General features: G+C 32.1%; 3 protein-coding genes across 6 annotated transcripts; 1 reads left to right on the top strand and 2 right to left on the bottom strand.

Annotated features, from left to right (window-relative positions):
• The first annotated feature begins 20942 nt into the window (after nucleotides 1-20942).
• LOC120090453 (growth-regulating factor 3) lies at nucleotides 20943-23420 on the top strand. 2 transcript variants are annotated; one of them, XM_039048129.1, is made up of 4 exons: nucleotides 20943-21265; nucleotides 21358-21555; nucleotides 22015-22354; nucleotides 22568-23420. In XM_039048129.1, the coding sequence occupies exons 1-4, from the start codon at nucleotides 21061-21063 to the stop codon at nucleotides 23061-23063; spliced, it is 1239 nt and encodes a 412-aa protein (XP_038904057.1). In that variant the 5' UTR covers nucleotides 20943-21060; the 3' UTR covers nucleotides 23064-23420. The 2 variants fall into 2 exon arrangements, with proteins under 2 accessions (XP_038904057.1, XP_038904055.1); XM_039048127.1 differs by having other exon boundaries at nucleotides 20949-21265; nucleotides 22003-22354.
• A 143-nt stretch (nucleotides 23421-23563) lies between these two features.
• Nucleotides 23564-50431, bottom strand: LOC120090452 (1,4-alpha-glucan-branching enzyme 2-2, chloroplastic/amyloplastic-like). 3 transcript variants are annotated; one of them, XR_005485545.1, is made up of 23 exons: nucleotides 50195-50431; nucleotides 49695-49855; nucleotides 47323-47570; nucleotides 44641-44739; nucleotides 43469-43511; nucleotides 40294-40353; nucleotides 40085-40165; nucleotides 38148-38264; nucleotides 37683-37766; nucleotides 36807-36928; nucleotides 36524-36643; nucleotides 35539-35668; nucleotides 35272-35382; nucleotides 34835-34963; nucleotides 33781-33884; nucleotides 33479-33623; nucleotides 33003-33150; nucleotides 32774-32874; nucleotides 25922-25999; nucleotides 25189-25344; nucleotides 24988-25062; nucleotides 24633-24905; nucleotides 23564-23744 (listed from the first exon to the last, which is right to left on the bottom strand). XR_005485545.1 is itself a non-coding variant. In XM_039048125.1 (22 exons), the coding sequence occupies exons 1-22, from the start codon at nucleotides 50322-50324 to the stop codon at nucleotides 24750-24752; spliced, it is 2598 nt and encodes an 865-aa protein (XP_038904053.1). In that variant the 5' UTR covers nucleotides 50325-50431; the 3' UTR covers nucleotides 24367-24749. The 3 variants fall into 3 exon arrangements, 2 of the variants coding, with proteins under 2 accessions (XP_038904053.1, XP_038904054.1); XM_039048125.1 differs by lacking the exon at nucleotides 23564-23744 and having other exon boundaries at nucleotides 24367-24905; XM_039048126.1 differs by lacking the exon at nucleotides 23564-23744 and having other exon boundaries at nucleotides 24750-24905; nucleotides 50198-50431.
• Nucleotides 50432-54421: 3990 nt separating this feature from the next.
• LOC120090772 (secreted RxLR effector protein 161-like) lies at nucleotides 54422-54880 on the bottom strand. The gene has a single exon (XM_039048480.1). It carries the CDS (start codon nucleotides 54878-54880, stop codon nucleotides 54422-54424), a length of 459 nt encoding a protein of 152 aa, XP_038904408.1.
• Between the last annotated feature and the right edge of the window lie 17209 nt (nucleotides 54881-72089).

The following is a 72089-nucleotide window of genomic DNA, read 5'->3' as shown; positions in this document are numbered from 1 at the left end:
ACTCGTCTGGGAGCAGTTGTGGGTCATCTGGTAAATGAATGAATATAATCTAATTATTTTTAATTTAAATTTATTTTAAATATTATCTAATTATTTTATAATTCACAGATATCGAACAACAGACTCCGTGATGTTGAGAATGATCAAAACCAGGTTCTTGCTATATGTAGTAACAACCAAATCTATATGGAGGAGATACATTATATGTACGATATACCTATTGTTCCTCAACCAGCTTTTAGACGTAGAGGACCTGTACGAGAGGAGGATGAGTTTGATGAGGTTGCCCATATGTGGAAGAGTTTCCCCTGTGATGCAGACGCAGAGTCAACTGATTATGTTAGTCCGATGATGATGATGTCAGCATTTGGTTCAGGACATTATGCCTTAAAGGCTGGTCATTCGTCTTCATACGTGCATGGACATCGTCGGGGTCATGAAGAGCATAATGAGTCGACGACGACAACCAGCTCGAAATCGACGACGTCCGCCTTGTGGGACACATTGATTTTTGTAATTATTTTTATATAAATGAGATATTTTAATTTACACTTTTTTATTTTTATGAGATGTTATTATTTTTTAATTTATTCTTTTTAGAGTTTAAATAAAATAATAAAATATTTTTAGAAATTGTTTTTATAAAATGAAAATTTTTTTAAAAAAAAAAGAGAGAAAGAAAGAAAGAAAGAAGAAGGTCGAATGTCTAAAATATTAAAGGTCGAATTTTGAACACTCGACCTATTTAAAAAAAACAACAACAATATTTTTCTAAATAGTTTCAAAAGTACAATATTTTTCTAAATAGTTTTTAAAACTACCATATTTTTTTTAATTTTCCCCCACAACTAAACCCAAATAATAATAATAATTATTATTATTAATTAATTAATTAATTAATTGCACCATTTAAGGGTCATAAATATTAGCTTAAATGTTAGAATCATAGACTAAAAAAATCAAATGCATCCTTAGCTTAATAGTAATTAATCATTAATATAAGTTAAAATAAATTTAGTTAGATGGTAATTGACATGAATTCTTTTCTATGTCTTTACGGGACGGGCGTGTTTGAGACTTAGTCAAGGATCGGGCTGGGTGAAGCTCGGCAGAGAGTTCGAGAATAGTGTTGGATGTTCGATCTCTCATCTCCTCGATTACAAAAAAAAAAAATATCATATTGATATATATATGCTATCTCTTAAAGATGGAGGTTGATCTCTAAATTATAGTAAAAAATAATAATAAATAAAATGCTTAACCCAACAAATAGGCATTTGACTTATAGACAGAATGTTTGTTCAACCGAAAAAAAGTGATTGAAAATTAATTAACAAATATAGCACAAAAAGAAAAACCGAAAATGAATGAATAAATAAATAAATACAGCAACGTTTTAGTTCAACGGTAGGATTTGTTTGAGGCTAGAATCTCACCAATAAATTTTGTCCGTGTATCGTTCAACCGCCAAGACGTGTAACCGTGCAGCCTTTATTAAGTATGTTAAAAAATAATTAATCAATTCAACAAAAAAATAAAAATGCCGTCTCGGATGGGCCGTTGGGAAGTCAGATTGAACGGGCCAAGTGGGCCATACGGCCCATTATATGGTTCAGCTTTTTAGAACATAAATTGTCGTTGCACTTGTTTTCCAATAATACCCTCCTGCTTATATTATTTTCCCAATTATGCCCTTTCATTTGAACTTCAATTCTCCTTCCTTTTTTTTTCATAAAATATTAAATTAATAAATATGCCATATCATTTTTCGTTAGTCAACTAATGGTCCAAAGACCATTTATAACTATTTCTCAAGCCTCGGATTAATGGACTAAAATGTTTATTTTGAAAATAGACCAAATAGACATTAAGTGCAAACCTCATGGGGACCTAGTGGTGTTCAAATATACATATATTTATTTTTGTTTTATTTAATTTCATTAGTTTTTTTTTATATGATTTATTCTCCAGCAAATCTTAAAAATAATTTTTTAACACTTTGGAAAGAGAATTTACATTATATAAAATATGAAAATAGTTTAATCAAATTTTTATTTATTAACATTTTACTTCTTTTTAGAACAAAAATTTTAATAAATGACTCGAGTAACCCGAACCATCCCAACCCAAATGTTTCGCGGTTGGGTTGGGTTCATTCGAGGATTTTTTTAGGTTAAAAAAATTTACAATCTGAACAATTGTGTTTGATCTAAAAAGTCATTCAACCTAATCCAACTTAGAACATCCTAATGGGATCAAAAGAATATTTTATCCTAAATTTAATGGTTGGAACGTGTGATATATCATTATCCAAAAAAATTTAATAAATTAGAATGTATATGAAAATAATTTTGGTAAACCCTAGCAGGTAACATATCTTTTTTAAATTATAAAAATTGTTCAAAATTAGAAAACAAAAGTTGTAAATAAGGGAGAAAAGTGACACATGAATTAATTGATGTCATAAAAAGATTATGAGACTTGTATAAGATGATACCGTCAAGGAATATTTGCATTAATTTATAGCCACCATTTGCATTTCTTTTTCTTATGGTCTATTTTAATCGAAACCTTAAGGTCAAATGTATTCGACTTGAGATAGTATTTCACAATTTTTTTGAAAATATGTGAAGAGGAAATAAAGCATTATAAATTATAAAACAGCCCACAACAAAGTTGGATCATGAATAGAATTAGTCTTGGGCCAATTTACTTTTTGATATGTTTAGAGATGTAGGAGTGTATAGCCGAAAAAAGGAATGTCAACTTACCGTAATTGTTTGTTTTCTTTTGGTAACTATTTTAGGCCCGTTTAATAACGTTCTCATTTTTTATTATGTTTTTTGTTTCCTCTTTTTCGGGAACAAGAAACATGAATATATTTGATAACTATTCATGTTTGAAAAAAAGAAACAAGAACAGAAATTCAAACTTACTTAGAAACAATAACAAAAACTTGTTTGATAAATATTTCTTATTTTACTTTTTTCTTTCTTCATATTTTATAGTTTAAATATAATCTATATATATATAGCATGCATTAAAATATAAAAAAAATATCAAATATTTAAATTATCATATACACATGAGTCCTGATGTAAAATTAATAACAATAATACAATTGTCTTATCATTCATATGTTGTTAGATTTTGGTTTACAATATTATTTCACATTCAAGTCATTTGTTTTAAATTTTGTCGTGGTTGTAAAAATATTAAAATGAATCTAAATGAATATCTTAGCAAACAAAATTTATGTATTGTACAATTATGACTGGGTTTCATATGTAAGAAAATTAGGGAAAATATATATATATATATATATGAAAATGCATGTCAAAAAATTTAAAATTTAAAATAAAAAACAAATATTTATATATATATTGAAAAGGAAAATTATTTTATATGACAAAACCGATGAAAATATTTACAAATAATAGCAAAATATCAAGTCTATCTACAATAGACTACTATATGTGTATCATGACACAAATAGACACTGATACTAGTCTATCGCAGTCTATCATAGATAGACAGTGAAATTTTGCTATGTCTTTAAATATTTTGGTTTAGTTTTCTATATTTGAAATAATTCTATTGAAATTTTAAATTTTAAAAAACAAGATAATATATAAATCCAAATATTTGAAATTCTAAATTCAAAATTAAATTTGCTATATTTGTAAATATTCTAGTTTATTAGATAAAAAAAAAATAAAGAAGAAAATATAAATAAAAGAAAGAAGACAGATATAAATAAAAGAAATATAAAAAAATTATAGAGAGAAATGAAATATAAAAGAAAGAAAGAAAAATAAAATAAGAAGTTTCACTAAAATTTCATCCCAAGACCATTAGATTAATGATTGTTTTAAGCATATGCTTGCTAACCAACTAACCAAGTCTACCTTTTGATACATTTTAGAAACAATTTTAAAAATAAAAATAAAATAGGAGAATATATTTTTTTGTAATTTCTCAATTTTGATCCAATTTTTATGAACGTTTCTCAAATTTTAGAAACAAGAAATAGAAATAGTTATCAAACATGTCAGCTTCTTAAAAAATGATAAACGGGAAATAAGAAATGAGAATGTTATCAAATGAGCCATTCATTTTTAGTTTTTGGTTTTTGAAAATTAAGCATATTTCCTTATTTCTTACCATAATCCACGTCTCTCTTAAGTACAATTGTTGAAATATTAATCAAATCTCAAAAACAAAAAGAAATTTTTAAAAGCTACTTAGTTTTCAAATTTTGCCTAGATTTTTTTTTTAAATCATAAGTAAAATGTAGATGACAAGAGAAGAAATTTCAAGATAAAGTAGTATTTATAAGCTCAAATTTCAAAAAACAAAAAATAATATGGTTAAAAAGTACGGCTTTAATTTTCCTTTTTCAATAAGTTTTTTCATGCTTATGGATCAAAAGATGTTGCTTTTGTTTCGGTTTGGATTTCACTCCAATAGATAAGCTTAATGTACAACGGAAGATGAGATAATAACAATTAGTATACCATCATTTTTTAATGCCTAATGTATTGGTGTCTATTGACTCTACATCAAAACATTTCACTGATCTTATTGCTTCAACTAATTAGATAATTAGTAGTTTAACTAATTAGCTCTTGAATTATCACGAGAAATATAGGGATTTGATAATAAGGATCTTAACTATACTTCTACCCTTAAATTTCTATGTTGTATAATCTACTTTCTCTTAATGGATTCAAAAACCAAATCATATTTTGAAAGCTATTTTTAGTTTTTAGATTTGTGTCTAAGAATTCAAATGTTGAGAAAAGTGAAAACCACGACAAAGAATTTGGGAAAAGATAAATATAAATTTTAAAATAGACCATTTTTAAAAATCCAACCTTCTTAAACAAGACTGTCCCTCTTTAAGAGGGTCAGAGGTTTTGGACTCGGCCCATTCTTCCCCGGGTTGTAAAGTTGGGCCAGCGAAAGCCCAATTTAATTGGGCCCAAAGCAGAATGGAAAATTGCTGCGTGGTCCAATCAGAAGCAGCCAGCTAAGTTGGTGTGAATGGAAGTGACTACAGAAAAGAGAAGCTCGAGCAGAATAGGCCTTAGGAGGAGCGTGAAAATAAAAATAAACAAAATAAACAACGTGAAGAAAAGTCACGTGGAGGCACGTGGATACCTCGCGTGCCGGCGTGCTTTTTATTTTTATTTTTTGGTCTCTCACATAAAAAATAAAATAAAATAAAAATAAAGGAAAAGGGAAAGGGACCCACGTGAGCAGCTGTGGGTTCTGACATGGTTTTTTGAATTTGTCTGAGCATTTTACTGACAGAATTTGACAGTGTCGTATGCCCCCTCTCTCCCTCATACATGTGACACCATCCCTTTCTATTTTTCTATTTACTTAGTGTTACATCTATTTCATCTCTCATTTTTTTAAATTCTATAATTTATATTTTCTTAAATCCGTTAATTTTAGGTTTGTGTCTACCAATTTCTTAACAAAATAAAATTGATAGAAATTGAAGGTATTAGATATATTCATAGTCAATTTTAGTTTGATTGAGGTCCAATTTGGTAACGATTTCTTTTTTATTTTTCTATTTTCGAAATTTTTGTTTCCACTTTCTCAATTTTTAATACTTGTAATCTTAGTCTAGCTCTTCAAAATAGAAAGTCCTCTTTTTTCTTTTTCAGTTTTAAAAACTTAGCTTGACATTTTTAAAATAATAGTAAAAATTCAATAACAAAACTTTTCTAAAGGAAAAATTGTAAAAATTACTCTTAAACCATGGTGATAGTTAGATTTATACTCTCAAACTTTTAATTGTAAAATTGAGTTTTCGAATTTATAACGTGTTAAAATTTGACCCTCAAACGAACATAATTGTAGAAATAAAAATCATTGTATTAATTAGAGCATACAACATTTGGGGCTCAATTTCTAACAATCGTAAGTTTGAGAGTCCAAATTTAATTTTGGTAGAAATTGGAAGCCCTGTTTTTTATAATTAAAAGTTTGAAGTTGTAGTTGCAATCATTAACATAATTCATGGCGATTTTTACAATTTATTTATAAAAGAGTTATAAATTAAAGTAATCAATAAGGGTGTTCACGAGCGAGGTTGAATTGGGTTGAAACATTTTTTAGACCTAATCCAACTTTCATTGAAACTTTATTCATCCCAAAATAACTCTTATTAAATAATAAACCCAACCCAACCCAACCATGAAATATATGGGTTGGGTTGTTTGGACTGCTCATGTCATTTATTTAAAAATTTATTCTAAAAATAACTCAAATGTTAATATATAAAAATATCACTTGAAAATAAGATTAAGAACCTAATCTCAATTTATATTATGAACTTTTTATCCGAAGTGCTAAAATTGATTTTTGGGAGTTGTTTTAGAATAAACTATCCAAAAATTATGAAATTAAGTCAAATTTAAAATTATCACAAGTAAAAAAAGACATACTTTTTAAAATTAATAATAAGTTTGAATTGATTCAAATTATTTTAAGTAAACCCATGAATCAATCTTTGATAAAAAATTTCATTTATTTAAATCGAACTCGATCCTAATAAATTTAGGAGCTAATTAAATCAACATTACAAATTAGATTAGGTTGATCGAATTTTTCAAACCAATTCCCAAACTTGGTTGGGGATTCATGAGAAGGAGAAAAATAATTTTGGATTCAGTAATGTGTGGGAGTGGGAAAAGAGAGGATAGAGACGAATTAGATGACGTGGAGGAAAATTGTGGGGCCCAATGAGGGATAGGGCTAGGGCCTACGGCATATAGGTGGGTGTGAAGAGCAGAGCAATGGATCCCAAGGTGTCTCTATGCTTCTAAGCCTCCCATTGGATTGCTTTACAACTTTTCGCCTTCACAAATATGCCCCTACAATTTACCATAATTCCCTTCTAAGTTCCCAACATTTTTTTTCTTTTTCTTTCAGACACAATTGGCTTCTTGAATTACAAGTTCTGCCCTTTGTCTTTAAAACAACTTTGTACTTTGTTTGACATTTATATCTATAATGTTTTTAACTTTAAAATGTCTACGGAATTTTAATTTTATGTAATTTGACATATTCAAAATTTTTAAAAATTAAATCATATATTGTTAGTTATAAAATTAATTTTTATGTATAATGCCACTAACAAATTTACTTTTTCGTAGGTCTGTAAGAAATATGTCATTATCTAGCATAAAATTGAAAGAATAAGAATCAATTAAATTCTTTCTTTTTCTTTCTTTCTTACTTTCTTTTTTTTTTTTTTTTTTTTTTTAACAAATTCTATCCATTATAATTTATAGCAATAACTATACATATTTTTTTTTTCAAACAAGAAAAACAAGAAAAACTATTTTATTTTGATTCACCATATTTCTAATGGATTGTTTTCCAGCTCCAACTTTCTTAAATATTTTGTTTTAATCTATGAATTTCAATTTTTTATTAGCTATTTTTTTAATAAAAAAAGGTAAAAATTGAAAGATTAAATCACAAGTTTAGCTATCTTAACTCTGAAGTTTTAGATTTATATTTGGTCTCTAAACTTCTAAAGTGTAATCATTTTTTAACTTTTAATTTTATGTCTTATTTGAATTTTATAAATTACCTAATAGATTCGTAAAATTTCAATTTTATGTTCATTAAAGTCTTGTTGGGTAATCATTTTGCTTTTTTTTTTTTTTTTTTTTTTTTGAAAATTAAGTCTATTTCATCTATATTTCTTATAATGATTTGCATCTTTTTTAAGTACATAGTTAAATTCTTAGCCAAATTAGAAATTTCAAAAATAATTTTTTGGAAGCTACTTTTTTTAGTTCTAAAAAATTGGCTTGGCTTTTTAAACTATTTGTGAAAAATTAGATAACAAAGGAATAATTTTGGAGGTAAAAGTGGTGTACATATGCTTAATTTTCAAAACAAAAACAAAAAACAAAATGATTACCAAAGTATAAGTTGTTGATATTTAGAAAGAGTCTAATAAATCATTAAATTTTCAATTTTATGTTTAGTAGATCTCTATAATTTTAAATTTTGTATACAAAAAATTCTTGACGTATTAAACAAATTTTTTTAAATTCATGTATGTAAACATAAAATTAAAAATTTAGAATTCTAGTAGAAATAAAATTCACTTCTATATTTAATAGATCAATTATATATTTTTTTAACATATACTTAATTTGAACAAATGAGAGACCAATTAGATAAAAAATTGAAAGTCTCGGTCCCTATTAAATACAAAATTTAAAGTTTAGGTGGATAATCTAAAAAGTTTATAGAAGTCAAATAGACATAAATTTAAAAGTTGAAAGACTAAACTTATAATAATTTTAATCAAATTGATTTTTTTTATAAAGTGGAAAATTAATAGCTAAAATAGACCTTTAAAAATTCGAGAACAAAAATGGAATAATAAAAGTTATGGTACCAAAATGAAATTTAAAATCAATAATGAAGGGTACTCGGTAGCATTTTGCAAATTTGCAATGAAGTTTACTGAGAAATGTCTTTTCCCCTTCATTTTTCCCTCTGATTTCCTCTATTGTATTTTGCTTTTGAAAATTATTATTATTATTGTTAGAGAATAAGTTAATATCAAATTCTAAAACAAGAGATAAATTAAAACCAGAAACTGATCTAACTGTAACCAAAATTGGGACTTAAATATCGTCAAACATCTACAATAGATTAATGGTAATAATGTTGCAACTTTTTAAAATACAGAAATAATTGCTAAACAAATTATAAAATTCATGAGTACTTTTGTAATTTAGTCTAAAAATATTGCAAAGCAAAAATTGAAAAATAATGTATAATTGTAAACGCAATATGATATGAATAGTTACAGAAATGGTATGATCGGTGAAATGACATATGCAAATATTGTCAAATAATTAGGAAGTAAAAATAAATTAAAACAACTTTTGTTTTGTATAATCAATAATATTCTACTTTTTGAAATATATATCTAATGAGTTCAAGATATTGAACTTTTAAGTTTGTGTGTAATAGATTCATGGAATTTATTTTTTAGTAGTTTGATATTCTAGTAATACACTAATTTGAATGTTCAATAACTTAATTATTAAATATAAAATAAACTAAATTTATTATTTAACAAAAAAAAAAATCAACAAAAGGAAAGTTAATCAAGTCCAACATAGAGGCGTAGAAATTTAAACAATCGTTCCTAAAAATAGATGTTAATTAGAGCTTAATTATACTATTTTAGTCATTTTCAATATAATTTAGGAGAAAATAGCCATCAAGAATTTAAAGTGTTTAAGATAGTTCTAGAATGATTTTAAAGTTAAACCATAAAGATGTTTTCTAAAAGAATCGACATAAAAAAAAATAAAATAAAAAATAAAAAACCACTTTTGAAAAGTTAGATTGATTTAATTTTTTTAATTACTTTTAAAATTTATTTTTCAACAAACATTTAAGAGAGATATTATGTATAAATGACTTAAAAAGGCATCAACTCTTTTTTTTTTCTCCAAAATTTATAGTGAGAAATATTTATAATTAATGGAAATCATATACTATAGTACATAAAAGTTATTGTTTAAAGCATCTTCTTATATATAAAAGATTTAAAAAATATTTTAAACAGATTAGGCTAATGATTTCAATCCATGTACAAGTTAAGTTTAGCACATGATTTTTTATATTATTGATGACAAAGAAACTTCATTGATTTTCATGATGTAAAATTATATGTTTTAATTTTGTAATTATTTAGTTCCAGTTTATTATTTTCATCAACGCACAAGTTGAGTCTACATCAAGTGTGACTACTAACATGAAAATAATTCACTCGTCAAAGACATTATTTTTCTCGATAATGGTAGAGAAATTATTGAACAAAAAATAAATAATGATAATTTATAGTTAAAATAGATAGCCAAGTTTTTCAGGGTTTTTTATTTAATTTAAATTTTTAAAAAAGAAAAATATTTTATTTTTGTAAAATTAGAAAACCAAAACGACACAATGATTGGAGTTGTTCTAATAAAGAAGGCAACAGATTCAGAAACTAAAATAATACAACAATGTACAAAAAAAAAACACACACACACAGAGTGACACACAACATAGAGAGAGAAAAATAGGTGGGTTTTATGTAATCTGAGTATTACTCTTCAAAACTTTATTTCTTTCCATTGGGGTTTGGACCCTGCATCAAAATACAAACCTTTTTTTTGCCCTTTTAAAATCTTTAATAATTTTCTATTAAACAAATGATATATTATTATATTTGGCAAGTTAAAGAGAATATCTCGATTCTTTTAAAATAATATATATATATATATAGACACGAACATTGGTATATAATTCATGCATTTAAAGAGAAATTAAATGTCAAAATAAGCATTTGAGAGTGGTAACAATCCTGAGTCATGAACAAATTAGCATAATTCAAAAGACACAATATTTATATTATCAAATTTTTAGTTTCAATTCTCACTCCATTTATTATTATATAAAAAGAGATTATATGGATGGAGTCAAATTGGTAAAATTGATTTTACCAAATTGATTTGATTAATTACTCTCTATTTATTTAACTTTGTGTAACTTTAAGTTGAAAAAAAAAATGTAGATTTGATTCGTTTGTGTTTTTGGGAAGCCAACATATTCTTGATGAGAACAATAATATTAGGGTGATCAATGATCGGTCCAAATTGATATTGTAGTGGCCAAGTCGATTTCAATGAGATAGGAAACTAATATTTATTTAAAGTATAACGAAGATCGAACTATTGAAAAAAAAACCTCTTATTACTATTGTACGGAAATAATTGAGAAATTAAAAAACAACAAAGTTAGGAAACACAATAATTTACCTAGAAAATTCAAAATTCGGATAAAAACTACCGGCCACAAGAAATAAATCTAATATGTGAAAAATTGTTAATCACACAAAATAATTTTTCCTCAATCTTAATTTCAAGAATGTTCTCTCAAAACTTTTGTATTATTCTCACAATATTTGATCCAATTATCAAACTAAAGAATACAGAAGAGAATTTAACTAGAGTTGATACAACCAAACTTTGTTACAAATTGAAATCAATTTGAAATTAAAACTATAGATTCCTTATATAGTGTTTGGAGTTCATTTATTTTCTCGAACATTTTCAAAATTCGACATGAAGCACCGTTAACTTGGTTAGTACCCTTTTCATTTTTTTAAATATTTTAAAAATAATAATAAATTCTGTTTTAAGTTTAAATGTATATAAACAATTAAAGATAAGTTGGTCGGTTCGATTGTTAGATCCCTTTCTAAGGCTTTCCCAACGATCAATCTCATATTGAAATGTCATAAAATCAGATAAATCAAAGTTGCTTCGACTGGTTTTGGTCAATCAACTCATTATTACTGGCTGTATTGGTGTTTGAATTGGGTTTTAAATCAATTTACAAGGAAATATATAATATATAGTATTTAAAAGGAGTTACGGGAGATAAACATTTGATTTTCCTTCTTAGTCAATGGTCATTGGGACATCTAATGTATATTCACGTTTAAATAAAAAAAAATCTCATTTTATTTCTAATATCTATTTTTTTAAAAAAGAAAAAAAATTAATTCTTTAATATCTAATTCAAGATTTTTTAAACTACATTTTATATTTAATAATTTTTACTTCCCTAATAATGAAGGATTTTTTTAAAAAAAAGTATATATATATATATATATATATATATATATATATATATTATCCTCAAATATCTTATTCACCATTTTTTTTATAAAAAAAATACATTTTATAAATGCAATATCGATAAATAAAAATAAAGAAAATTAAAACAAATCACATTATATTTTATTCTCGAATATCTTGCACATTGATAGAAGTCTATTCAGTATCTATCAACGTCTATAAATAATTCTAAAATTTTGTTATATCTTGTAAATATTTTCAACAATTTTACGATTTGAAATAATTTTCACACATTTTATCTCTAATAATCTCCACTTCACATTAAATAAAAGGAATCTTTAGAAAAAAAAATCAAACTATGATTTGATATCTAATTTTTTTTTTTTTATAAATAACTCATTTCAACCTCTCATTTTCATCAGGTATCTTTATTTTTTTTTTCATTTGGTTAACCGAGTCCTTTTTAAATTTTTTTTTTTTTTTTTTTTTTTATAGAAATTTTCTCGTAGGCCTCTCTCTCACACTCTTTTTTTTATAATTTCGTTAATAACAACATGTTTTTCGATGTTTCTTTTCCTTCTTAGAAGTTTACTTTTTTTATTTTATTGTATTTTATTTTTAAGTAACTATTCTATTTTCTATAGAAAGATATCATTTTTTTTTTATTTAACATATGTCATCTTTTTCAATTTTGTAAAAACACATAGAATTACTCAATGTGACTTTTTTTTTATACGGTTTCATAGTTTTTTCTATACACGTAGTAGATTCACCTACACATTGAACATCGTGGAGAAAATGGAGAAAATACCTTGCTTTTAAGGTTCAAGAAATTTCTCAGAGTTCAAGTAATTTAGAGGTCGACAAAGTGATTGTTTTAATGCTTTTGTAGTTTCTTCAGGTTTTAATTTTTATAAATGCATATCAATGAGTTTAGGGTTTATAATACTTTTTACTGTTTTTTATATTTTTTTTCTCTTTACAAATTTGTTGTAAGTATCACACCAATTCATAAAAAATTGAAATAAAGTTTCAAATCAAGAAAAAGATCATTGCAAATAAAAAGAAATTAAGTTTTTAGGATTTTTGTTGCATAGAAAAAATTATATTCTTGTTGAAATTAAAATTAGGAGGATAATCAAATCATAAAAAATCAATGAAAATTTTAATCTGATACAATTATAACGAAAATAACAATAATATTTTGGTCTAAATTAAGATTATAAATTAGGAGAATAATCAAATCATCCAATCCAAAATAAATAAAATATTAGAAAAAGATTTAAGTTTAATTTAAAGTTTAGATTTAGGAGACTAATCAAATCATCCCATAAAAACAATAACTTTTTTAATTAAATAAGAAAAATGATCATGATATATATATTTGTTAAATCTTAGTTTAAATTAAAGTTTAAAATTAACGAGATAATCCAATGAGAATACAAAAAACTAACTTAGAGAATGTTATCATAGAATTTTATAAAAATAAAAAATAATTATTTTGGTTTAATTTGAAGTTTAAAAGTAAGATTCAAATCATCCAATAAAAAGTTTATTTTTTTTAAAAAAAAAGAATTATCAAAAAATCAAAAAAATCAAAATTTGAAATTAAGATGATAATCAAATAATCAAAATTAAAATTAAAAAAAATAATGAAGAGATAATTATCATAAAATTTACGAAGAAGTAGTACAAAATTAAGAGGATAACCAAAGAACCCAAATCCAAATATAAAATATATATTTTTTTATTAAGCGACCACAAATATTTTAAATAAATAATAATAATATTTTTGTTCATATTGACGCTCGAAATTAGGAAGATAATCAAATCATCCAGATTAAAATAAAACAAATCTTTTTACTCAAATGATAATTATCACATTTTTAAAATAGTGGTAAATATTTTAGTTCACATATTCTTTTATACATGTTTAATTTATATTTTCTTCTATAATATGAAAATAATATTTTAAATGAGAAAACTATTAAAAAATATTCACAAATAATCGCAAAATATCACCGTCTATTTGCGATAGACAAAAAATTTTGCTAAATATTTTAATTCGTTTTCCTATATTTGGAAACAACCCTATACTCAATTTAAAATAACCATTATTTTTTTCTTTTCTAATTTTCAAAACTTTTATAGATATTTTTTAGGAGTCTTTTTAAATATATAAAAAATATAAAAATATTTACACTTTATAGCAAAAGTTTCAAAAGTACAAGCACTGTTGAAATTTTTTATTATAAAATGTAAATATTTTTTAGACTTTTCTATTTGTAAGAATTTTCCTATTTTTTATGACTTATTTGATTGCTTTTGATCACGTAATAGGCCACAATCACATAGTAATTTGATTACTTTTGATCACGTTTATTTATAATTATGAATCTGTCACATTTTTCACTATCGTTACCGTTTAAATGGTAACAGCAAATGTAACGATATTGGTTAGTGAATCTAATGTAATTTTCCAATGCAGTCAAATAGATCACCATCTACACCTCAATTAGATTGCATTCTTCAATTACAGACTTGAGAGTGGGTCTCACATTTCATTACTATTACAAAACACTAATAAACAACCACAAATGTAATTAAATAGGATTCACTTTTCATATTACCATTAATTTATTACGTTTTCTTTGAAGTAAACGTGACCTAAAATAAAAATTCAAGAGAGTAGGGTGTAGAAGAACTAAAATTCCAAAAAGAGTAATTGAATTCAACAAAGCCATAATAATATATAATAGAGCTAATAGTATATATCTAAATTCAAGTGGAACTTTTATTTAAATATTGTAAATTGGAAAAGTATTAAGTAAAATAGGATAGTTTGAAAAGTATTTAGAAATTTATGGCAGTTTCAAAATTCCAAGGTGGAAAAAAAAACTTGTTGAGGGTTGAAATCTCGATATAGAGGAAAACAAGACGACCTAAATAAATATAAAAACTTGTCAAGGGTTCAAAACTCGACCTACATAGGTCGAGATTTCAACCCTCGACAACCATCTTGACTTGTCACTTCATGCCTTGCCGTTCCGGCCGTTTCCCATGCCCTGTCGCTTCCCCATGCCAGCCTTGACCGAATTTGAACGTCTGGCGGCAGTTTTATGAATTTCGCCCTTGGGTCGAGTTTTGGACACTCAACCTATGGTTTTAAAACTCCCTCTCCACTCCTTATTTTCATATCACAATTTTTTTGCTTGCTCTCTGTCATTCTTCATGCTCTCTTCCCCTTCGCGTTTCTTGTTGTCGTTCTCTTCTACTATTTCTTGCTCTGTGCCTTACTCTCTTCCTCTATTTCGTGTGGATGCTTTCTCCCAACACTTCACCCTTATCTGATCACAAACTATACAGATTTAATTAACTCTACTAGATTTATATTTTTTAAGAAAAAAATTATAAAATTTGTTTCTGTTCCTATATTATTATTATTTTTTATATATATAGTTTTTATTATTGTTCGAGAAACAGAAATTAAAAAAGAGTATATGATCGATCAACCGAAGTACTATCTTTTTATTAAAATTATAAGTTATAGGTTCTAGTATTATTTTATTATTATTATTATTATTATTTTATTTTTGTAGTTGTTGTTGTTGGATAACAAATAACAAAAAAAGAAAAAAAGAAAAAAAAAAAGAAAAAAGAAAAAAAGAAAAGTGAGCGTTATCACTTTGAAGGAAAAAAAAAAACTATTATTGGATTTGTGAGTTGAATTTCAACTTTTATTTTTTACTAGTTTTTTGGTTTTAATATTTGTTTATGCTAAATATATCATTTTAATTCCTTATATATTGGTGTTAATAATTTTTTTAATATTAGTTATATATTGATATTACGTTGAATTGAATAATATTTTAGATCACAATATTTTAGATCTATCATGTTTATGTTAGTATATCATGTTAATATTTTAGATCTACCATGTTAGTCTCAATTCAATAATAGTTTTTTAATAGTCTGAGCTCCCTAATATTGATATAATAATGTTAATAGTATATATATATTGAATAAGCAATGAACTTGATGTTCTCAATCATGATGTCACTCTCCAATCAGTGTGCATTTATATGTTAATGTGAGAAGGATAGGGTTGGATATAAACTCGAATGCACATTTTAGTCAATTTGAAGATCTGACTCGATGTATTGATCCTGATCCAAAATCAGTTCTACCACCATGTGATGATGAAAATAAATCAATATAAAGATTTTAGAACAGAAACGGACGACGAATTTAAAGAGTTGAATTTTGATGGCCGTGAACATAAGTTACCTTCAGATACATTCAACGATTCAAGTATGAATGTAAAGATCACATTCGTGAATACGACCCAATTGTAGCTCTTGTGGATGTTAACAATACCCAATTGTATAAGGAGATGATTTCTCAAAACAAAGAAATACTACAACACTCGGTCAGATGTTTTGCTATTAAGTGTCACGCACCATATGAGGTTGTGAAATTGACACCGACAATTTGGGCAATTCGTTGTAAAAAGTGGGAAGAAGGTTGCAAATGAAGACTTCGTGCAACAAAGAAAAAGTCACATGGCTTGTTTGAGATCACTAAGTATGTTTATCAACATATATGTTTTTACTCAAAACTTAGTCAAAGTCATGTGCAGTTAAATTCATCGATGATTGTACCATAGTTTTGTGATGCCGTAAAGAGAAAAACTATCTATCAATGTGACACAACCGCAATCTGACATAAAACAAAATTTGGATATCACGTTTTTTATCATAAGGTATGGTAAGACAAAAGAAAGGTGTAGGCTAAAGTGTTCGGTGACTGGGACGAGTCATATAAATTTTTACCTAGGTGGTTGTATATGGTTAAGCAGACCAATCTTGGAACATGTGTAGAGTGGAGACTGAAAGAAACGCTTACTAAAGGACATGTTATCCTAACTTCTGTATTTTAAGCATTTGGTCCTTGTATAGAAGCTTTTAATAGATGTCGGCCGGTAATTCTGATAGACAGTACCCAATTGTATGAAAAATATCGAGGAAAGTTATTGATTGCTACATCAGTTGATTCAAACGGGCATCTTCTTCCACTTGCATTCGCCGTTGCAGATGAGGAGTCTGCAGACTTATGGGGATAGTTCTTGAAACACTTGAAAGAAATTGTTACACAGGGAGAGATCGACATGCTAGCATTATCTTAGTCTAGCAAATGAATGGACGGGACCAAAACGTCACCATCGATTCTACTTACGACATATCGTCAACAACTTCAATAAAAAATACAAATTTAACACATTAAAGAATTACGTTTATCGTGTTGGATGTCAATTTCAAATTCAAAAGTTAGATAAAGCCATTGAGGACATCAAAGGAATAAATTGGAGTTGTCTAAGTTTTTTTTTTACAACATTGGTATAGAGCAATTGACTCAAGCACATAATGGAGAGTTTAGATACGAGTGGATGACGAAAAATCTATCAGAGTGCATAAATGACGTTTCAAAGGAGCTCGAATGTTGCCGATAAATGCTCTTGCTCAAATAACATACTTCAAATGCGTAAATTGTTTTGAAAAAAGAAGAGAAGAAGTAATAGTTGCTTTTGAGCGTCAAGATAAATACATCCAGTAATATTATTTTTTTTTATATATAATTAACAATTTGTTTCAAGTATATTTAAGAGTAAAAATTCAGATAAGCGCACGAAAAAATTAATAAATAGGCTGCAAGATCTAGTAAACATGAAGTACAGTCAAACGATTGATATGAAAGTGTGTTTCATGTGAAGATCAGACGTCACATCCTCGATGCTAAAGGAGGAAATGTTCAAATATTGAGACTAAATGGGTCCGAGTGGTACTGTTCATGTAACAAGTAACAAGCGTTTGACATTCCATACTTGCATTTTATGGCAGTTTTCTCATATTTCAATATGAACTACGAAGATTTTATTGAGAACTATTATAAACTCTCAATGTATGTTGCATGTTACTCTTCTCAATTTCATCCTATACTGCAGGAAGATTATTGAATCACGCACCATAATATGCATGTTTTACATGCTGGTCCATCGTTGTTGAGGAAACATGGTAGACCAAAGAGTTCACGATACTATAATGAGATGGATTAGGCATAACCAAGCGCTCGACTGTGATGTGGGTTTTTTAATCAGTTAGGTCATAATCGAAGGAAGTGTCATTCGTTACGAAGATAGGCTCCAGATAATTAGGGATTTTTATTATTAACATTTTTATCTTGTAAAACTATTTTTATTGTGTAAATAATATTGTTATCTTGTGAATACTATTTTTTTTGTGCAAATAATATTTTTTATTATAATTTATTAAGTTGTACATTAATTTTTTTTAAGTTGTACATTATTTACTCGAGAAATAAATATTTTTTTTCTTTTAGATCATGGCTTTAATTCCAGGACCTATTGATCTTGATGTTTTGTACGACCAATCGTTTCATCGATCATCAGTTGTATGGCAAGATCGTACTACTGGCGATATATCCTGTAGACGTCGAGAGGAAGTTGTACATCGTACTATTCCACTCCATCCTCGAATACTACCATTACTTCGTACGTTTTGATTTTATAAAGTTTCCAGATTGGGATTCATTGAGCTAGATTGGCATCTCATCACAACACTGGTCGAGAGATGGGGACTTGAGACACATACATTTTATATGCCTACCTGAAGAGTGTATTATCACTCTATATGACATAGAACTGTTGTTCGGATTACCTGTTGGCGGTAAGCCTGTCTCTAGAGTGATGTACGATGACTGGTTGCATATTTTTCAACTGTACCTTGGTGTGACCCCACCTATTGATAAAATTAAAGGATCGAGGTTAAGTTTGATATGATTAGGGACACGGTTCCATGAGCTCGTTGATGATGCCAACGAGGAAACCGTCATGAGATATACGCGAGCATATATACCGCAGATGATGGGTAAATGTTTATTTTCTGACAAATCAAGTCATATTGTTTACTTGATGTTCCTACCATTGTTAGCTAACCTCTATGATTTTAGACAATATTTTTGGAGTAGAGCATTTTTGGCATGATTGTATTGACAGATGTGCAAAGCAACAAAAACCTGAAGTTTGCGACATCATTGGGCCTCTAATACTTTTGCAGCTATGAGCTTGAGAATGATTTTCGACAATGTCTCCATAGCTCCAACATGTAAATGACGCTCAATTAGCTGGACGGGCCTATGATTCTCAATATGTTATTTTAATTAAATTTAATTTTTAAATGACTAATCTAGTTAATTCAAAATCTAATTTATTAATTTAAAAATTTAGGTGGAGAAACAAATTTGTGTGACTAGGACAGCCACACATGTAGTCAACCAGTATAGATACATGTTCGATCTGCTTTGATCAGATACATTAATACTGGACCAAATTGAATTTTTTATACAATTTTTTATTGTATTTGTCTTTAATATATTTTAATATAATATTTTGTGTTTCATATTATTTGTGAGCCTTACAAGTTTTTATGGACACTTTGCCCACTTTATGTAGAAACGGTCAAAACATATGACGGGCGATAAGTCCTCGCATATGTTTTGTCATATGTTTTCATATTGGTGAGTGGCATCTTCTTGAAAGTGTAATAAGACAATTCGGTTTTCACCAGGATGTCCCATCGTCTTGTAATACTGAACCCCTACTACATGACGTCAACTTAAGAACAGGAGATTGGTCCGAAAAAGTTGCACATTTGGTAGTGTGATACTATCGTGAAAGGTTTATTGCAAACAGGGTTTCTATTAGGCAGTTTGATAGGGATGTCACTCAAAACTACATCAACTGGTATAATAATATTACAAAGCACTAAGTTACTCGTTTGGGATCAGTTGTGGGTCATCTGGTACATAAATAAACATCGTTTAATTATTTTTAATTGAAATTTATTTTAAATATTATCTAATTGTTTTATAATTCACATAGATTGACAATAGTAGACTCCGTGATGTTGCAAATGATTCGAACTAGGTTTTTGTTATATGCAATAACAACAGAGCTATATGAAGGAGATATATTATATGTACGATATACCTATTTTTCCTTCATCAGTTCCTAGACATAGGAGACTTGTTCGAAAAGAAAAATATGAGTTGGTTGAGGTTGCCTACAATGTGGAAGAATTGCCCCCTACGATGCAGACGTATACCCAAACTGATTATGTTAGTCTGATGATGATGATACCAGCATTTGATTTAGGATATTATGATTCAGAGGCTGGTCCATCGTCTTCATATGTGCATGGGCAAGGTCACGATCGTAGAGAGCATAATGAATATTTATACTATGGTACGAGAGTAACATCAAGAGGAACCAGAACAACCTTAAGTTCGAAGTTGACGACGACAATTGGCTCGAAATTGACAACGTCCGCCTTGTGAGGCACATTGATTTTTTAAAATTATTTTTAAATGAATGAGATAATAGTTATATTAATATGAATACTTTAATTTACATTTTATTATTTTTAAATTATGAAAAAAAATGTGAATGAGATATTATTTTTCTATGATATTTCTTAGAATTAAGCTAATGGTTGAAGGTAATATATTATTATTAAAAACTAAGAAAATGAAAATAATAACATATGAAGGTTGGATATAATAATAATAAAATAAAAAAGTTGAGTGTTCAACACTCAATTTACCCTTGTCGAGTTTTGAACACTCGAATTCCTTTTATTGAGTTTTAAAAACTCGACATACTGAAAAAAAAAAAATAAAGTACTTTTTAAAATTGTTTTCATACTATAATATTTTTATAAAATAGTTTTAAAAACAACTATATTAGTCTAAATTTACTAATTCACCTCATCTTTCCCTTATCTCAAAAGAACAAAATATTCATTATGAATTACTATTAAGAAATGGATTTCCCAAAGCAAAACAAAGAGACAGAAAGACTGCACCTTCTTTCCTCTCGCTCTGTTTTGTTTCGGAGTTTATTACTTCTAAGTCCTAAAATCCTAATATTTTTATTTTTATATTTACTTTTTTTATTTTTATTTTTATTTGGTTCTCCTTTTTCTCTCAACTGTCTTGTCTGACTATCTTTTTCTCAAGTGCCCTAAACCCTAACCCCTTCCCTCCCTCCTCAAACAAACTTTGCAGCTTTCATTGTCAGGAACCTAACCCTTTATTATTATTATTTATTTTTTACATACTGCCAAAAAAAAAAAAAAAAAAAAACACATAATAGTCCACACAAGTCACTGGCAAAAGCTTTTCTTTTTCTGAAAATACCCAATGAAAAAATGAACCCACCAATATATATTAAAAACCCAAGAGAAGCACATACAGAGAGTAAAAATTGAAAATAATCTCTGGTTATTTGTTCTGTCAAATGGACTTTGATCTGAAGCAATGTAGAAAACAGAGGGAGTCAGAGGAACAACAACATTCTGCTAAGATTTCTAAGTTTTTTGTTGAACAGCCCCATCATCATCATCCTTCTTCTTCTGTTCTTCCTTTGTTTGTACCTGCTGATTCCTCCAAAACTTCCAACATCTTGTCAGCATTTCCTGATTCAACTTCTTCTACGTTACCCAGTGAGCCTTTTCACTTCTTTACTTCTCTGAATTAAATCATATTCTCTCAACCAGTTTCTCCTGATATATTTGTTTGTTTGATTATATTATAGGGATGTTGGGTTATTTCAGTGTGGCTCAAAGGCAAGAACTCGAGCTTCAAGCTCTCATTTTCCGGTATATGTTGGCCGGTGCCGCCGTCCCGCCGGAGCTTCTCCACCCTATTAAGAAAAGCCTTCTCTCTTCCTCTTCTACCACTCCTTTCTTTCTTCATCATCCTCTTCAACATTTCACTCACTACCCTACTTCTCGTAAGTTCCATTTATCACTTTGAGATTTTCTTAACCGTTCTATGTTTTGCTTCTAAACTCTTTTATTTATTTAATCTTTTCGTTTTTTTTTTTTTTTTTGCAAATACAGAGCAACCCATTTGAGAAAAATGAAAACTTGATTCTTGTGGCATGTTTGGAGTTGGAGTTTTGAAAGGGTTATAAATTAATTTACTTTTGCTCTTTTGATTAATTGAAATAAACTTTTATGATTAATTCAAAATGTGAGATGAAAGATTAGAATCATGTTTAATCATTGCTCTTTTCTCCGTTTCGTTCTGTTCTCTATATTGAACATTTTTTAAGAGTTCGATCAAGACTGAGATTATAATACATTAATCAATTGAACTATTTTTTTTAACTTTTTAATTATTTTTTTGGTTATGATTAAAGTGGTTTAGTTTAAAATGACTATGGATATTTATTCAGTGTTACAAGCAGGGTATTGGGGCAGAGCCGCCATGGATCCGGAGCCTGGCCGGTGCCGGAGAACCGACGGCAAAAAATGGCGTTGCTCAAGAGATGTGGTCGCCGGCCAGAAATACTGTGAGCGCCACATGCACCGTGGCCGTAACCGTTCAAGAAAGCCTGTGGAAACTACCACAACTAACCCCACCACTACCGCTTGCAGCGGCGGCGGCGGTGGGGGTGGCGGTTGTTCTCTTAGTTCCAACGCCGGCCGTGTTAATGGTGGTCGGCCTTTTTTGACTGTGGAAAGTGGAAATTATTTCTCTTTGTGTGGACAAACCCCATCCGTTGATCTCCTCCATCTCAATCAAGGGTCAGATTTCATTTGGGTCCCACTTCATAATTTTGTCTGTTTTAGCCTTTTTGATTCTTTGTTCGTACACACAACTATTTCCCCAACCATTAACTTTCTGCCTAATAATGCTTTCATTTCAATTTATTGTCCCTTTTTTTTTTTCCTTTTTCTCTAACTTTATTTATTCCTTTTTTTTATGCTGATAAAATGTTAATTCTTAATTCTTTGCAGTTCCTGCTCTAATTCCTTATTAGAGAACAAAAATTTCTATGAATCCCACAAAGAGCCTTCCGCCGGAGATGCTAAATCTGAGGGCCACATTTTGAGGCATTTTTTCGATGATTGGCCGCGGTCCGAAAACGGTGGCTGTGGGAATGACAACGACAATGTCAACCAACGAATGAACTCCACATCCGCTTCTGCAACATCCCTTTCGATTTCGATGCCCGGGAACCCTCCATCATCGTCTTCTGATGTGTCGTTGAAATTATCAACAGGAGGAAGTTTTGATCAAGGCAATGATCACCACATTCACCAAAATGGCAACGTTGACCGAGAGCATGTGCAGTTGAATTGGGCTACTGGATGGGCCGCAACGCAGATGGCGTCAATGGGTGGACCGCTGGCGGAGGCGCTGCGGTCAGCAAATAACAACTCGTTGCCGACCAGTGTGCTGCATCAGTTGCAAAGAACAACCAACTCGGAAGCTAGCTTTATTAGCACTTGAAAAATGAAGTTTGCCTCTAATTTGCATTTACAATGATCTCTAACACTATAGTAGTTTGTTTCAATGCTTCTAATTTGGTTGCTTGGATAGTTAATGTATGTTACTATCTGTAAAAGAAAAAAAAAAGTCAAAGATGACCAAACTTTAATGTTTCCAGCCCCACTTTCTTCCTACCTGTTTTGAATGTGGTAGGTTGAAAAATGTTTGTCATTGATTTTTTTTTTTTTTTTTTTGGTTCTTGTTATATTTATTGTTTTACCATACCAAACATGTTCTACTAACTATGATCTTCATTACAAACATGATAACAAGTATAATATAAATTAATTCAATACTATTTTTTAACTTATTTCAATTCAATTCCTATAATTTTCAAGTTTTGAGCTAGCCAATAAAATTTATTCCATAATACCTACCTCAATTTTTTTTACATATCTGTTTATATCATCGCAATTCAATCATACACATGATATCACACATTTAATATCGTAAAAATTATGTTTAAAACCAATTTAACATTTGCAATATAGACATAACAAACTCCTGTCAATATTTGATATTCAATATTTAAAAACGATATGTAGAGGGTGGTACTCCAAAATCCAAATTAATTAATTAAAAGAAAATCTTCGGGCAAATTTTCCGGCAGAGACCACACAGCCACATGGAAGGATATCTTTACTGAAATACGAAGTGTCAGAGCAATAATTAATTCCTTTACTGAAGAATCACGTGGGGGTTAAATGCCCTAACTTTGTACCAACGAATATAATCAAAACATTACCTTTCCTCTACCACACAACTAAAATGGTATCTAAATTAAATTAACAGTTAAATCACTATTTACAAGTTTAGTTCATACATTTTAAATTGTCTAATACACACAGAAATTTAAAAAAAAAATGTTTAATGGTTCTTCAAAATTTAATTTTGTATCTACTAAACCCTTGAATTATCAGTTTTGTATCTACTAAACATTTAACCTTGAGTTTAAAAAACAATGATTAATGTATTGAATACAAAAATTAATGAATCTGTGAATTCTAGAAAAGAAATGAGATAAGTTAGATACCTATTTGATTTCATTTGAGAGCGCATATGACACAAATTGAAGGTTGAAACAACCTATTGAACATAATTAAACTTTAAAAACCAATTAAAAACAGATTCGAAGTTAAAAGTCTCATTTGAAAAAGAAAATATTGCTTGTTTTTTTTCCAAATTCATCGAAAACATCCCTAAGAATTGAATAACAAAACAAGAAAATAGGGTACAAAATTAAGGAAAATACGACCTTCAGTGATTAGAGTCGTTACTGAAACCAATCAATTAAAAGAAAGGAAAGAAGATTATTACAAGCTTGAGAAAAGGTGAAGTGCACAACGTATTTCCTTATAAATTAAACATGACTTGGAAAGGGTTTTATTTAATTGCCAAGAATTAAATATAATTGCCAAAGAAAAGAAAAGTTAAATAAAACTATACAAAGAAAACATCTACTACTCATCCTCTGAACTTGTCTTTACTTTATGCATATGAAATTCGTTGCATCGAATAAGAGATTATTACCTTGTTAGCTGTGTATCCAATTTAGCTACCAGAATTGTCTCCCATGCCCAAGAAGATTGGGTATCGGTTCGATGTCACTAGAATTGTTGAACCATCTTCTTCATCACATCAGAAACTCTACTCCATTGAAGTTTCAGTTTCAGGTTCAGGTTCAGTTTTGGTTTCTTCACCCTGCACAAGCTCAGAATCATCTGGTGCAAGCGCATAAACCACAGCCGTCCTGGAAGGAGCATATACGAGGAAGGAACGAGGTCTGTTATCATAGTTTCCCTCCTGCAGAAGCAAAACAAACTATATGAATCCAAAGCCTATTCATGGATTCAATCTATTTAAAAACAGATGTTAAGAGTCTCACAAATGAGAAGTATTCGGCAGAATGATCGAGGCGATTGAACCCCCCGAACAATGCTTCGTCCGAGTCCAAGACAATCTACAACAATGCAAAACAAATGCCTCCTTATTTATAGAATTTGAACAGATAAAAAGGAATTAACTTTCAGGAAAATCATGGGGCCAATGTATTTGTTTAATACTACACAATACATCAATACAATACCTTGTATTTTCCAGGCTTTAGGCAACCCACTCGGTAGTCGTAATAGCTGTTACTCCAATGGAAATTGAAAACGAAAACCAGATCCCCCCTCTCGAACACAATGATTTTATCACTGTCGTCTTTTCGAGAAACATATTGGTGTCCAGATGTCATGAACTGCAACCACCGGTTAATGTTTATTATGCATATTTAAAAAATTTGAAGCCAAGTACGATGGGTTATTACAGATTTCCAGGCATATGAAAGTCGGAGACAGAAAACAAGCCAATTTCGAACCTCTAATAAAAAGATATTTTTTAGACAATTTAAGCAGATAAGAAAGTGATTATTCAACCCAATAAACTTTTCCCAACTCTGGTGACAGAAACGTAAAGTTTAGGTAAAATAACAATTTATATACCGGTTGTATCAAATAAAACTCTAAACTAATAATTGCATCAATTCAAACTTCGTAAGTATATCAATTTACACCTACCTTTAAATTTCGTTTAAATGCCTAAAGTAGTATCATAAAGTAATCTAATTAGACCATTTTATTAATATTACTTTTGAAATTGTCAATGCATCAATTTTTATACGTATGTAGACCTCTTCAAATGTTGGATTAACAAAATGTATCTAAAAAATATAAAACCTTTCAACAAGATGACTGGTCAATTATTGGATGGGATTTGAATTTTACAACCCAGAAAGGAATATTAAAACATAGGCTTTATAAAACTGAAAAACTTACGCCAAATGATTCTTCAAGATGCTGCATGGCCCGGTCAAATTCTTGCATACCACGGTATCTTAAATAATCTGCATCTCCCTGCACGTATAGAGTTTAATGTCAGTATAAACATGTTTGTGAAAAATATACATTCAACTGGTGAATTCTTCTTAACTGGAGCACATTTGGTGACTATGATTAGGATGCATCTCCCCCAAAGTTTTATTAGATATGCATACAACGCTTTGCCTCGATACAAAATATATTAAAAATGGAAAAAAGAGAGAACATTTAAAGAATATCAGACGACTGTATTTACATGTAATATATCCACAGGAAAATGTAATTACTGTTTTTTTTCCATGAGTCCACAAGCATTTGATAAAATAATGTAATTACTCAAAAAAACAGTAGTAGATTAAATAATAATGTTTTCAATGCAAAATCATCATTTAAAATAAAAGAAATATTGTTCTTAAAAAAAAAAAAAAACCATGTGAAATTTTTTAAAGAAAATGAAAGCTAAAATGATATTGAAATAACATTCCAATGTTCATGAAAAAAAATAAAAGCAATTTGCACGGAGGCATCAAGAAAGCTTTAGATGTTTGGGAATGAGAATGTGAAATTCCACAAAACAATATAAATGATACTTGACAAAAAGAAAAGGAAACCTTGGACCCTAACAGAATTTAAGAGAATTTCAAGAAATCAAAATTTGTAGGCCACATTTATTACACACGAGAAGTTAGAGAGCACAATCAACTTGAGAATCATTTAGAGAATAGAACCTGGAATTGGAAATAAGATTTCTAAATTTTGGTTTTAACTAAATATTAAGGATCAGGATCAACATGAGTTAAAATTTAATTTAATTACTAGAAACCTAAAAGCATGGAATGCATGTCTTAGAGTAGGCATAATTCTTTAAAATATAAAATTTACTTTAAACTTAAAGTTGAAACGAACACAACTTTAATTAATTATTAAAGTATTTTTAAGCAAGTTATTAGTTCAATAATGGATATTTCTTCCCTCAATAATAATTAAGGTTATAGTTCTATTGTTAGGGTTTTCCATTATTGTAAATATCTTGTTATTTTTTCCTTTTCTATGCTTTGTACATTTGTATATATTCATATCTTTGGTGAATGAATAGAGTATTTTGATTCTCTCCCAAACCTAAGAGTTTTACATGGTATCAGAGCCCTCTAAACAAACTTAGGGTTTTCTGAACCTTACGGTTTGAGAATTTAGAACCCGTTTGTGTTACATCAAGGGTTGTGTGGAGGAGTGAGTTTACACTTTTGCTCACAGTCGCCGACATTAGAAAAAAAGGGTAGGACACCGCCCAGTCCGTCAAGGAGCCCAACTGCCGACATACAGAACCCCAAAGTCCGGATTCCATCTGACCAACGCATGAGGCTCACACGCCACTTTTCCCTTCTGCCGTCGCGTGTGCACCATCTGTTTCAGTTCGTCTTATGTGGGTTTCTTTGGTTTTGTTGGCTTTTCTTGGTGGCGCGTTTGTTTGGGCTATATACTCACTATTTGTAAAGATATCTCTTTGATAAATTAGGGTTTGATTCTCCTCTGTCCAATATTTATTTTTTTGAGGTAATGACTGATAAGAAACCAATAGTCATGTCTGAGATGGTTCCTATGGTGCCAAAAGTAACTGAACACAAGTTGAATGGATCCAACTACTATTCATGGAGATCAAATGTTCGCCACTTTATTAAGAGCATGGAGATGGATGATCACATCACAGAAGACCCACCGATTGATGCTAATAAAAAGATTTGGTGGCAGGACAATTCAAGAATGCTTCTACAAATCAAGAATTCTATTGATCGTGAAATCGTTGAACTAGTAAATTGCTACAAATCAGTCAAGGAACTATTAGAATATTTGGATTTCCTCTATTATGGGAAAGAGAATATTAATAGAGTGTTTGATGTTTGTAAGACTCTATATCAACCTGGTCAAGGAGAACAATCTCTTACAAGCTACTTTATGGAAGTTAAAAAAACATGTGCGAAATTCAATGCCTTGATGCCAATCAGCACAGATCCAAAAGTTCTAATGGCTCAACGTGAAAAGTTGTTTATCATGAGTTTTTTAGTAGGCTTTGCACCTAAATATGAGATGGCCAAAGATCAAGTGTTGTTAAGCTCAAATATCTCATCGTTGGAAGAAGCTTATACTCGAATTCTTCGTACAGAGGAGACACAAGCAGTTATGTCATCTAATTCTAATAGTGCTTTGATTAGGCGCACAAATGATTATAGAGGTAATAAGAGGATTGAATCATATAGCTTCAAAGGTCGAGGAGACACAAGCAGTTATGTCATCTGATTCTAATAGTGCTTTGATTGGGCGCACAAAAGATTATAGAGGTAATAAGAGGGTTGAATCAAATAGCTTCAAAGGTCATCCCTATAACCAAAGATCATTTTCTGCAGAGGAGTTTGCTAAATTTCAACAGTATCAAAAGTCATTGAGGACATCATCTTCTACTCCCATTACGGCCATCGCAGAGATAGGTCACATTTCTAAATGCCTTCTTTCCTCCACGTCAAAATGGGTCATTGACTATGGCGTTACAGACCATATGATAGGTAACCCTAGTTTATTCTCTAACCTTTGTACATCTACCTCTTCACCTAATGTCACCATAGTTGATGGAACCTCCACTCCTGTTTTAGGATCAGAAACCGTCCATCTTACTGAATCAATTTCTTTGTCATCAGTTTTAAATTTACCACATTTCTCATTTAATTTGATCTTGGTCAGTAAACTCACTCGTGATCTTCATTGTCTCTCATTTTTTCCTAGTTATTGCTTATTTCAGGATCTTACGACGAAGCAGACTATTGGTAAAGGGCGTGAATTTGGAGGTCTTTACATCTTTGAACCACAAACACCTACAACCATCGCATGCTTTAGCATGTCGTCTCCCCCTTTGAAGAGCATTGTCGTTTTGGGTCATCCGTCTATCTATGTGTTGAAGAGTCTTCATCCACAACTTCAACATTTGTCTTTTTTGGATTCTGAGTCATGTCAGTTTGCTAAATTTCATCGTTTGAGTTTATATCCTCGAGTCAATAAACGAGCTAGTGCTCCTTTTGAATTAGTCCATTCTGATGTTTAGGGCCATGTCCTACTGAGTCCAAAGGAAGGTTTAGGTATTTTGTTACATTTGTCGATAACTATTCTCGTGTTACGTGGTTATATTTAATGAAAAATCGTTCTGAGTTACTTTCTTATTTTCGTAACTTCCATGTTGAAATTCGAACTCAGTTTAGTGGTGCTCTTAAAATCCTACGGAGCGATAATGCTAAGGAATATCTCTCATGCACTCAAGTCTTATTTAGATGCCCATGGAATTCTTCATCAATCTTCTTGTGTCGATACTCCATCTCAAAATGGTGTTGCAGAACGAAAGAACCGTCATCTCCTTGAGACAGACAGAGGTTTGATGTTTCAGATGCATGTTCCAAAATCCTTTTGGGCTGATGCTGTCTCCACAACTTGTTTCTTAATAAACCGCATGCCCTCTTCCATTCTTAAAGGTGAGATATCTTTTCGTACTTTATGTTCCAAGCAACATTTGTTTCCCATTCCACCCAAGATATTTGGTTGTACTTGCTTTGTTCAGGATGTTCGGCCTCAACATACCAAGCTAGATCTAAAGTCCTTAAAATGTATTTTCCTTGGTTATTCCCATGTTCAAGAGGGGTATCGGTGTTATTATCCTAGTCTAAATAAATATTTCGTCTTTCCTGATGTCACTATTTTTTTAACATTCCTCATTTTTTTCATCGCTGTCTTTCTCTTCGAATAAGAGTCATGGGTAGCATAAGGAATTAGAGGATGATTTCCTTGTTTACACAGTTATTTCTCCTTCCAATCCTCTTCCTGATTCATATCTACCTGTGACTACCTTTACTCTTCCACCCATCGTTAAGGTCTATACTCGACGACAACCTCTTTTAGTTCCATGCCCTGTACCAAAGACTTCTTTGTCTCCTTCGGTTCCATGCCCTATACCAGAGTCTTCTTCGCCATTGGATCAAAAAACGAGTGATGATCTTATTGCTCTTCATAAAGGTAAACGTACATGTGGTCATCTTATTTCCTCTTTTGTTTCATATAACAATTTGTCGTCTTCCACATGTTCATTCATTGCATCTTTAGAGTCTGTATCCATCCATAAAATTGTTTATGAAGCTTTGTCTCGTCCCGATTGGTGTGCCGTAATGGTGGAGGAGATGACTGCCTTAGATGATAATTGTACTTGGGATTTAGTTTTTCTCCCTGCAGGAAAGAAGACTTATCAATTGCAAATGGGTGCTTGCGGTTAAAGTCGATCCTAATGGTTCTTTTGCTCAGTTAAAAGCGCGCCTTGTAGCGAAAGGCTACGCACAAAATTATGGCGTTGACTATGTTGATACTTCTTCTCCTATAGCAAAAATGACATCGACAAGGTTGTTTATTTCATTAGCTTCAATTAATCATTGGCCTTTACATCTTCTTGATATTAAAAATGCATTTCTTCATGGTGATCTTCAAGAAGAGGTGTATATGGAGCAACCATCAGGGTTTGTTGCTCAGGGGGAGAATGGAAGGGAGTGTCGTCTTCGTAAATCTTTGTATGGATTATAGCAAAGTCAGTCAGGTGATTGAAAGCTTTGGAATGCGGAAGAGCATGTTCGATCATTCGATCTTTTTAAAGAGATCTGAGGGTGATGTCATCTCGTTAGTCGTATATGTAGATGATATTCTGATTACTGGTAATGATACTTTAGGTATCTAGTCCCTAAAGACCTTTCTTCATAGTCAATTCCATATAAAAGATTTGGGCATGTTGAAATATTTCTTAGGAATTGAGATAATAAGAAGCAAGAAAGGAATACTATTATCACAGGAAAAAAATGTGTACTCGACTTGTTGACTGAAACAAAGAAGCTAGGGACTAAGTTTATTACCCCAACGATGCCCAACTTACCGCTCACAAAAGATGGAGAATTGCTAAAAGATCCTGAAAGATATAGGAGGTTAGTGGGAAAACTTAAATACCTTACAGTAACTCTATTCAATGAGTATTGTGAGTCATTGCATGTCGTGCCCTACAGTTGATCATTGGGCTGCATTGGAACAAATTATGTATTTTCTGAAGGTTGCTTCTAGGCGTGCTTTATTATATAAGGATTATGGTCATATTAATATTGAATGTTTCTCAGACACCGATTAGGCAGGATCTAAAAAAGACAGAAGATCAATATCAAGGTATTGTGTTTTTGTTGATGGTAATTTGATTTCTTGGAAGAGTAAGAAGCAAAATGTGGTGTCACGTTCAAGTGCAGAATTAGAATATAGAGCAATGGCACAGCCTGGTGTGTGAATTGATTTAGATATATCAACTCCTTGTTGAGTTGGGATTTGAAATCACTACCGACAAAGTTGTTGTGTGATAATCAAGCAACATTTCATATTGCGTCTAATCCAATATTTCATGAAAGGACTAAACATATTGAAGTTGATTGCCATTTTGTACGTGAGAAAATTCAACAAGGATTGGTATCTACAGGATATGTGAAGACTGGAGAACAATTAGAAGATATCTTCACGAAGGCATTGAATGGAACAAGTATAGATTATCTATGTAACAAGTTGGACATGATTAACATATATGCTCCAACTTGAAGGGGAGTGTTACAGTTCTATTGTTAGGATTTTCCATTATTGTAAATATCTGGTTATTTTTTCCTTTTCTATGCTTTGTACACTTGTATATATTCATATCTTTGGCGAATGAATAGAGTATTCTGATTCTCTCCCAAACCTAAGATTTTTACATATTGTAATTACTATATTACATAGAGGAGAAAGGAAAAAGGAAAGTCTAGCCTTACTCAGTAAAATATAAATTATTTAATCATTCCATGGCATGGTCAAGAATATAATTAAAATACACACTATATGATAATTAAAAATATTTGAACTCTTCCTCCCAATCATATTGCAAAACCAATTATATTCATACGTGACTTAAGCGGTTTAATCCTTCTGTTTCAACTTTATTTATAATCAAGAAACTTGCTAGACATTAGAATTATCATCCAGCTATTTGATAACTTTTTTTTTTTTTTTTTGGTTTTTGAAAATAAACTTATAAATACTTCCACCTATTGATATTTTTGTTATCTACTTCTTAAGAATATTTCAAACTTTGAGCCAAATCCTGAAAACTAATTAAAGTAGTTTTAAAAAACCTTTTTTTTTCAATGTTGGAATTTACTTAAAACTCTAATATTTACTTAGGAAGACAAAAACCATGATAAAAGAATTCGGATAAAACAAACACAATTTTAAAAAACCAAAACAAAAAATCCCATAGTTACAAGTGGAGCTTCATAATTTGAGTTCTAACATTTTTGCACTACCAACTATCAAATTTGGGAATTCAAGGCATCTCAAAACCAATTGGCAATTAGAGGAGTAACTCATGTATCTTATAAAGATTGTGAGGTCCCTATCTTTCCAATTAAGATCCTCAACATGACCACTTAAGATGATGCATCTTTGAGTTTACCATTCTTGGGTTGAATCCCTTTTTTTTCTTTGGATCCAAGACCTTTGGACTTCCTAGATTCAAATACCATTATAAACATGAGGTTCCATCCTTAAACTAATTGGTAATAAGGGAGCAACTCATGTATCTTACAAAGATTGTGAGATCTCCCTATATTTCCAACGTTTGATTCTCAACATAACCTATGTATGAGACTTGAAACACATCATAATCACACTCTTCAATAAAATATCATCTTAAATTACAGAAGAAAATATGAGTTGGCAATCACTCACCAAATCAAATCTACGCCGACATTTATCATAACTAAAGTTGTTTCCAGGAATTACTGCACCACCAGGAAGATGCTGATCGCCCCTTGGAAAATCAATCCACTCTGAAAGGATGATATTTGACAATGATTTTCCAGAGGAGATAATAGAGTTACACGTTGATCAAACATGATACTGCCAGATAGTGAATGATTTATATGAAATATAAAGACCGAGCATGGGAGCATCTTACCAGGATGTCCAAATTCATTCCCCATGAAATTCAGATATCCTTCTCCACCCAATCCCATGGTAATAAGCCTTATCATTTTATGCAATGCTATTCCACGATCAATTGCAGGAGTTGATGGTCTGTCCAAAGCCATGGAGTCATACATGTCCTGGAAAACATGAATATAAGAGACTAAGCAGCAGAAACAGAATAACACAATGTCTTTTCTAAGACTCTTCATCAATATCAATATGCAAAACTTCTGACTTCTGAACTAAGAGATTCTTTTCCTTGAGAGGATTTCTATCATTTAAACTCAATTAACACGATTTAACCCCCAAGGGCATGCACATGAAAAGAAAATGATGAAATAAAAAAACTTGAACATGCCATAGGAAACCAATAATACTAAACCAACAGGTTTAAATTTCAAGTTAGCATGCCCATCAATATTAGACATGCTCACAACATAGGAGTTCAGGACGATGTTTATCGACCTTGTCCATCAACCAAAATGCAACTGTTTTATCACCAACAAGAGCTTGATCATGACTTTCAGCATATGCAACGCACTTCTCTAACCACCTTCTGTTAACAAGCATGTGAACAATATCACCCATTTCCCAGTCTTCATCGCTTTTCCTACACCATACATAGAACTGGTTAAAGTAGAGCATCTCATAAGCTTTTTATGTAAATTTAGGGAAACTGCTTTTTCATTGTACTCGTAATCAAGAAGAAAATTTCAACGTGTGTTTTTAGCAAATTAAAAAAAAGTATGAGGAAGAAAACAACATACTTGAGAAGCTCAATCCATTTATCAGCAATGGCCATGTGCAGTCGGTAATCAAATCCCATTCCACCGTCTTGGATAGGAATGCAAAAGGTAGGCATTCCACTGACCTGCAAAATTAAAATTTGGCCTTATATGACAGGAGTACTTTTACCGCTTTAGTGGTCAAACCAAGTGTTAAGAATCTAGGTTATCTTTTAATAAAACAATTACTAATTCCTTTCCAAAAAAAAAGGGAAATTATTTCAAATGGTAAAACTATTGAAAATATTTAATACAATTTTAAAACTATCAATGATAGATGTTGATAGACACTGATAGACTTCTATCAGTCTCTATCAATGTCACGGATAGACACTGATAGAAGTCTATCAGTCTCTATCAATGTCACGGATAGACACTGATAGAAGTCCATCAGTGTCTATCAGCATCTATCATTGATAGGATAATTCTAAAATTTTGCTATATTTGTAAATATTTTGATTCATTTTTCTATATTTAAAAACAACCCAAAAAATTTTCTTTCAAAAAATAAAATAATTACTAATAAAATTTTTTAAATTTTGCATATAGAATCAGCAAAATTTTACCATGTAACATGAATATTTGAGATATTCAAAAAATATGAATATGTAATGATTGGCAGCGCAGTTTTCTCTCGGTTCAATCTAACGTCAGTTAAAGGGCACCCATGGAACATGCGAGGTCTACTCCTCTCACAAAACTACCCCTTGATATTGCTTACCTGATGCCTACGACCCCTCTGTTTAACTAACCTGATTTTCCCCGCTTACCCCCTTCTTACAAATTTGACCTATTAAAGGCCCATCATTACTAGCAAAATATCTTGTCCTAGTAGAACTCAATAAATCTCTCTCTCATCATTACCAAGCCTTGGAATGTGTTCGGCCTTGGTGAGCCGCCTTGGTAATGGCTCAGTGAGTATATCCACCGGGTAGCACATATTTGAATTGAACCATTTCATCATCTGACTGAAAAGGTTTTAAAAAATGCTCTAGATACATACATGGTTACTTTATGATGAATTCAAAAAACATACATCTTCACCAATTGTGACAGCCTCGGGATAAAGCCCATGAATCATATCATTCACCAGCATCAAATACACAACAGCATCTACATCTGTAGCAAATCCAAAGTACTCACTGTAGTTTCCAGTAAACCCTACCTGAAGCACCCACAAAGAAAGAGAGAGCATCCTTGTCGTAAGCCAAAGCATAAACGTAATATTTTACAAATCCTGACACGGTAAGCAATAGTAGCCAAATAGACTGCAACGGTTTGCCATATCAAGAATAAGAGGTGCGAGAGCTGCAGATATATAGACAAGGACTCTTAATCCCTTTTTTTTTTTTTTACTTTTGAACAGGAGAATGCTATTCATAAGCTGTTATAACCAGCTTTCTCAAGGAAAGAAAGCCTTGCAACTCGCCCATCTTGTGAGATAAGTTCCCTGACCCTCATCGAATAAAGTACCTCCAAGCCATGATGAGTGTACATCATTGAGGTCACACCATCAAATCTGAACCCGTCAAACTTGTATTCTTCGAGCCACCATCTTGCATTTGATAGTAGAAACCTCAGTACCTAAATCAACGATACAGATGGATGAAACCTTAGGTTATGTAGAGACATGACTTAAATATAAAGGGCGTAAGCCAAGTCTACCCACATGTACAGTGATACCCACTCGATCATTTATAATTCCAAAGAGAGAGAGAGAGAGAGAGAGAAATATCTTACTTCCCAGCTTCCGTAATTAAAAAGTCGAGAATCCCACATCCAATGATAACCACGTGACCCAGAATGGAAGTAATGGCCATCAGTGCCATCAAACATGTTTAGTCCATCCAACACATTCTTTGACGCATGACTGTATTTGTATCAGATACGCATCAATAAGAAATTGTGGTTTTTTTTAATAAAAAATTTGAATAAAGAGGGAAAAAAGAACTTGAAAGAATATTCATCATCAAGGACGTAAAACAAAGAATGAGATAATGGATTTAAATATATAGCCAAAGATCTAAAAACTATGGTCAGACTAAATGTGTCTTGAAAGTTTTACATATATTGAAGTACGAGGAGATACAGAAAACAAGCTCAAACAAAAGGACACCAAAACTAATTCAAAAAAGGGACAACAGTACAGTAAAAAAGCCATAATTTCAAAAAGGCCAAGCAACCAAAGCCCAAACAGAGACATTAATCCTGGCCACCTCTAAGCCTCTTTACCCAATCTCTCTACTTCTCAAAAACTTACATTATTCCTTTCCAACCAAGTATCCCAAAAACCATTGGAGTTTTTATTTTATTATGATCTTTTTATAACTCCAGGATCCTTTGCTGTACATTCTATTCTATCAATGAATGAATTGTCATCTTGCCTATTAAAAGAAAAATTCCATAGTAAACCACAAGATCAATTGATTAGACCCTGCCTGCATAAACTGGCGGGAGTTATAGTTGATGAAATTAATTTTTCCCAGTTCTTTTGCATGTCATCGCATCATTTTAGAAGAAAAGTGGCCAGAATTACCTGACGCATGCACACATTCCCAAGTGATACAAAAAGAACTATTTGATCCTAAAAGACTAGGTAACAAATACTAAAGAATCTAAAAACAAAAGAAAAAAAAGAGAGAAATACTCTGAAAATGTAATGTACTAAAAATAAAACAGAGTTTCTAGTTCTTTTCATAATCGTAGTCTCTTTTACTTCGTTTACCTATGAACAATATCCATGAGAACAAGCAACCCGAGCTCATGAGCTCTATCAATCAATGATTTAAGTTCTTCAGGGGTTCCACAACGACTGCTAGGAGCAAAAAAGTTGGTGACATGGTACCTACATTAAAATACCCAAGTTAGCAAATTGAACCCAGGGAGATACAATACGAGGTGATGGCAATAGATCTGAAAATGCTGCATATCATTTATTAACAAAATTGTACCTAAAAAGAACTCCAGTATAATTTAGAAACATTAGCATATAATAAACATGAACTAACCCAAAGCTAGCATAATAAGAATGCTCTTGTATAGCCATGATCTGGACAGCATTGTATCCAAGCTTCTTAATGCGAGGAAGGACATCATCTCGAAAGTTTGCATATGTATTTATAATCGGTTCCTACAATTCAAGGTTGAGCATATCAAGACGTGAATGAAGAATGTTGTACAGTGGCAAAACATAAGGTCAAACGTAAATGAATATGTAAACATCCATTTTTATTCTAGTATTTGCCAAATTAATCATGAAGCAATCCTCAGGTAGCTCCATCTTTCTTTCTCCATTCACTCCCTTCTTTGACCTTTTCCAAGTTCTTAGGGTATTCCCCCCTCAAAAAAAAAAAAGAAAAGAAAAGAAAAGAAAAGAAAAGAAATATATATATATATACTAATACTAACAATGACAACAACAACGACAACGACAACAACAACAACAACAATTTAAAAGAGGTCATGCTTAGAGGTCTTTTGAAGGCACTATCTATTAACTCCAGTGGCATGTGGTTTGTTGCATTAGTCTGGACCTTTTTCAGTTGAACCAGCCTGTTACTAAGCTCAGTTGCAAGGTGAAGTTTCTATCCATATCTTAGCATGCCCCTTGGAGGTAATCCAAAATGATGGATGGAAGAGATGTCAATTATCTAGGGGTGGGAGATTGAATCTCAGAAATTCTGTGCTTTCCGGTGTTACTATCTTTTTTCTTTTCTTTTTTTTTTTTTTTTTAATAAAAGATTCACAATTTTGATTCTTGGAGGATTACTCCCCGAGCCTACTAGGCTACATCAAGAACAAAAAAAGACAGAAAGGGATAATAAGCATTTAAACAGAACACAGAAACTAGAAAGTATCGATCAGAGGGAACAAAAGATGCTTACCGTACTACTCATACCAACATGGCTCTCATAAATTCTAAGTGATATTGGCTTTTTTGGCTGAGGATGTTGAAATACGTACTTTTCCTACAATGACAGTACAGTTTAGTAACATAAAGCAGTTTGCAGCCTAGATGTAGAAAGTCATACAGTAAAAACTATCTAATGCGCAAACAACTCTCACTAAATAATGATGTTCTAGTTAAGAGGATTTTCTGAGATATGATTTCACTAAACAAGTGAAAAATTTAAGCTACGAATTTTATTCCGCTTTGATAGAATATCACTAAACTATAAAATATATTATTAGCCATTCATTTTGGAACACTCCCATGGTTTACAAGGTATAATCTAATGTCAGTTGTATATTTTCCCCAATATTTATCAATATCGGCAGAAATGTGGTTCCAAAAGGTTTTCTATACTTGCCTGAACGATTATAAGATGTGGTAAATTTATGAACCATACCTCTTCTGGTGGATCATAGTATATGCCATTGTACGGTATTTCACCTGGAGCCTGTACTGAAAACTTGATCCAAGCAGGAATCGAATCTTTGATGCCAGAAGGAGTATCCATTCGAATCTACAAGCAGCAAATATCAAGTCATGAAACAACGAGAACAAAGTTGTTAATAAAGGTTGTACGGTAAGACGATTCATTTGCACATTTCTACATCAGCAAAAGCTAATTCGATTGGCCCATTGTGTTGCATCCTGTGCAGCCTGTAGGAGGGTAGCAGAGTCCTTTTCTTTGGAGTGGTGATCGTAGTTTGGGATTGAGTTTTTTGAGGAGCTTGGTCTTGACTTGGCTAGACACAAGGGTTGCAGAGAGATGATCAAAGAATTACTCCACCTCCCTCAAATAAAAGGAAGCTTTTTGTGGCAAGTCGGGTATTCATTGTTTTGTGGAGTCTTTGGGGAAGAGAAGAATAATAGCACTTTCGAGACCTTGAACCTTCTCTAAGCGATACCAGGTCCCTTGTTAAATTTATAGTTTCTTTGTGGGCTTCGGTGACAGTTTTTTATAATTGCCCGTTAGGTCATTTTTTAATTATTACTTTCTTTTTTATTGGAGGCCCTTTTTGTAGTTGGCCGTCGTAGATAAGTAGATAATAATTAATAATTCTGCGTACTATTTGACATGAGGGTTGAGGTCCAGAACAATCTCCATTCCTGGAATGAAACTAAGAGAATTTCCCCCCCCCATGCATATTTTCTTTTCGGAGGTCAAATCCCATCAGAAAAATAGTCATTCCTAAACTGACAATAACACGTCCATAAGAAAGAAAAATAAAAATATGCTAAGGGGGTGTCAACCTAGTTGAGATGCGCGGGTGCATCTCCTGATCCCGTATCTTGTATCGATCCTATTCAAGTACACATCTCTTGTACTTTCTTTTTATGAATTAATAAAAAGTTTATTTCCTTTTCAAAAAATAAAATAAAATAAAATAAAAATAATAATCAGTAAAAAAAACTCAAGCTAATGCTCAAGAGAAGGAAAGACTAAAATATAACTGATGTCGGGAAATTAGTGTTGTGGCTGTATTTTTTGTTTTTCATCCCATTTTTTTTATTAGTTTTCTATTAAGGGCCTTTAGCTGTTTCTACATCAAGTGTGGGACAACGGCAAACTATGCTACAGATGAATGTTTCAACCATGGGATTGGTTAGCTTTAGGTGCATCTTCCCTTAATTGTTGAAAAGATTATTGAACATCAATATTTGATAATTGCTGGCTCTGAATTGCCCAATTAAGAAAGGCAATTCAGCAAGTTGTTTTCAACTATTTTAAACTCATGGAAATTCAGCAAGAGGAGAGGTACACATGACAAGCCCCAAAATAGGATGCCACATCTCTTCTCATTGGTGTTCCATCTGCAAGAATAGTTCTGAATCACAAAGACAGTTTCTCATATCATGTGAATATGCAATTCTTCTCTTTTCCTCCTCTGGATGGTTGATGGCTCTTGCTTATTGCATCACACCATCTCTCCTAGGTTTTACCGGGACATCCCATTTAAAAAAGGAAAATAAGCTTTTCTGGATGCACAGGGCTTTTATATGGCCAACTGGCACGAAAGGAATTCAAAAAGATATTTAAAGAGAAGGAGCTTCCTTTTGATATGCTTTCTGATGCTAGTCTTTTGGTTATTACTTGGTGTAAATGCTCCCTCTTTTCTATCGCTACAGCTCTCTTCTCTCTCATAGAATTGGAGATTCTTTTTTATAACTCCTTTGGAGTGGGTTCTCCCCCTTTCTTCGGTAATTTCATACCTTCGATGAACTTGAGTTTTATTGGGAAAAATTACATTTGATTTAATTAAATAAACGTCTCCTAGAGGCTAAAATTCACTTATTATTTTCCTTACATAGTTTATAAACCATCTTGAGAATACATACCTTCACGCGAGAACCATGGGGAATGGCTGGGGAACCGTCCGCATTATTGGGCAAAAAAATTTCCCAGACACCAAACTCATTCTGCACATACAAAAAACATAATTGTAAATAGCATTCTAAATCCAAAGAGTACTAAAATATGCAGTAAGGAGAGAGAGAGAGAGAGAGAGCATGATAAGTAGTTGGAATTTGCAACAAAGATTGCATACCCGGCTCATAATATCTGCATTAGGATTCCAATTGTTGAAGTCTCCAATCAACGCAGCTGACTAAAAGAGCATAACAAAATTTATTTTCCTTGAAGTTCATCAAAAACATATATGCTCAGAAAAACGACATTGAAAATGACCAGAAAATTGCTCCAAACAACCATCAAGACGTACTGTTTTCAAATTAAATGAAATTTGTTTGGGTGTAACTGGGAAATAGTCTTCTGCTTTCAGAATAAAAATTCAGTAAATACATGTTTTCACGACTGTTTACATAAAGTTGCTTTTCCATGGTTTATTTTCATCGATAACTTGTCTTCTGAAGTATATTGGAGTTATTTTCCTTCCAAAGTAATGTAATAGGTTTTCTAAGTGCAAATTTTTTAAGGAGCTTCTCAGAACTTCCTAAAGAGCCGAAAATGAAAGGGGGCAATTGGTTAAGAAAGCTGTCTCCCAAAATCACCGTTGGAATTTTGAAGATTTTGTTGATTCAACTGTTCTAAGGAGGTTCCCATTACCAACGCAACCTGAACCAAAGATTTTAAGGTTCCCACGCAAAGTCATTGGCATTGCAGTAGAGGAAGAAACAAACGACGAAACTTGTGTGTTATGTGTATAGACAAATAAGTCAAGAAATAAGAAACCGGAACTCCAAATCCGACCCTTGTGATGAGTCTTCTTCCCAAACCCCACAGGACTCTACCCGTAACCAACTCCCTTCATTTTGGCCCCATGACCAGCACAACCAGACCAAACTTTGGTTTTCTTCATATTATTTTTCCTTTATCCAACCATGCCCAATTTTCAAACCAACCAAGCCCAATCTTTTAACACAATAAACTCGGCCCATTTCCAAATTTGAACTGACGGGAGCCTCATTTGTTCAATTGGGCAGTTTCTCCTCAAGGGAGGATTAAATTTTCATTGGGAGCTTAGTCATGGAAGCATTTGAACTGTGATTCCAAAAAAAGCTCATTGGATTGCTACTTCTCCAAATTGGTGTGTTCTTTGCCAAAATGACAATGAAACCCAGCTCCATCTCTTCATTTGCCCTTTGGCAGACTGCGGTTTCTTTTTGGAAGTCTATGCTCATGGCTATCAATTGCCACCTAGCTCTTCCGGGAAATATGACCACTCTTCTAGAAGTGGTCCTCATGGCCATCCTTTCAGCAATGAAAAAGAAATTTTACACAATTGCTTCATCAAAGCTTTCTTTTGGCACATGGCTTGGACACAATCATTGCATTTTGGGGATAAAGCCACCACCTTTGATGAATTGTTTTATCATCTTACCTATATTGCTCTCTTAGTGTAAATTACACTCTCTTTTTAGATCATACAATCTCACTTCTCTTATTGTCTTTGAAGTGTTTTTTATACTTCCTTTGACCCTTTGTTTGCCCTCTTTTGTAATTTCACCTCATCAAATGAATTTGTTTTTTTTATAGGAAACAGAAGTGTATATTCCACCAAAAAAACAAGAGAGTACAACCAAAAGGCAAAGGTTGAGACGATCCCCCCAAAAAAACAAAAAATTATCGAAAAAGAGCCTTCCAGTTTAAAATCATGGAAAGACTGTAATTACAAAAGAATTTGATATAATTTGTACTCCACCACGAGGCTGAATGTTGAACAACCAACCAAAAAGAATTAAAGGAGACTATTTATCTTCAAAAACTTTGTTGTTTCTTTCATTCCAAATGCACCAAAGGAGCAAACGAGAGGCACATCTCCAAAGCACTCTACCCCTACCACCATAGGCAAAGCTATCCAAGCCTTCAAGCATCCAGTCGTCAACCTGATTAGGAAGGCAGCCAGCCAACCCAAAAATCTCAAACAGAAGGGAGCACCGCTTCTTGGCAAACTCGCAATGAAGGAATAAATGATCAAGAGTTTCTGCATCTTTCCAACACAAGCAGCAGAAGGAAGGACAACAGGAAGCTGTCTTAAGCTTCCTTTGAAGCTTTTCTTGAGTATTTAAGCTCCGATAAGCGAGGACCAAAGAAATAACTTCACTTTTTTGGGTATTTTGTTCTTCCACACAAGGTTAACCAAAGGAAGGGCAGAAGAAGAGGTCCTCTTGGCACTATTCAGAAAGGCAGATTTCGTAGTGAACTTCCCCGAGGCATCAAGCTTGCATTTGAGACAGTCAGGATGATCAAGAGGCATCCAAGAGTTTAAGACTTCCAGAATAGCCACCATGTCACCCAACTCTCTATCGAAAACCCCTCTTCTAAGCCCCAAATTCCAAGAAAGGCTGGAGGCACACCAGCAATCAGCAATCACAGCCTCCTTTTTAAGAGACCAAGCATTTATCAAGGAACTTCATCGCGAGGGGAAGAGGATCACACCGTCCTCCTAAAATCTGACCGAGTTCCCTGTTTCCCACAATAAAATCGGTGAATTTAAAAAACTGATCTCTATACTTTAAAATGGTAGCCCAAATTCTAGACTTCTTTCCATTCCTCGGCTGCTTAGAAGACCATCCGAAAGGGTCAACTCCATAAATAGCATCAACAACACTCCTCCAAAGCGCATTCTCTTCTTGACCATAACGCCAAAGCCACTTCATAAGGAGGGCAGCATTCTTTTGGAGAAGGGAGCCAATGCCAAGACCACCAAAGATGATGGGGGAGGAGGCCAAGCTCCAATTCACAAGGTGCGGAGTAGGCTTACACAGACCTCCAGTCCAAACGAAATCTCTAATGATCTTCTCCGGGCGGATAATGACACTGATTACGGCTTACAAAAGGGAGAAGAAATAGCAAGGGATAGTGTTGATGACCGATTGAACTAACGTAAGTCTTCGGGAGAGAGACCCCTCGCCTTCTTTTGAACTTGTCCTCTATAGCTATCAAGCTTCCTTGGCAGAATGTTTCCCATCAAGAGGGAATCCCAAGTAATTTTTTTAGTACAACAAGAGGGAATCCCAAATAATTGAAAGGGAGAGTTTCCACCTTACAAACTTGGTGGCAAAAACCCCACATCGTCAATAGCAAGATTTAAACCAAATGAAATGAAGGTTGATGTTTCTCACTAATAATAATAATCATCATCATCATCATAATAATAATAATAATAAATATTAAAAATTAAAAACTAAAAATTTTAAATTTTAAATTTTAAAATTTTAAAAATCTAAAATTAAAAAAGGGTAAGGAAAAACGAAACTAACCATGGCTCCTGGTGCCCATTCCCTGTACGTGATACCTGTGGCACTGAAAAAACCAATTGAGAACAAATTTAGGAACCATATAAGAAATTTATCATGTATGGTTCTTTACATAACAATGAATAGGAAAAACGAGGTGATGGTCCTGCTATTATTATTATTAACATATAAAACTACAGAAAGAGGGGGAACTAGTGGATAAGAAGTGTGAGTGGGGGGCCCTTTTATTAGCTAACTAGTAGGTGGGAAGGGGTGGGGACCTAGTGGCTATTTGGATAGCTGATGTAAAGGAGAGATACTCTCTCAGGTGATAACCTAACAAATGGGAGAGAAGGCGAAGTCTCTAATTTTCCCATAGGCTTGAACTTCTATGTACTTTATTAAACTCTATCACAATGACAAGGTATATATGAATGAACTTGTTAAAGATACATTAAAGTAAAATAGATTAAATGATATTAATGATAAAATGTAATGATAATAAAACGATATTTACCAAGAGCAAATATGACGAAATTATATTAGGAAATATGAAGTAAATATATGATGAATGAGTCAAAAAATAAGCTTCACCAAAAATGACAAAAAGAGTCTTAGCTATAATAGCCTTCACATGACCCTAGGTTTATGGAATAAGTTTTTTTTTTAAATAACAAACAATGTCATTGATGAATGAAAAATAATCCAGAATAATACAAAAGAGCCCTATCGAAGGGAGTACAAAACACGGTTTTTGAAATAAGTAGATTTATAGAAATTTTTTATTTGATCTAAAAAACACCACTTCACAATACTCAACAATGACTCTCATGCAACTGCTGATTGGAAGCACAATATACTGAAAATAGGAGATGACACTCTATAATTTTTTCCTTTATTTATTGTTCATAAGTTATTTCTCATATTTCTGCATACTTGCCTACTTGGTCTGCTTATTTCCCTGAGACTGCTGAAATATCTATATGCCTCTTGCAATACTTTATTTTTTGTGTATAAATATATTCTCCATACAGCAGCAGTAAAAGAGTAGATAAAAAATTATTGTTCTAAGAATCCAGAGTTTATTACATATAAAAATTATGCCAAACATAAGGAGTTCTCAGTTCAGAATAACTCACACTTCAAGTGCTGGTGAGAGAGACACACAGACAGCACATAGAAACCAAGAAAGTTACCTGCGTGTGAAACCAAACTTTTCATAGCCACGAGAGAATGCCTCTAAACCACCTTCATTCTGGTCAATAGCCTCCCTCATCCTTCTGTACTGTTCATATCTAAATATATATAGAAATGGTTAAACTTTATCCAGCATGCTATGACTATGAGAACACACCCTAGTATATACATTACAAGAAGTGCCAACCTAGGCGAAAAATGGGCAGTTAAGGGGAAAAAATAGGAATGGGATGATGCATATAAGGAGGGGAGAATACCTACTATAAAACCAAATAGATTACAGATCACATACCTTAACTAAACCTTTGGCATTAGATCTTCAAAATGGACTCTAGGAAGGTTCCTATTATAGAGAACTCTAGGAAGGTTCCTATTATAGAGATCTGCAGTCCATAGTCTTGATGGTTTATAAACGATTATGATCAGTCTCAATCCTCTTCCATAATGAAGTCAAAGTTGATCTTACGAAACAAGAACGCTCATAGCTACTTGATTATTATAGAACATTTTCATATGACCTATGAACAACTTTAATTCTACTATTGCTTTATTTAATCACTATCATAACACTAAATCCAGCTTGTGTACTGAAAATTCTCATGGTGTGAATGTAGTATTTCTCCATGTTACCAATTGACATGGGTACGGCCCTACTTATAATACTACATGTAAAGATTACAAGAAAACAGTAGAGAAGGAAAGAAAGAATACCCATAAAGTATTTACATAAATGAATTTAATGAATAGTTAATAACTCCATTACTTGGCTGGCCCAATTATAGGAAAGCGAAGTAGTTAATAACTCAATTACTTGAAACCGCACATTATTTCTTATTATGTTAGAGAGCAATATGTGTTTAAATACCTAATTTTTTTAAAACAGCCTCCATGTATTTTGTTGGCATGTTTTCTACTTTATTTTTTATCTACATATTTGCCCAATGCATTGCTAGTCTTGAGTATTACCAAATTTTTTATATACATATTTGTCCAATACATTGTTGGCAACCACATCCATCGTTTCCCTATTGGAAAGGGCACGACGGAACTCGAAGGAGAATGAGCAAGAGCTCCCTGTCTAAATGAGAAAATCTATCACAAAATGATTTTTAAAAGAAAAATGATACAACCAGGGGAAATAACCACAAAGAGGTCTCTCCCCTACCAGTGATCTTCCCAGAAATACGTCTCTCTCCCATCCCCCGCCACACAACAGACCCAAGGAACAAAAGCAGGGAGCTCTTTCGAAATATCTTTCCAAAGATTCTAGTAACTGTCATTAATCCCTTTAGCCACATCCAATCAACTCTGCGCAGCTTTTAATCTTATCTTCCTTGCTATTGATACCCATGACACAACAGTTACCCTTGTTTATCTTCAAGCCCGACATCTCCTCAAAGAAAGCAAGAACATGATTCAGCATTGAGAAGGAATTAACACTTCCCGAGCAGAAAAAAGGGTGTCATCCGCAAATTGAAGATGGGAGAGGGGAACCTTATCCTTACCCATCTCAAAGGACTCAATTAGGTTACCCTCGACACACTTAGTCACCAATCTGCTAAGCACATCCACAACAAGGATGAAAAGACAAGGGGAGAGGGTCTCCCTGCCTCAGACCTCTCCACGTCGTCACATTACATCTAGGGCTCCCATTGATAAGAAAGGAGTAGCTCACATTCCTCAGGCAACTCCACTCCACATACGCCACTTATAACCAAAGCCTTTCCTATCTAAAACCTTATCCATAAAGTTCCAATCCACATGGTCATAAGCTTTTTCAAAATCGATCTTAAACAACACCCCTTCTTTCTTTCTAGGTCTATAGTCCTCAATCGTCTCATTGGCAACAAGGGCTTGATCCAGATTTTGCCTCCCTGCCACAAAGGCCCCTTTTAGAGATCTTTGGAAAGACATTTCTTTTTATCTCCCATCCCTTCTTATTTGATCCAGCATTCTACGGTTGATGGGGGGAACATACTTTTAGGAGGATAAGTGGGTAGAGGTCAACATACTTTTAGGAGGATAAGTAGGTAGCGGTCTCTACATTTCTCTGCCAATAACATTTGTTCTCTATGAAAAATTGTTTGGTGGCTAGCATTCTAGTTACTTACGAAAAAGTTTGCTTATTAGTTTGGTGTTTGTTGGTAATTTGACTTTACATTGTGAGTATGTTAGTTGACACCGTAAGTAAAGGGGCAGGGGGCATTACATGTTGATGTTGCTTCTCCCCTCACGTGTGCTACCTTTGTGAGAGGGAAGGGAGGATCAAACCCATTTATCAATGCACTGTTGTGTCGCTGCTTCAAGAATTTTGGGCTTCACCTAAGAATGCTTCTTCCAACCCTGAACCAATCATGAGAGATCATCCTTTCCAATGAAATGTGAAGTCCTTTAGAAAAATGCAACTAAGGGGATTATTTAGAAAAGTTTCCAAGAGAGAAACTATACTTTTCGAGGATACTTCTAAAGAAAGTGAAGGAACTAGGGTATATATAACCCAAAGTCTCTTCCAGGTTCCTTTTCAAGATACTTTCTGTAAGTATAATTTTTCTTTTATTTAATAACAGGTGGATGAATTTTTAGAATCCACTTGGTTTCGTTCAGGATTATGCATTATTGCGTGTTGTACTCATTCAGGTCTAATAGAAGTGTTTCCTACCAAGGATGACAAACAAACTTACCGGTAATCAAGATGTCCTCTGTGACTCAACAAATATGGATCTATATCATAGATTCTCTGTCCACTGCCAGGTGGAGGAATGGACCTCATGGTGGTTTCAGCCTTGTTATTTTTTGAAGGAATTGATATCTCCAGTGCTCCTTGATCACCATCAGTATTATCTACTGGCAATGATTGAAGATCTTGATCTGTTTCTTCCTCTGTCTTCTCATCAGCTTCTATTGTTTGACTATCTACATCATGAAGCACCTGAAACAAAGTTACAGACAGAATGAGGATAACTTATTGAGAAAAGAACAGAAGTGATAACGGAAGTAAACACGAGTATAAAAACAAAAATACAGACATGAATTCAAAACAACTAACAGACAGAGGACATGTTTGAGGAATGATTTTAGAACGGTTAAAATCACTTTTGTCATTTTTAAAACCACTCCGTAACATGCTTTGATTGATCTGAAAAATGGTACGAGAATCGTGTTTAAAAGTGTACATCAAATATTAAAAAAGTTTTGAATGATCAAAAGACGTATGTTTGGAGGGATTTTGAAGATAAAAGTGATTTTAACCATTTCAAAACCACTCTCATACAAGCCCAAAAGCTATCCTAATGAATGTCCTTAGAGTTGAAACTACAAGACCAGCTGGCTGTTTTCAGCATTTTTGTTTCCTTTTTTCAGAAGAAAGGCCAAAAGTAAGTAATTGAATGGGCCTATATAATAGATAAATTAACCAACAGTACTAATACAGGGCAAGGATGGCTAGATGGCCGAGTAGTAGGACTAATTCTAAAAAGGCTTGAGGAATTGAGATTCTAAATACACCCTTATAGATTTAAAACTGCTCACCTATAGTTAGAATCATATCATACAATTCCAAGAAGTTAACAAAAAATCTAATTGCCTATGATCCTTACGATTAATATTTGATTGTAGACTTTTTTAATAATATTTTATTGATGTGAAGGACAAATACAAAAAACTTCAAAGGTTTAAAAAACAGCCCTCTAACTGGAAGCAATCAAGAAGGAAAGTGTTGGGCATCCAAAGTGATCTCACCTGCAAAACACACGAGAAAGTACACTACACAGAGAGATGATGCAACCAAACACTTTTATGGTATAGTTCTTCAATATGCAGTGGGTTATTTCAGCCGATGAACACCATAAGACACAGGGTGATATCAGTCACAACCTACCTGCTATTTGAGAGAGTTGGACCTCTCCACACAACAAAACCCTCAAAATATTCTACACCAACAAATGGCAGTCCAAACCCCTACAAAAATGCTCCACACAATAGACGACTAGACCGTACATCCTTGCACAACACTCACGCACAATCCACATTCTCTGCCTCACAAGCTAACCATTTCTCCACGAATTGCCTTTCCTACCTTCCACGCACATGTGTGCACAATTAGAGGTCTCACAGAAAGTGGAAAGAAAAAGCTTTGGAAGAAGAGCTCCAATAATCAGACAACAGACTCCAAAATCCTAACCTCATCTTGAAAGGTCCTTCCATCCCTCACAAAAGTGCGCACATAGACACTAACAATAGCTTTAACCACATAAATACTTGGAGGGTGAAAAGATATTAGATCTATTTTTCGGGGTATGTCCAAATTAATAAGACCAAATGACCAAAACTTTCTTGTTGAGTTGAGACTGGTGAGACCACAAATGAGAGAACTCGAGGTTCCGGTGATTGATTGAGGGAGAGGCACGTCAATATTGAAAAATTCAATCAAAAGAGATTCCACCAAAGAATTGAGAGAGACACCACTTCAAAAACAAGCGGACAGCAGTCATGGCAAGAATTGCTATGAATGTACATATTATGTAGTAGGTAGCAATTAAGATATCTCTCTTGAACTTTGTCATGAATGTTAAGCCTCCCTTGGCGATAGTACAAACAAATACTTTAATTATCTCTTAGTACCGGCACTTTCAAACTTATAGCTAATTAATTAGATACCAATGGAAGATACCTATGGCCACAGTCACTCAATTTTTTATTTAGGATGGACGACCATCCGAAGAAGGTCCAACTTCAATCTCGTAATTGAATTTCTACTATTGGAATGCAAATTAATACATCCACCAAAACAAAAAATAAACTTCCTGCTTATTTCACCCATTTCATACCTCCATAATACCATGTAAGCTTCTTTCATAGCATACCATCACATGTCCATGCAATATCCCCGTCAATCAACAATGTGCACAATACCTATGAGTGACTATAAGGCCGTGGCTTCTTAACAGCAATTTGGCCCCCAATATCGTAAATGGTTTAAAATCTAAATATCAGTTTAAATTACACTTAAAGCTGTAACAATCTCAATAAAACGAATAACATAAATATCGCTAACCTGAGGATCCTCGGAGACTGCACCGGAAGTTTCAGACTGCCCGGCCAAAGTCGAAGATCCATCGCTTCCACTCCCAGGAACTAAGGCCTTGTCAGAAGCAGCAGTTGCAGTCGACAACACCGAATCAGAATTATAAGTAGGCTTGGTTACAAAAATCTTCCCTGCAAACAAAGAATCGCTTCAACTCCATGCAGAGAATAACAAATCTTATGAAACAACGTAATTAATTTCGCAAATACGAACTGAAGTTCATTAATCACTCAATAGCTTGCTATACACCCCGTAGTGATAATTGATAACCAATCCGCAAAATCTAAACATTTAACATACACATACAGCCGACGCCAGTGATCCAATCCCAACCTTACAACGCACATAGACAACATTTCGCAGCAAAAGCAAGCAAACAAGAAAACAAAAGTGGAGCTCGGGAGTCTACATCTCAGAAAAGTGTATAAAAGAAATAATAGGAATGAAAAGGCAAAAAGTGAGGCGTGTACTACTAGCAGAGGAGTCCTTCCTCATGAAGAGAGACAGCGGCACCCTCCTGTCGCCATTGAAGGTGGAGTCGGAGCACTTGCACAGCGGCAGAACTGCATGGAACCGAATCCCTGAGATCGTATAAACCATTTTTTGCCGACGAGAGAGGAAAAATTGAATGAGAGGAAGGTGATGATGATAGATAGAGCGTGAAGAGAGTTAAGGGGGAAAAAAAATGTACTAGTATTCAGTCGCTCATAAAAATCGGAAGGAAAGGGAAATGAACGGCGTGAGAGAAAAAGGAAGATGGAAGGAGGACACGTGGATAGTCACGTCACGTGGGTCCCACATCATAGTCTCTTTTTTTTTTTTTTTACTACTATCGATGATTTTGCGCTACTTCAAGTTCCAAGTTTCAGGTTCAACTCCGTTCCGTGAAAAAAAATTAATAAATAAATAAATAAAATCAAATTGATTTTTTTAGGGGCTATTTTTAAATATATGAAAATTAGCTAGTTGATTTATAAATGTAAGAAAATGTCACCCTCTATTATTAACAGATAATAACATTTTGTTATATTTAAAAATATTTTTAACATATTTTATCAATTAAAATAATTATAATAACTCATCAATTTTTTAAAAAAATAGTAATTAAAAGTTAATTTTGACTAAAATAGGTGAAATATAGACAATCATTACAACAAAAAGATAGTAGGATGTGTTTATAAGACATTTTCAAATGCTTAATTTAAAAAATAAGTTATATTGAAATAAATTGGTGTGTTTGACGACTAGTCAAATAGTTTTTTTAATGTATTTTAATCAATTTTTTATTAAAAAATAAATAAAAATTAGTTTTTTGAAAATTATTTTCTCCTAAGTCAATCAAACGGGCTCTTAAGATATCATTTTTCTAAAATTCATGAAAAATAAGATTAATATTGTTAAAATGAACATAGTTCAATCAATATTATTAATCCTAAAGCCAAAAATTCTATCTTTATCCCATAAAATGAAAGAGGCGAAGAGTTATTAGTATTATTAATTTAAAATTAATAAAAATAAATTAAAATTACAAGAATTAAATTAGATCTTTAAAATATACAATTTTTTTTTATCATTTTAAAATTACATTCTAAATTGATAATTTCATTAAGATATAAAAATTCTATCCATTTATCAATATTGTTTATAACTTCAACGTTGACATAAAAGGTTATTGTCAAAATGGATGAAAATAAGAAAATAAAATAAAATATCATTAATATAAATATAAATATCTTAACAAATTTATAGAGTGTTTTAAAAAATATAAAGATATGTTTGACATTTAAAAGTTCAATAAACTATATTTTATTCAAAACTTTACGAAACTAACGAATGAAATAGGTGAATTGTTTGTATGGATGTATTTGGCATGTTATTCGTATTAACTCTCTCTTTTTTAATATTCATTGAATCAAATGAATTGAATTAATTAATTTTTAAACTGTTTTTTCAATTTAATAATTCGAACAATACCTAAAAATAACTTGGTTGTGTTCTTTTTTTTCTTTTTTTCTTAACGTGAATAACATGGTGATGTTTTCAGTGATTTTAGATATCAGATTTGATATTAAAAATTCATATTTACATTGAAAAAGGAAACATTATGATAAATATCTATTTTAAATTTTCAAATTAACCGTATATGTATCACAATTTATTGTAACTTAATGATTATACCAATTTTATAACATCAAATATGTTAATTAATTACAATAATTAAATATTTAGTCCGATATTAGTATCTTCTATGTTGTTGTTTCTAAATATATCTCAACTACAAAGACTAGCAACCCTAAAGACTAGCAACAAGAAACAAAATATAATCAATTCTATATTTAACGCCCTCTCTTAAACTAAAACTATGCAATTTAGTATTTAGTTTAAATTAGTAGAGGAAACCACCCCAAGTAAGCTTCGAATCTTCACAAATGTTGCTAATTTGAGAGGCTTAGTTAAAATATCTGCCACTTGATCTTCACTTTTATAGTAACTCAGATTGATAATTCCATCATTTGTAAGATCCCTCAAGTAATGGTATCTTACATAAATTTGTTTACTTCGTCCATGCAAGACAAGATTCCTTGAGAGCTTGATTGTTGATGTGTTATCACAATGAATGATAGATGCTTCTTCTTGCTTATAATGCAAACTCTCAAGAATGTTCCTCAACCAAATGGCTTAACATGCACATGATGTGAAGGATCTCATACCGAGAGTTCCATGAGCATGTTCAGATCGCTCCGATCTCACCGTGACTGAAATATAACAATATACATTCATCACATACAGTTATGCAAATAAATCTAATTATCGACATACTAAGAACAAACAAAAACATAAGGGAAAGAGTTCCATACCAGTTGAAGACTATCGCAGCAGAAAACCCTCCAAGAGATCTACCAACACCCGGCGGAAACGTCGACTGCAACAACACGATCAACGCGAACACGAACACCGCAACAGGGACGAAACCACCACTAATGAGCCCCGGGTATTCTCGGAGTGAAAATCCAAAGGGTGGGCTTTTGGTGAATTTGGTAGAGGACGGAGGACAAACAAGTCGTGTAGGCGATAAGCAAGTGGGGAGAAAACAGTGCTATCGTATAGCAGAAGTGTTTATCGAATAGAGGAGTTACACGATCGTGTAAGAAATGCTGAACGACTATTTAGGAAAAACCTATACGATCGTTTAGATAAATCGCGAGGTAGACGATCGTTTAGACGGAGAAGCAACTATCGTATAGGTTCTCAGGCGATCGTTTCACGAAATCTTTTGAGCGGTAGAAGAAATATTGAATGCACCATTCAAAATGAAAACTCCTTTCATTTTTAACCCATCGGTTACCATAACCAATGTTGCCCACTACCCACGTCCGAACGTGGAAAAATGATTGATTATCATATAATTAATCAATAAATATAATCGTATTATATTTATATCCTATAGTTTGATATCACATATCTACTATAGTATTTTTCCTCTACTTGATATAAATCATATTTATATCTAATTTCCTCCAAAATAATGTATCTCATACATTTAGCCAATTATATCATATATAATTAACAAGTCCAATTATATCATATATAATTGAACTTCCTCTTGTCAATTTGAACATTTCAAATTAACCCAAATATTGGTTCTCGACTTTATCCAAGCTACCCAGGGGACCTAATGGACCTGTGGCTTGATAGCCCAACAGTACGTGAATAGCTGACTAAACTTTCTAGCCACAAGATCCACCATCTGTTTAACTGTCAGTGATTCCACTAAAGACCAACAGTTGAACTCTTCTTACCATATATATATTTCAGTGTCCATCGGATATAACCAATCATGAGTATGATGACCCTTCACAGATGCTCGTAAGTACAATTGGGCCAATTAACCGTTTTGCCCATGTAGTTACATCTCACTCCTTAAGTACCACTGATTCCTCTAATGAACAATACAACATAGTCCAACTATGTGTACACACTTCTCAGGGCAAGCGTCACATCGTTCAAGCCCCGGAATCAGCCTTTAAAGGAACCATCTATCTACTTACCCCTCCCTCGGGGAAGAAGTGAATTTCATCCTGTGTAGCTGAGTTCCTAGCTCCCAAATCAGACGAATTCCCGAAATGGAAGGTTTGAATTGACAACCTGGCCACTCGCACCCATACAAATCAAAGAACCTCCCTCGATGGCAGGAGTTCCCAACCCACTCAGGATTGAGGTCATGTTACCTATGGTCATCCTAATGAAGTGAAGTCTCTGTCATGAACGGTGTTATATAACGAGACGTTAACACTTCGTGGTCATGTCCTATACAAACTCTTTGTATAGGACGCCTCCGCTCGCATGTCCCTAACACGAATGATCAGGATCAGACCATTTGTGATAAGTCACAACACTTGTGACCATTCCACAAAGCAGGTCGCGTCTGTAGCGTTACCAGGATAAGGTTTCCTTCATTTATCCATATACTATAGACCATTTTGGTTATCACTCAAGACATGATCTACCTGTATGTCACCATATACATGCTTGAGTCACATACATATAACCAGGGATTTTATGTTTATTGGTTTGTGGTAAAGCAAATAAAACAATTAACCGAGAAAAATACAAGATGTGAAGTAAATATCATATATTAACAACACAAGCGCTTGTACATACTGTTTACAAACTACAGGACACGAGACTTTAGGGCATCAACCCCAACACGATGTTGCTGCTACAAGTTCAGCTTCAGTGGTAGATAATGTGATAATTGGCTGTTTCTTGGAAGACCATGAGATAGCTCCTGAACCAAGCATGAAAATATACCCTGGAGTACTCTTTCGATCATTTAAATCTCCTACATAATCACTATCGCTAAAACCAACGAGGTTTAGTTTTTCTCCTTTTTGATAAAGTATGCCAAGACCAGGAGTCCCTTTTAAGTAACGTAAGATTCTTTTGGCAGCAAGAAAATGAAGCTCAGTTGGAGATTCCATAAACCTACTAATTAAACTTACAGCATACATAATATCAGGCCTTGTAGTTGTTAAGTACATCAAGCTTCCAACCATTTGCTTATAAATAGTACTGTTGACCTTTTTTCCTTCATGGTCCTTTGTGAGCTTCAAATTGGGTTCAACTGGAGTCGTGGCTGAGTTGCAATTCTCCATTTGAAACCTGTCCAAGATCTCCAGTGCATATTTCTCTGATTGATGAAAATTCCCGCTACTGATTGTATTACTTCAATGCCGAGAAAATAATGCATCATCCCTAAATCTGTCATTTCAAACTCTGCCATCATGGACTGCTTGAATTCTTCAAACATAATCAAGTCATTTCCTGTGTAAATCAAATCATCTTTCTTGCATTATTTTGTTGAACATGCCCAGGGGGTTGATCTATGTAAACTTTTTCATTCAAGTTGCATGTAGAAAGGCTGATTTCACGTCCATTTGAAGAATTTTCCAATTGCTTTTGTGCTGCCAATGCTAACACCATTCAAATCGTATCATGTTTTGCAATCGGAGCAAAAACTTTATTGTAGTCAATGACAATTTGTTGCTTGTACCCCTTTGCAATAAGATGAGGCTTGCATTTGTCTACTTGGTCATCTTTATTTAGCTTCATCTTGTAAACTCATTTAACACCAGTGGATTTTTGCCCTTTAGGGAGTTCTGATAGCTTCCAAGTGTTGTTTTTCTCAATCGACTTAATCTTTTCATCCATGGCCTACTTCCATTTTATATCTTTGACAGCTTCTTAAAAAATTAATGGATCACATTTTGATAATAAAGCATCATGGATAAATGCCTCATCAGAAAGATCACCACTAACCTCATAATCTTCCATCCATGTTGGTCTCCTTCTAACTCGTTGTGATCTTAAAGAACTTGCACATCCTGTTTGAGAATCAGTAGCCTCAAGCTCAACTGATTGTTATACTAGATTTTCAAGTTGAGGTGTAAAGATTCATCACTGTCTTCAAAATTCACAGGTATTATTTGTTGCTCCAGAGTATCTTCTGCCTAATTCCAAGTGTTTAGTTCATCAAATATAACATCTCGGCTAATTACAATTTTACCTGTGATTGGATTGAACAGTTTGTAAGCCTTTGATTGCTCACTAATGCCAAGAAAGACACATTTTTTACCTTTGTCATTTAGCTTCCTTCTCTTCTCGTCAGGAATGTGTGCATATACAATGCACTCGAACACTTTAAAGTGATCAACTGACGGTTTATGCCCATCCCAAGCTTCTTGAGGAGTCATGTTTTTCACCGAAAAAGTTGGACTTTGATTCAAAACATGAACACCCCAATTTACTGCTTCTGGCCAGAATTTCTTTGGAACTCTCCCATTTGCAATCATACTTCGAACCATGTTGAGGATAGTACGATTTTTTCTTTCGGTAACACTATTTTGTTGAGGTGTGTAGGCTGCTGTCAACTGGTGCCGAATTCCATGCTGAGCACAAAACTTTACAAATTCTTGTGACATGTATTCTCCTCCACGATTCGTTCGAAAGGTTTTGATCTTTCTCCCAATTTCATTTTCAACTACCGCTTTAAAGCTCTTGAAAATTGAGAATGCTTCAGACTTTTCCTGCAAAAAATAAACCCAAGTTTTTTTGGAAAAATTGTCAATGAAAGAAATAAAGTATTTTTTCTTCCCATTTAATACTGGGTTTAATGGGCCACATATGTCAAAATGAATCAACTCCAGGGATTTACGTGCTCTCCATGCTTTACGTTTTGGAAAGCTCTCACGATGTTGTTTGCCAACAACATAATCTTCACATACTTTTATGGGAGGACAAATTTAGGGAAGACCAACCACCATTTGCTTTTGAGAAAGGACTTGCAAACCTTTAAAATTCAAGTGGGCATATCGCAAATGCCAAAGCCATATGGGGTCTTGAATTAGTCTTGAAACATAACTCTAAACCTTCTAGTTTAAGTGGGAATAACCTGTTCGAGGCCATTTCAACACGAGCTATCAATCCTCTTCTTGGATTATATATCTCACAGGCACCTTCTTTGATAGTTGTGACATAACCCTTCTCTTGTAGCTATCCAACACTCAGTAAATTGCTTCTCAAATCAGGAATATAAAACACATTTGATATGGTTTCAACATTGCCTTTTTTTTTATTTATCTTAATTTGAATATTTTCTTTACCCACAACATTTACTTTAGAATTATCACTAAATGTCACAGTAGAATGATAACTTTCATCCAAATGAGAAAAGAGAGACTTGTTACTACATATATGATTGCTGCAACCAGTATCTATATACCATATGTTAGTTCCAAGCTCCTCGTTGTAGTGGCACGACATCAATAGAGTTTCTTGCTCCTTTTCCTCTATATAATTGGATTGCTCTCCTTTTTCATGGTTGAAGTTGGTTGTGCATTCAAACTTGTAATGATCAAACTTATGACAATGATAACATTGAATGTTTGACTTACCAAGTCTCGAGTTGTTATTGGATGTTTGCTTGTGTGGATCATGTCCACCACCTCGTCCTCTTCCTTACCACCTTCTACATCCTCTATTTGATCCTCTCCCTGCAGAGTTTTCACCATGAATTGAAGTTTTCAGAGCTTGTTCTTTGGTTGGACCTATATTTGACGTCATTCTCTACTCATGCACAAGTAAAGAACTTTGTAATTCATTAATTGATAATGTATCAATATCTTTTGATTCTTCAATTGAACAAACCACATATGTAAATTTAGAATCCATCGACCGAAGAATCTTCTCAAGCACAACTACATCTTCAATCCTCTCCATGGATACGCATCTTGTTTGCTACAGCCAAGGTCCGTGAGAAATACCCATCCATGGACTCACCTTACTTCATTTTAAGAATCTTGAACTCTTTGCGAAGAGCTTAGAGCTGCTATCTTTTCACCCTCATTGTGCCCTGATACTTTTTCTTCATGGAATCCCAAATTTGCTTGCATGTATCCTCTTGCAAAACGGTCTCCAAGATGGCACGATCAATGGCTTGGAATAAATAATTCTTTGCCTTGAGATCCTTCAATTTTCGTTCCTCTAGCTTCTTTTGGTCAGCTTCTGACAAGACAACTCTAGCAGCTGGTTCATTCACTCATGTTTCAACAATAGTCCAGTACTCTTTGGACCATAATCCCCATCAACATGCTCCAATGATCATAATGACCATCAAAGCGGGGAATTGCTGGTTACACATAGTTGTCCGAGGCCATTGTCTATGCTTGTTAGCTATTGTAAAAGATAAAGGAATGAGAGTTGGTTTAATAGCTAGGAAAAAGATGTCACGACCAGGTTCTGATACCACTGATAGAAAAAAATGGAGAGAACCAGTAAAAGAGAGGAAGTGATATAAAACTCCAGTTCATGAATTTCATTCCAATTAGGCCTTATATAAGCTCAAAATACACCATAAATAACAAACTAACCACCCAAAACAAATAGCACAAGACTAGCACAAAGAATAGCACCCCTAAAGGCTAGCAACAAGAAACTAAATATAATCAATTCTATTTTTAACAAGTATTCATATCTCGATAATGAAAACATAACCATCTATTAAACAGATTTTTATGTTCGATGTTTCATAGGTTTTTCACACAGTAGCAAAATTTTATATTTAATGGAAGCCTTTTAAAATAATAATAAGAATAATAATGGAAGCAAATGAAATAGTAAAATTCAATGTATGTTCAATAATATTCTCATTTTTAGTTTATGCTTTTAAAGTACTTTTGTTTGTTCGTTTCAACCCTTGTGCTGTTCTTCTTTTAAATATATATATATTTTTTTTGTCAGAGTTTAAAAAATAGTAACAGGTTTTTTTTTTTTTTTTGTTTTCCTTAAAAAAAAATTAAACAACATAAAATAAATAATTTATAAATAGTATATTCAATGTTACTTAAAACCAAATAGATATCAAATACTTAAAATATTATGCCACCATTTGATTTTCGTTTTTTAGTTAAGCTTATATAAATTACTCAACTTGTAAGCATATTCATCTCGTTAACCAACTTTCTACCAACGTTTTAAAAACCAGAAAAATATGATAATTTTTTAATTATTATTATTCTAATTTTTGGAAATGTGTTGAAATATTTGAATGTTTATCTAAAAACGTAAAGAAACCACATTGAAATTTTTAAGAGAAAAAAAATTATAAATAAAGAAATAAAAAGAAAGTTCTTTGTTTTTGTTTTTAAAAAATTACTAAATTATTGATTTGTTATTTATTTGTTATTGTTTGATTTCAACTTGTATTTAAGAAATATGCAAATCATTATAAGAAATGAGATAAAGTATACTTAATTTTAAAAAACAAAAAAATGAAAAAAGAAAAATAGTTACCAACAAGGCTATGGTTTTTACTTTTTACTTTTTAAAAATCAAGTCTATAAATGTTATTTTCAGCTCTAAATTTAATTATTATATCTTATACTTTTTACCAATATTTTAAAAAGCAAAACTAAGTTTGCAAACTAATATATATATATATATATATATATATATATATATATATATATATATATATATATATATTTATTATATATATGTTATAGTGTTTATCTTTTTAAAAAATGATAAATAATTCAATTAAATGTAAATAATGGTAAGAAAGTGAGAAAGAAAAAACTTATTTACTTTTCAAAAACTAAAAACAAAAATGATTACCAACCAGGGTTTTTGTTGTTGGTTTTAGTTTTTTAAGATTAAGCCTATAAACATCATTTCTAGATTTATATTTATTGTTTTATTATTTATTTTTTACAGATTGTTTAATAAATTAAAATGAGTTTTGAAAACTAAAAAGAATAAGGAAAATTACCTTTTTAGCCTCTGATTTTGAAGAATACGTGCATTTGGTCACTGGGTTTTCAAAACATACTTTTTTAGTCCTCGAGTTCTTTAGAATTGGTTCATTTGGTCCCTGGATTTTCAAAATATATCTTTGTAGTCCTTTGTTTTTTTTTAAAGGTTTAAAAAGCTCATGCATTAATTTACTATTATTATTTTAAATCAAATATATATCTTTAAAGATTACCTCTTCTCTCTAAAATTATTTTGTAGACATATTTTTGTGATTCGGAATTTCATATGATTATATAAAGTGAAAATAAAAAAAATAGTTCGTGGATCTTTTAAATATATTCTTAAAAATTTAGGGACTAAACAGGTACATTTTAAAAAACCAATGACTAGATTTACATATTATTCGAAATCCAATAACTAAAAAGATAGTTGGATTTTTTGTACGGAGGGCCTCGTTTGGGAGGCTCAAATGAAAAATGGCAAGAAAGTACGGAGGGCCACGTCATTCACATGTGATTTTACTACTTTGCCCTGAGATGCACCCCGCGCGTCTGGGCTTACCAAGGAACTCGATCCTTGATTACTCGTCACACGATCCTCGATGCACGTTCACACGATATCTGAATGCATGGTCACTCGATACATATGCAATCGACACGTGTATACTCGATCATAGTCACATTATACTTGATACTCAATTAATTTATACTTGATCATTTTGAACTTTTTGAATTCTAAAACCCGTTTGAAGTCCATTATTTCACCACTTCAACTCGTTTCTCAAACTATTCTCTCTCGTCTTCCAATTTTATATCCCTCGACAATTGCACCTCTACACTCGAAACTCTCTCAATTCTCTTTGCATCAGGTAACACTATTCTCTTTAGTTATATTTTGGCATTATTTGCCTTTTTGTTTGTTATATTTTGTCATCATGCACTTGCATGTTCCTCAATGCTCGATCGATACGATTTTCATTTCGGTTTTCATATCTTGCATGTTTGGTTGGAGCTTGAATTTTTTTCATTTCAATTTTCATATTTCTGGCATTTCAGACCGTTTAGACTTTAAGGTTTGAGTAGGATAAGTCATGAAGGTGGAAAATCAAACTGAATGCTTGATAACAAACCATTTAGTCACATGTAATGTAGCGAGTAAGGGACACTATGTAGCATGTAGCATGTAGCATGTATCTAGTATCGAACAATCGTGTATTGTGTATCATGTATCGAGTATCGAGTGTCATGTATCGTGCATCAAGTATCGTATATTGAATATCGAGTATTGAACAGAATGCTCAATTTCTGGTATTTTTTGTTATTTTGTGCAGTATGGCTAGACAATTCAAGATTCCTCCCCATGATCATTTCCCAGGCCAAACGAGCAACCTATCATCTCACATTGAAATGGCTAACAAGAATGTGAAAGAGAAGCTTACTCTCACTCTGCTTGCCCTCTTCAAGAAGACAATATTTGGGCGATTCATGAACATGGACATTATCTTCAACGGTCCATTGGTCCACTACATTCTATTAAAAGAGGTTGTAAACGATAGGAAGGATGCAACAACCTTTAATTTGAATGGTACGATTGTTATATTCTCCAAAGAAGATTTCCTGTTAGTGATGGGATTGTGACGGTCACCTAATCCAACAGTTGTGAGGAGGGATAAAGCACTTGGACCATTACATAGTAAGTACTTCAAGAATAATTTTGCGGGGGACAATCACATTGATACCTTAGAGACAGTGTACAAAGAGATGAAGTTTGATAACAACATGGATATTGTGAAGATTACGTTGGTCTATTACACTAAATTGGGTATGATGGGGAGGGAGATGATGAGAATCAATGTTGACAAGACATTATTAATTGACATGGAGAATTTAGATTACTTTAATTCCATGGATTGGGGAAACGTGTTATGGGAGAGGACATTACTTGGACTATAAAGAGGATTGAGTGGTAAGACAGACAACTATTTTTTTTTTAAAAAAAAAGGTCCAAGAACAATAAGAGCTACATTGTGAAGTACAACCTACCAAGATTTCCTCATGCATTTCAGGTAATATCCACTTATTGATCATATGAGATCTACTTATTTTAGTTGCAATATGACTTACTATTTATTCTTATTTTGTAATCGTTTATGAATTATGGTAGATGTGGGCATACGAGACTATATCAATGATCGTCGAAAAAGTTACAACCCAACTGAGTAGATATGTCGTACCTCGATTTCTGAGGTGGAAGTGTACAAACTCACCGTCGACCAAAACAATACGGCGAGACTTGTTTCAGTCCAATAAGGTTAGTGTATTACATCAATATTTACTTGGATTTAAGGTGAATGTCATATATAACTAACAAATTCTTCGTTGTTTTGTACAGACACATATCACACCCACACCACTGATCATGTCAGATAGGGAAAGGCGGTATAGGGACACGGGTTAATGAACGACCCGTATACGAGCGCATTGATGCGGAGACGAGCTCCTCAGAAGACACATAGATCACATCATGATGAGGATGCCCATAGTCACTCCAGTGACTACAAGAGTCACAAGCATTAGTTCCACCAACCAGAACTTGATGAGCATTAGTCTCACGAGCTCCCTACTGGCCAGTGTGAGACTCACCCTCCTCATAATGAATCTCACGAGCTCTCTACTTACGAGCACATGCCCCCAATTGAAGAGCAAGTGTTGCCTCGGTCTAATACATCTCGTTCGAAGCCCATGAGGGATGTGGCTGTTCATACATCACTCTGTGACATAGATCAAAAAGTGTCTATGATGGAGCATAAATTGGACAATGTGCAGTCAGATTTGAAAGATGTGAAGTATGACTTGAATGTCCTTCAAGCTGACATACAAACAATCACCAGCTTACCGTGGCCCTTGTATCAGGTACGTAATACTATATTGAACTTGTTCTAATGTAAATATATAAGATGTAGCATTTGACCTAATGTATTTTGTAAAAAATGTAGGGTTTAAGCATGGATTCCACCGAGACTAGTGACTCCGTTCTTCCACCATCCACCAAGTCCCGTGACCCCATCCATCGACTATCCATAGAGTTCATTGACCCTATCCATACATCATTCACTGAGGCCATTGATCCCATCCCTTCACCTTCCACCGAGACTAGTTACCCCATCCCTACACCCTCCACACAGAGTCACGTGACCCCATCCTTCCACCTTTCATTGAGACCAGTGATTCAATCCCTACACCCTCTATAGAGTCTAGTGACCCCATCCCCCCACCCTCCACAAAGTCTAGTGACCACATGCATCTACCACCATATCTAGTGACCCCATCCCTTTACCATCCACCTAGCCCATCCTCTCCATTGTTACAATATCCATTGCTCTCCTCGAGATTCCACATCTTTCTATGTTGCTTCCCAAGATACCACCCTTTCCCCTATTGACAATACCATATTCTGAATTGCCTCTGAAAAATCCCATTGAAAGGTCTTCATGCAGAAGCGAGATCGTCTTAACATTCCAAATTTTACAAAATAAAATTTTACAAAAGAATATACATAAATCATACATTTAATTCAAGACAATACAACATGCTAAAAAAAACAATAAATTAGGGTTTCAGAAACCCTAACCTTTGAAAAACTCAAACCTTCACGTTAAATCCTCTTTTTTTGTGAAAATCACGAACACTCCAAAATAGGGCACTACCACGAAGGAGACCTTGGTATTCTCTGGTGAGAATCCAGGAAGAGTGGGCTCTTGTGATTTTGGATTGTGAGGGAATGGATAATTAATGAGAGAAAATAGGAGGAACAAGGGATTTTTTTTTTTATTATTATTATTGTCTTCCACAAGAACTCTTATGTGTTGCAAGAAGAAGAAGAAAAACCAAAACCCCACTCTCTCTGTCAACCACCCACATAATACGGATAGAGAGAAAATTGAGGAGGGAAGTTAATTCTCTCACAATAATTCAAGTAATTAATTAAAAATTAATTTTAATTAATTAATTAATATTATATATATATATATATATAATAACTAATTTGTTATATAGTTTGCATAACTATATGTTATATCACGTATAACATATAACCTATAGTTTCAATTTTCTCTCACTAATGGCTTTTAATATAAATCACATTTACATTAAATTTATTTATATGAATCCAATTCATATAATTAATATTTAAATCATTTTCAAATATTTATTTACCCTCATAAATAATTAATATTATAATGTATCAATTACATTATGGTAATTATATCACATATAATTAAATTTTAATTAATTATATCATATATAATTAATTCCCTAAATTTGAACAATTCAAATTAATCCAAAAACTATTTCTCATTTATTTCCGTTGAGCTACCGAGGGGACCTCGTGGACCTATAGCTTGAAACTCCAATGGTACGTGAATAATTAATTAAACTCTTTAATTAAATTATTCACCATCCGTTAACTGTCAGGCACTCCACTAAAGACCGATACCTGCACTCTTTGCACTACAAATATATTTATGTGTCAATCGGATATAACCAATTAACAGTATGATGACCCTTCACAAATTGCTCGTAAGTATAGTTGGACCAAAATTATCGTTTTGTCGCTGTAGTTACATCTAAATCCTTAAGTACCACTGATCCCTCTAATGAACAATAAATCATAGTCCAACTATGGTCAAACCCCTCTCGGGCTAGAAGAGGGTACGACGCCACATTGTTCAAGCCCTAGAATCAGCCCTTAAGGGAGCAATTTGTCTACTTACCCTGTCATTGAGGAAGGAGTGAATTCCTTTTTGTGTAGTTGTGTTCCCAGCTCTCTAATCAAATTAATCCCTAAAATGGTAGGCTCGTTGAGTTGATGATCTGACCACTCTCACCCATAGAAATCAAAAGATCGCCCTCGTACACAGGAGTTCACAACTCACTCAGGATTCAGGTCATGTTACCTATGGTCATCTTGGTGAAATGTAAGTCTCTATTATGAACTACGTTATATAATGAGACTAAACGTTTTGTAGTCTGGTCTTATACAAACTCCTTTGTATAGAATATTTCCACTCACACGTCTCCACGTGAATGATCAAGATTAGATCATTTGTAGCACTTCACAATAGTTGTAACACCTACAAAGCGGGCCATACTCGTAGTGTCACCAGGATAAGATATCTAACCTTATCCATCTACTACAGACCATTTAGGTTATTAATTAAACATGATCCACCTGTATGTCTTTACATACATGTTTAAGCTACAAGATAACTATGGATGTTAGTTTATTAGTTTGTGGTTAATGCAACTAATTTTGAAATAAAACATCATATACTTTATTACATAAATAAAATGTTTGTACATTACAATTATAGAATATATAACCCTACGAGATTTAGGGCATCAACCCCAACAGCTTCCACTACAGGTATGGAAGAAGTTCAGGATTAAGGTCGAGCCCAAGGTGAAGGGCAACTCTGCGGACTTTGAGGGCGAGCTCAATGTACTTACCATTTAGATGAGTACCATCTATAATGATCATGGGTCAATAACTCTTAAACCTCTTAAATTCGTATCTAGTGCCATAAACATGTATTTGAAATATTTTGATTCTTCAAGCTCGATCTCAAAATACAATTCTAGGATTTTCTATCCTCAAAGCCTTACCATATGCATGCAAGTTGGCATATGATTTCTCTGGCACCACCCTTGCAGAGCAAAAGTCGTTTCTCTCGCACGCCCTGCCTTGTCATAACTAATATTGACATTGTATTGATGTTACATATCCTCAATAATATGGTGCGGTCTGTCCCCTCGAGCAATGTCGAACTTGCCCTTTATCAAGTGACCAATAACGAATGCGCTAGCTTGTATGTGGTCATGATTTAATACTTCAATCAAGCATGTGTGATTGGGCGTGCATTTTATGATATTGAAAATATCACACCCGTCCATTTTAATTGCCTGAACAACCCACTTACAAGTTGAGTGTAAAAACCAAACATTATACAATTTTTTGTTCAATTTTTTAACCCGCAGCTCAAAGTTGTTCTTAATGGCCAACATTGCTAACCTTATTTTTACATCACTCTTGCTGAAGAAAATTTGACATACTTCAATGGTATCTCCCAACCCTACAGAACGATTGTTGTTGCATGATCTAGTCCTCCGTTTTGGCATTACTACTGGATGACACATTGCACTGATTTTGGTGAGGCATACTCCTAACAAAATAGTCAAAATCATTTGACATAATTGGAGTTGGTCGTTCTTCATTCACAATAGAATGACCACTCCCTAAAAAACCTGGGTTGATTATTCTTCATTCCCAGTATCTTCATCTTTTATCATCACATACTTATTTACACATGTCCCAACCTCTTCTATTGTCACGTTCGAATGCAATACATTCGCTATATTAATATCGACGTTGTCGTTTTCCAGTGAGACACTCGATGGACAAACATCATGCTCATTGACATTCGCTCCACATATGAGTTGGTCTTCTCTCTTTAGGTAATCAAATATTGCCTCACGATGAATTTCTTCAATTTCCTTAAGACTTATAAATACATACGGTCTAGTACGATCGTACTTTGAAATGAGAAATTTAGCACCAACATTGTCCATTAAGCATACTAGAGGAGAATCAATATCCATCTTATATGTCACCCTTATTATAAATCTTGAACTTTTTCGAATTAACTTGCATGATCTTATATACTAGATTTACTAGCTCATTATACGTCAAACGTGTTTGAAACTAGCAAACCGTTCAAATGGACTCCAATATAGCGTTCTTTTGTGTGATCCCATGTACCGCCATAACATAAGAATATACAATTCCCCATCCTTTGAGAAAAACAGTACATAAAGCGAGCAATTAGAAAAATTGGTTACTGTCAAATCCTCGCTACTCGATACTCAATATTCTTTACTCGATGCTTACGGTTTCATAGCTTTCTCTCCCTTCATCCTCGCTCCACTGGGAGCTACACTCGCATGTCTCAGTGCACACTCACAAACTTGCACTCACTCTTGTTTTTTTCTACATTCACATGTCTTGCACGAGGTTGGAAAAGTAAAAGCGTAAGCAAAAAATGAGTAAAAATTAGCACATTTACTTACTTGATGTGTGAGACAATATAGTGAAATGATCTGAATGCCTTTATAATTTGATCTCTGTCGAGAAAATAAAGTTTTGTGAAGTGAGTTTTTTTTCTAGGGAAAGAGAGCTCGACTTTCTCTTTTGTGTTTCAGTTATGTTTGTTCTTGATTTTCTCTTCACATTTACGAAATTGATTTGAAAGAATATTGAGAATTGTCAGAAAATTTCCCAACTCGTGTATGTTCGTACATGAGCATTAACTACAGAGCAGGTCCTTCAATGGGCGCGGATAATTTAAAATGATCGAGTATACATTCATCGAGTATTGAGTACGGATGGCTATGATCGAGTATACACGTGTCGATTGCATACGTATCGAGTGACTATGTATCTGATTATCAAGTGAGTATGCATTGATGATCGTGTGACGAGCCAACGAGGAACGAGTAACGAGTCATCAAGATCGAGTTTCTTGGTAGTGACAGGCGCGCGGGGTGCATCTCAGGGGCAAAGTAGTAAAAATCACATATAGATGACATCAACAAAATATCACTTTCCATTACTTTTTCTGTACGTGGTCACTTTTCGTTTGAAGGATCCGTACAAAAAACCCAAGACAGTCTACCCAAAAAAATAATTTTTAGTTTTTAAATTTGGCTAAAAATCTTATTTGAGGCAAAGAATTATAAGAAATTGGAAAGGATAAATTTAAGTTTTAGTAATAAAAAAATTACTAAATTGTGATCATAAATTAAAATAATAATAATAATAAGACCGTCATAAATCTTTTCAACGTGGCTTGACTTCAGAAAGGAGAGGCAACCGCCTCGTTTCTTCGTTTCTTTGCCGGTGAAAGGATATGTTAAACTTAAACACGAGACAACCAAACTCATTAATCTATAATTAATATTTAAAAAGCAAAAAAAAAAAAAATGTTATCGTTAATTTTGGAATGAGTCCCAGCCACGTGAGGTACGTCGTCGTTTTCTCAAGATTAGAAATGAGAGGATCTAAATCTGAATTTATGGCCGTACTTTCGATTTCCGTGTCCCTTCCTTCCTTCCCATATCATCTCTCTCCTCTTCTTTTCCTGTTATTTTCTAGAGAAATTACTTTTGATTTTAGTTTGGTCTTTGGATTTAAAAATGGTAAAATATTATTGTCTATTATATTTAAATTTTGTTTTAATTTACTCTCTAACTTTCAATATTTATATTATTAACCTCGGTTTTTTTTTTATTAAATATTCAATTCTAATATTTAATGTTAATGTGATTATTTGATTTAGAATATATATAATAATTATAATTAATTAAATTTATCTATTTTTGCATCTTTGTTAAAATAGATTTTAAATTTTACCTTTGTAATTATTTAAAAGTGATTAATATACATTGAAGTTTAGTTAAAATTAGTATTGAGTCAAAATTTGATGTTTAAAGTATATGTTTTTAAATTAAGGATCTAGATGGAAGCAAAAATCAAACTTCAGAGATAAAAAATATAACACTTTGAAACTTATGAACTAAATTAAAATTAAACTAAAAACTTAGAGAATATAAAAGTGTAGCCATTTGAAACTCATGAAAACTATAGCCAAACATAGAGAAACCAAAAAAGTATTTTTCTTCTTGGTTAAAGACATACACGTATATAGAGATGAACATGGTTATATTTTACAAATTTGGTTCCTTTAATTTGAAGAAAGTTATTATTTAGTCTCTACAATTTATGATAAGAATTTACTTTTTGTAGTTTGATAATTTTTTCCTAAATAGTTCATATGATAGAGACTATCTATGATGAGTTTATCAAACCACAAAAATTATGAATAAGATTTTATCAAATCATAATGACTAAATTATAACTCCTAAAATCATTGAGACTAAATTCCAACTTTCTCCAAATTATAGAGGCCAAATTCATAACTTAACCTTAAATTACTAGTTTACTCGTAAACTTTAAGTTTTGCATCTATAGTGTTAAATTATGCATCTAGTAGATTCCTATAGTTTCTTTTAATTAATTGATTTATGAATATAGATTCGATTTTTTATAACTATTAAAATACTGAAATTCAATTTTGCATAATAATAAGACATTGATTTATTCCGTTTCTATTTTCAAAATTTGCGAATCTACTATACACGATATTGAAAGCTTATTATACTATTAGGTAGATTAAATTGTAATATTGGTCCATATAGTTTGGAGGAAGTTATAATTCAACTAATTAGCTTTAAACTTAAAATTCATTATTTGCTTTGATTCATAAATAGTCCTAAAGCTAGGTCCTATTTACAAGGATTTTATCAGATCATAGGAACTTTTTGTGAGGTTTTATCAAACTATAAGGACTCAATTCTAATTTCTTAAACCACATAAACTAAATTTACAATTTAACCTATTACATACAAATTTTAATCTCATCTATAATAAATGTAACAATTAAAAAAATAAATTAAAAGTTAAAAGAACCCATTTGATAATTTTTAAATTTAAGATTTTGTTTTGATAGTGGTGAAGGGGAGGGATCAAACATCTAACAACCAAATTATCCACACATTTGATGTCAATCGAGGTATGTTCATTTTGACAACAACTTTTATTTTAGGACGACAAATACGAGTACAATATAAAAATGTGATATATTATATATAATATATATATATATAATATATATATATTATCTCTGAGGTTTAAGATGTCGATTTTCGATGTCAATACAAATATCGAGGTCTCAATTTTACAAAAAAAATCGACGAAAATATAGTTAAAATGTTGATTTGCGATGAATATATAAGGGAGGATTATAAAAACAAAAAATTTTTAAAAAAATAAATTTAAATTAGTAAATAAATATTTTTTGATTTTGAAATAAGTTAACATATCCTTGTATTATATTTACATTAGTAAAATCGTGTTATTTATCTCTAAGTTTTATGATTTTTTTTACTAGATAATAAAAATATTGTTTTATCTTATTATAAAAATGTAGAAATATATCAATGAAAATATAGACTCCAAATCTATTCTCTTACATTTTTTAGTATTTTTTCATTTTTCTCATTTTCTAACTTGAGATGTGAGCCGTCTGTGCAATTTGGCCCCACCTTTCCTCGATAGTTGTAACTGTATATTTATTGAATCCAAACTAATCCGTCAATCAAAGTACAATTTGTTGCAATTAAATAAACACAACAATTTTAAAATTGTTTTGAAATGGACACATTGTTTGATTGCGTACGGAATAATCATCACATATATTATAATGATTAGAATCTCTAAAATCCTAATCAATTAAAAACTATGCAAAAAGAATAATTAGTTTTAGTTTAATTTGTTGTTGTCTTATCTAAAACCAACTCCTTTGGAAATTAGGAAGCCATAACTAACTAATACTTATAAAAGAAATAGAAGAAGTAAAAATAACTAACTCATATGATCGACCGACCAATTATTTTTAAAATATTATTTTAGTCCCCAAATGTTGTGCAAAAATATTGATTCAATAAAATTCACATTTCCAAATAATAACATCACACCTCAATTATTCGCATGAAACATTTCTCCTGACTTTTATAATATCTGCATGTAAGAAATTTTCAAGAATTTTAAGATTGGTTTGATAGTGAATTTAGATTTTATTTTATATTTTCTAATTTATCAGTAAAAAATATGTATTTGATTATATTTCTAAAAATAATTTTAGTTACGTAATCCAAATAATGCAAATTCTGAAAACAAAATTTTTATCTTTTTATTGAATTTGAATTTTAAATTTTGAATTTTAAAGTACATAATTATATTAAATAAAGATAAAAACGCTTATAATTACAAAATGTATGTAATAAACTCAAAATTCATTTGTTGAAAAATAAAATATGTATTATGTAATGTATTATAAATTATATAATATAATAAAATAATTATCATACAAAAGAAATAACATAAACCATGTTCATAAATAAATTAATAATAATTTATTGTCAAATAATATTTTGTGGGTAACTACAACAATATTTATTATTTATAAATATACTATCAATCACATTTTAAACAATTAGTTAAATTAGAATATAGTTTTTTAATATGCTACCAAATAAACATCAAAAAACATGAAATACAACCATGTTTCCATTGAATTCATTGTTTTTAATTTTCTGTTTTCAAATTCCCTACCAAACATGAAATTTTAACCAAATGTTCTAGCTAGTTTAAACTAAATTTGATACCGATTTGGTTTATTTGTTTTTGAAATTTAGGTTTATTTCTTCCATTTTGTTTATAGATTTCACATTTTAAAAAAATACTTAAAAGTAAAAAAAAAATAAAAAAGAAAATGAAAATTATTTTCAAAACTTGACTTATTAAGAAGTATAATTTTAAATAATCAAATGAGCATCAAACAAAAAGAGCTTTAATATTTACTCCATGAATTACGAAAATCAAATTAGTCACGAAAATTAACTAGAGTATCGAAACGGACTAAAAATATGAAATATCAGTGATACATCAAAGAAAAGTCCTTTCAAAGAAAACAAGTCATGGGAAGAGGTGATGGATCACGTGACTATGTGGGTCTCATTTGTGGACGGGTAAATTTAAGAGGATGCATAAATAGCATAAAATAATACCTATTTATAAATATGGCAAAGTCTGAAATTTTACAAAAACAGGAACATCTAAATCAAGCTCTGAATTTAAAAGAATGGTAACATGTGAGTTATTACAAGTTAGATTTGTCTAAAAAAGATACGAGCTTGGTATTTAAATTTTCAACTTTATGATTATTTGATCATTAAACTTTTAAAAAATATCTAATAGATTATTAAATTTTTAATTTTGTATCATATAAGTTCATATTTATTTGTCAAAAGTGTTATAATAAATTAAACTTTCATTTTTATGTCAATTAAGTTCTTCAACTTTGACAAAATGAGTCTAACTCAACTAACATTAAAATCAGAAATTCGATCATCTCACCTCATATATTATATATAAAAAAAGTTCCTAAACTAAAAAAAATCTAATAGATTATTAAACAACTTTTAATTATGTATCTAATATGTCATCGATCTATATCTAATATGTCATTAACCTATTTAACCTTTTTTTAGTTAGGGTATGTACTAAATACGAAATCAAAATTGTAAATCGAACATAGCTCAGTTGCCATACGAGTGTACTAGAAATCACACGATCAATATTGTAGGATTTTAATAGGGATAAATTTTAATTTTGTAATTAACAGATATTTTCTTTTTCAAAATTGAATATATCATGACTTATTAGATACAAAATTTAAGTTTAAAGATCTATTAGATACAAAATTTAAAATTTAAAACTATACACAAAGTTGAAAGTACGTAGACTTATTAGACACTTTTAAAAGTCTAAGTCTATGAAACAAATAGACGCAGACTATTTTAGGTTAAATTACTCTTT

This window comes from Benincasa hispida, chromosome 11 (genome assembly GCF_009727055.1).
Source record: "Benincasa hispida cultivar B227 chromosome 11, ASM972705v1, whole genome shotgun sequence".
NCBI classification, from domain to species: domain Eukaryota; kingdom Viridiplantae; phylum Streptophyta; class Magnoliopsida; order Cucurbitales; family Cucurbitaceae; genus Benincasa; species Benincasa hispida.
Note: the sequence above shows the minus strand (reverse complement) of the source record. Positions and strands in the feature narration are given on the sequence as shown.

What these genes read in the sequence shown, in the direction of transcription:
- LOC120090452 (XM_039048125.1), bottom strand. Translation starts at nt 50,324, where the DNA reads ATGGTTTATACGATCTCAGGGATTCGGTTCCATGCAGTTCTGCCGCTG. An exon ending in CAGTCTCCGAGGATCCTCAG is followed by an intron (nt 47,571 to 49,694) that starts GTTAGCGATATT and finishes ACTTTGTTTCAG; the next exon opens with GTGCTTCATGATGTAGATAG. An exon ending in GAATGAATTTGGACATCCTG is followed by an intron (nt 32,875 to 33,002) that starts GTAAGATGCTCC and finishes TCATCCTTTCAG; the next exon opens with AGTGGATTGATTTTCCAAGG.
- LOC120090453 (XM_039048127.1), top strand. Translation starts at nt 21,061, where the DNA reads ATGGACTTTGATCTGAAGCAATGTAGAAAACAGAGGGAGTCAGAGGAA. An exon ending in AACTTCTTCTACGTTACCCA is followed by an intron (nt 21,266 to 21,357) that starts GTGAGCCTTTTC and finishes ATTATATTATAG; the next exon opens with GGATGTTGGGTTATTTCAGT. An exon ending in CTCCTCCATCTCAATCAAGG is followed by an intron (nt 22,355 to 22,567) that starts GTCAGATTTCAT and finishes AATTCTTTGCAG; the next exon opens with TTCCTGCTCTAATTCCTTAT.
- LOC120090772 (XM_039048480.1), bottom strand. Translation starts at nt 54,880, where the DNA reads ATGGAGAATTGCAACTCAGCCACGACTCCAGTTGAACCCAATTTGAAG.